Source organism: Hyaena hyaena, unplaced genomic scaffold (genome assembly GCF_003009895.1).
Source record: "Hyaena hyaena isolate Hyena2069 unplaced genomic scaffold, ASM300989v1 scaffold_1131, whole genome shotgun sequence".
In the NCBI taxonomy this organism is placed as follows: Eukaryota; Metazoa; Chordata; class Mammalia; order Carnivora; family Hyaenidae; genus Hyaena; species Hyaena hyaena.
The window spans coordinates 91,259-160,753 of NW_024081764.1; the positions used below are offsets into that span (position 1 = coordinate 91,259).

General features: G+C 42.4%; 1 protein-coding gene across 1 annotated transcript; it reads right to left on the minus strand.

The window, feature by feature from the left end:
• Positions 1 to 7,362: 7,362 nt before the first annotated feature.
• Positions 7,363 to 46,518, minus strand: APOB (apolipoprotein B). The gene is made up of 29 exons (XM_039222451.1): positions 46,458 to 46,518; positions 46,142 to 46,180; positions 44,837 to 44,949; positions 43,539 to 43,684; positions 41,117 to 41,270; positions 39,917 to 40,072; positions 38,285 to 38,409; positions 37,505 to 37,590; positions 36,104 to 36,323; positions 35,088 to 35,315; positions 34,751 to 34,868; positions 34,497 to 34,643; positions 33,737 to 33,948; positions 33,231 to 33,468; positions 32,480 to 32,656; positions 30,878 to 31,069; positions 29,796 to 29,963; positions 28,872 to 29,083; positions 26,156 to 26,338; positions 25,218 to 25,339; positions 23,251 to 23,461; positions 22,522 to 22,697; positions 22,237 to 22,424; positions 21,613 to 21,758; positions 19,003 to 19,382; positions 11,305 to 18,498; positions 10,806 to 10,920; positions 10,517 to 10,700; positions 7,363 to 9,276 (listed from the first exon to the last, which is right to left on the minus strand). Exons 1-29 carry the CDS (start codon positions 46,516 to 46,518, stop codon positions 7,657 to 7,659), a joined length of 13,311 nt encoding a protein of 4,436 aa, XP_039078382.1. The 3' UTR covers positions 7,363 to 7,656.
• Positions 46,519 to 69,495: the final 22,977 nt, after the last annotated feature.

A 69,495-nucleotide genomic window follows, 5' to 3' on the forward strand; every position in this document is an offset into this window, starting at 1 on the left:
GTCCGTATTGGAAGGACCCTAAGGATAGTGCCTCTAGTTCACAGAGGTGGTCAGGTCAGCAGCAGAGATGGAGCAGGAGCCAGGCTTCCTGACAGCCACAGGGGAACTTCTGAGTAGAGGTCTCCCCAGAAACTGCCAACTGCCTTACTAGCTGCCCCACTGGATGGAGAAGTGGGAGGTCAGATTTCCACGGGGGGTTCCCAAGACATAGGGGGGTGTCAGGAGGCAGGGGGCAAGTTCTTGGGGGCGACAGGGGCAGTTCCAGGGCTGGGAGAAGTTGTAAAGGAAACAACAGGACAGTTTCACTTCACCACCACCCTGAGAAGCCACCGGCAACTCAGGCTCCTTGGAGGACATAGATAGTCTCTCTTCAAAGGACCAAAGTCAGCTTCATGGATCCTCAGCTCCTTCCCCCCACTGTCCAAACGCTTTTGTGAGAGAAAAATGTTAGAAATAAGCCCATCAAACCAATCAAAGGAGGGACCCAGAGACCAGCAACACAGTGAAGCGAGGCTTTAATCAACGTTCTTGCAAGAGTGGGTGTCAGACAGGCACACCTGGGGCAGTTACAGCAGGTAGTTTCCTCCTAGTGGGCTAGTCCCTCCCCTGATTCCTCATTGGCTGAGTACTACAGACATTACAGCCTTACTCGGATGTTGCCTATGCCCACGTATGGCAAAAAGTAGTCTACTTGGAACAAATGTACATTCCCTGAGGTGAAGCAGAGACTTTCAGTTCCTCCTTTGTTCTTTGGTACATGCTCATTGCAAAGCTCACAAAAATAAGCCTGCGAAAGGGAGAGGGGAAGAACCAGGAAGTGAAATATTTAAGGGTTTGGGAGTCCATTGTGGGGGATGGGGAGGGTTTGTACATATTTCCAGTAGGTTGTAAACCTACCGTTAATTAGCACAGCTTTTATTTGGTATTTCTGAAAAATGTATCATCTCCCTTACTTCTCGCAGGAAAGCCTTCAAGTGTCACTTCAGTGAGATGGTTAGTCAGTGTACAAACAGTACAGGGCAGTGCTGAGTGAGTTGTTTCACAAGGCTTTATACAAGGGAATGATTGCTTCAGCACATTTGGTGGACACCCTCCCCCCCCCCAAGAAGGGCTGGGCCCTTCATCTCCCCAGCCATAAGGTAAAACTTAACCAAAAACTGACAAGGCCTTAGCAGAAGCCCATTGCAAATGGCCTGGTTGATTTCAGGGTTTGGTCTGGGGCAACAACATGGGCAGCAAGAAATAAGAAACCAGTGTAAGGAAGCACATGGCCTGGGTGTGCTTTGGAGATGATTGGACCAGTCTTTGAAGACTGAGAGTTGTTTGCTGGGCCCTGAAGGATTTTCCTAATAAGGATAAAACAAACAGAAAGACAAGGAGCTGAGAATCCAGCTTCTGGATTCTCAGTCCTTCAGGCTTGGACATCATCACCAGTGTCCCTGTTTTTTCAGCTTACAGATGACAGATCCTGGGACTGCTTGTTTTCCATTTCTTAGCCAAATCCTATAACAAATTTCTCATATCCTATTGTTTCCATTTTCCTGGAGGACTCTGACTAGTATATGTTTCCTTTCCCTTACTGTCTCCATCAGGTATAAACTACCCTGAATTTGAGTTTATCATTTACTTTCTTTTTTAAAATGTTTATTATTTTGAGAGAGAGAAAGAGTGCATGTATGAGAAGGATAGGGTCAGTAAGAGAGGGAGAGAGAAGATCCCAAGCAGGCTTTGTGATGTCAGCAGAGTCCAGTGTGGGGCTCAATCCTGGGTTGAAATCAAGAGTTGGATGCTTCACTGACTGAGCCACCCAGGTGCCCCATATCATTCACTTTCTTTAAAACTATAATCCTAGAAAACAAATTGTTTGGTTTTAGTTGATTTTAACTTTATTAAAAGTGTTGTGTTTAATATCCTGAGACTTACCTTTTTACTCCATATTATATCTATAAAACCCCTTTAAATAGTTGTGTATAATTGTAACTATATACCATTCATTTTTTTACTTTTGCCAATAGGACACTATTAATTTGTCTGCTCTCTGTGTGCCAGGCACTTGATATACATTATCTCATTTAATCTCCATTATAACCCTATGAATGAGATGAAGCCACTTTCTACTACTGCTCCAAGTAGATCAACCTGTTCTTTAATGATTCCCATTTTAAAGATGAAACTAGAAAAATCAAGTAATTTTCCTGAGGTTACAGAACTCATGAATGGTGAAGCCTGAATTTGGCCTCAGTGCTTAGGCATTCGTGTGAAAAGAGGGAAATACAGGCTGCCTCAGGATTCCCTACTTCAGCTGAGTAGAGCTATAGGCAACACTTTACCCTGTTCTTACTGTTCTTTCTATGATCATCTGGTACATCGTGTAATTCCAGAAATGTTCTAATGACTACAGGGCCCAGCCAGCCAGCCCAGTCCCACTATAAATGACTCTTGGAGCTGTTCTGGCTTCTCCACTGCTCTAGAGGGACATACATGTCAGCCTGAGTGTGTCCCTACTTGATGGAAGATCAGAGAAGGGGTGGGGTCTGCTTGGGTAGCCAGGGGGAGTTGGTGGAGCTGGGTGGTTTGCCGATTACCCTTCCCTTAGGCTACTCTCTAGAGTCTAAACTCTGAATACTTCTCAGTGCAGCTTAGTAATCATGCTGCATAGCCATAGCTCTAGCCACTGCTTAAAAACAAGGATGAGGACACGAATCTGCAGCTCATGGACCAGGCTACCTCCAATGCCTGAGTTGTTCCTCTCACCTGAAACTGGGCCTCGGTGGTGCCAGTTGAAGGTATAAAATTGCCACAAAGGTCAGAGATTAGTGCTTAGCGTCCCTGGTATCACTGATCTGAAGCACTGCTCAGACCTGAAGAAAGTATGAGCCAGTTCGTATAGGAGGAGAAGGGCAGGGCCCTCTTCTCACAGAAACATGTGTACTCATACCACCAACTTTTATGAGGAATTGGAATGAGTTTTGTTGATGACCACCCAACAATCCCACCACCAAATGGAATGCTGCGAAGGGAGTTGTAATTGACCTCTTAATATGAAACAGCAAGACAAGGAGATGAGCTAAGAGGTAGGGTCTTTTTCTGCACATTTATCTCTGGTTATTAGACATTTTTAGAGAGAACATCTGTCCACTCTGGCTCCCATATTGTAGTTTCCGTTTGAGGGCCAACTTGGTCCCTTCTCTAACTGAATTGGGAACTAAGTGATAAATTAGAGCCAGAAAGGGGACATAGAATAAGAAGTTAAGGGGGCTTTGCTCAGCTTACCAATAAAGGGGAATTGAGCTCCTCAACTAACCAGCCTTCAAGTGAAAAGCAAAGAAAATGTAGTTAGCTCTAAATGCATCTGGTGGGGCTCACTCCCAGTGAATTCATTAATTATAATATTGTGGGCACAACATGACTACTCTAGGCAGTTACTGGGAGTCAAACTAAAGCACACAACTTGATCATACTTCCAAAGTTGCAGGGACCTGGGCTGGGCTCCATGATTTCATTTCTTTTTTGGTTTGAGAGGTTGGCTATTGGTTTTATGGAAAGAATATCTGTGTTTACGGTAGGACTTTCCACATCATCTCATAGCATTTTTGTTTGTTTTTTGAGAGAAAGAGAGAGTGCATGCATGTGCTCGAAGTGGGGAAGTGCAGAGGGAAAGAGAGAATCTTAAGCAGGCTCCACACCCAGTGTAGAGCCTGACACAAGGATTGGTTTCAAGAGTGTGAGATCATGACCTGAACTGAAATCAAGAGTTGGATGCTGTACTGACTGAGCCACCCAGTCCTCACAGTATGTTTTTAAAAGATTAATAATCTATAGCATACAGAGTTTCTATTTGGGATGATGAAAAAGTTTTGGAAATAGTGATAGCTGTACAACATTGTGAATGTAATTAATGCTCCTGAATGGTACACTTAAAAAATGATTAAAATGGCAACTTTCATGTTACATCTATTTCACCACAATTAAAAAATTGCAATAAAGTATTTCATTCCTGTTTTTCTTCTCGCAATAAATTTAAATTACTTCTTCAGAAAAAAAAGACATATATGTTGGCCCAGTCTCAAGATAATACCTAATTAATTGCATGAGAAAAACAAACTCTTTGTTTTCTTAAGTTTCTAAAGACACTTAAAAGGTCATAAAATTAATACAATATTCAGTTAAAATTCTCCTTTGTCTCTCTTCCTTTGAATATTGTCTCTCTTGCCCACATTTGCAGCTTAATAGCCTGCTAGTTATTTCTGTTTGGGCACACCACGGCAACTTGAAAGTTACCATAGTTCCTTTTCAGCTGTGATAGTCTATGAGTCCATGTTTTTTTTTTTAATGTTTTATTTATTTCTAGGAGAGAGAGAGACAGCGTGAGCAGGGGAGGGTCAGAGAGAGAGGGAGTCACAGACTGAAACAGGCTCCAGGCTCTGAGCTGGCAGTCAGCACAGAGCCCGACGCGGGGCTCGAACCCAGGAACCGCGAGATGATGACCTAAGCGAAAGTCGGACGCTTAACCGACTAAGCCACCCAGCCGCCCCTGTGAGTCCATGTTTTACATCAATAATCTGCCCCCAACACATTCCTCCTGCTTCTGTTGATGCCCAATAGCTCCTACATATCATGCAGGTTCAAAATTTCACAACTCTCAAGGCTGCTTCACCCTTTCTTCTTCCTTACTCTTCTGGGGTCCACTGTACCCTCTTGTACCCTCTTGATTCCAGTGATTTACCAAGGCAGCTCCCTTTCTTACAGCTTTTGAACCCATCGCTTCTGTTCTAAACAATGAGCCCCTTGGTTCTATCATTTAGGCCTTCATGATGCTTCTTATATTCTATCCCTTCTCACCATGTCCGGCAACTATGACTTGGCTAAGGCACTCAGCATCTTTCATTCGGATCCTGGCACAGCTTCATATCCATATTCATCCCATTACAATTTATCCTGCATGAATTGTCCTATCAGTTTTCTTAAATCACAACTCCTATCACCCTTCCTGCTCCCAAACTGTCCTTGGATGCTTTTCCAGCAAAGAAGTTACCACCTTTCACTCTGGCTTTTGAGCTCTCTGCAATATTGCCAGTCCCGCCTTTCCAATCTTGCCTCCCCTTGCTTTTCCTGTGCTCTGGCCACTGGATGATCCAGTGTCTCCCAAACACACCCAGCTATCCTTTCTTTCCTCATGTTTTTCTTGATCTAGACTACCCTTTCTCCCTTATCACTTGTCAATGTATCTTCAGGATTCATTCCAACATTCTCCATGAAAACGTCTAGATTCTCGTTCTTTCCTATTATAAACCCTCATAGTTGCTTTGTTTATATCCATAAGGAGACAATACATTCCACCTATGATTGATAAATGGACAGATTCTAGGAACTGAATCTTAATCTACTCTCTAGATCCTTTGTGCTTAGTGTATAGAAGCATTTATGAATGTTTATTGAACTGGATAGGTCTCTTTGCCTCTATTCTATCTCCTTGCCATAATCTCATTTACATTGTCACCTAATAATCATGGCACTTGTTTTCTGTACAACATTAAAGGTTGCAAAGCTCTTTTGCATTTATTATTTCAACTGACTTTTATGAACAGCCTTTCAAAGACAGGTAGGATAAACATTAGCCTTACTTTGTAGTTAAGAAAATGGGCTCGCAGAAGGGAAATAAGCTGTCCAAAGCTATAAGTAAATAAGGAATGTAGTCAGTAATTGAACCTAGAGGTGTGTCCTGATTTGTAGTAGAAGACCAAGGAAATCAAGCAAAGTTCAAGCCCTCCCAAGTATCCCTTATTCCAACTTTATGGCGGATAATGAAGATATTCTAAGCCATCCAGGAGCACTTCATAAAAGGGATACTAGTCAGAGAACTGAATAGGTCATATTGTGTGATTACATGATCATTTTGAGTTTGTGTTTATTCCTGCTCTCATGCTTTAGGTACAGATATTGTCATGTGAATACCAGAAACCTTGGACTCCTTGTTCCCCTCAAATTTAAGCCATAATTCAAGACCTCCTTTCAATTTGAACCCTTAGTACATTCTTACTACTCAGAGCTCATCAGGGAAACTCTTGTAGGACTATGCCTAGGACCACTCATGTGATGCCCTGGTACCTGGGCATAATTTTCCTCCTGCTATTACATTTGGAACTAAGCCTTCATATACCCACTCATTAATTTACTCAACTGTCTGTCCATTCATCCATCCATCTATCCATCCATCTGTCCATCCATCAGATGGACATCCATTGAATCAATGCCATCCATTGACTGATTATCCAACAGACTTTCCTTGAATACAAGATTCATCACTACCATATATTCTACCTCCTTAGGGACTCTTTCTGGCTCCTCAGTTCCAAAAAATACCGGTAATATAGAAATAAGCTAATGTGCTTTTCTTTTACAGGTAATGCTTGTGTCTTTTAACAGTGAGCTTCACCAATGGAATGTGAAAACTTTATGAAATATGGTAGAGGTTGAAGGTATTTTGGGATCTAAAGGGTCTTTTCCGAACAAACCTCATACAGGACTTGAAGGGAATAGTAATCTCCCATTTTCTATTCCCTAAAGATCACACCTTTCTTTTGTTATTCAATACCATTAAAAGGAAAGGAAGAGCTAAACTTCCCAAAGATATTAGTGATGGTTGTCCTACATAGCTTCTTTGTAGCTTTCCCTTTGTAGCTTCCCTAGAGCTAAGCTTGGATGCTCTGACTGGGGGGTTGCCAGTGTTTAACAACAAGAGTTTGAGATAAGTGGATGTGGCAGGAATTTTGATTTTACTTGGGATTGTTAGATATTAAATATGGAGAAATGAGAAAATTCAAGAACATAAATGTGTGCTTGATCCCAGAAATGTTAGGAATACATATCCCCATGTCCCCTTTTCCACTCTTACTTTCTGTGCCTTGAATGGATCCTGCCTAAGCATCAGGGAGACTTCTGAGGTCCCTGATATCATGAAGCCCTGAGGGCCAGAACTTCCTAGCCATCCTTTTCTCCAATTCTGGCAGGCTGAGTGAGATAAGGAGCCTGTTGGTTGATCTCAGTCCAGCAGACAGCCTTGCCTGGCAAAAACAGACTGGTGGGTGGGGAAGACTGTGCGGCACATGAAGACAAATGAGATGCTTCTTGGGATCAAATTATGTGAAAGCTCTTGCAAACAGTTTTTCCTTTTCAGTTGGTAAATACAATCCAATATCAGTTACCTTTTAATTTTTTTAGGTGGCAAAATATTTCCCTCCTCAAAGTCTTCCTTTCCCCTTTTATTGTATTAATCTAAAGTAAGTGTGTATTCTTCAACAGGTTTTGAAATGCCAGACATTGCTATCTTTTGATATGATTGAGCCAAAGTGAGTGCTATGATACACAATAAAGAACTCATTTATTTGTTTTCCCTCCCCCAAGTTTAGTAAAACAACTCAGATCCTGATTTTCTTTAATTTGCAAAAAATGTTATTTCCCATAGTTCAGAGATTTTTAGCAATCTGATGCCAGCTCCAGTGCAGACCCAGTTCATATGTGCTTCTGTTTATAGTCAACTGCTTGCCACAAGGCTGGCTCACTGTATAGTTATATTAATACATACAATTTGAGTTTTTCCCCTACTATATGAGAGTTTGATAGGAACAGAAGAATAAATGAGAATTGCATTTAAAATTAGAAGGTGATAGTAAATTCTCCTGGAGAAACTTTTATGTAAGGGATCATGTTATTGAATGTGGCCGATTGTAGCTCTTTCAGTAATTCAATGATATATCTCAAAAACATGTGGTAGTTTTGAGTGGACAGGTCAATCAATCTTTTGGACTCAGTAATGAATTTTTCATAGTAATCAGAGAGCTGGTCTGAAAAATCCTGTAGTTTATATCTGAACTGCTGGTGGTAATCAGAAATGATTTCCTTCAATGCAGTGGCCTGGCTTTTAATTGTTTCCTGAGCATTGGTAGAAAGCTCTGCAATCTTCTCTTTCCCTTTTCCATCTGCATCAGTAAGGATGCTAAGGTATTCCTGGATATCTTTCTGCACAAACTGCTCAATTTGATTTGAGAGTTGGGAAACCAAACCAGCAGCACCAATAGTGTATTCGGAATGGAAGTCTATAAGGAGATCCACTGGTTTCTCGATCAAGCTGATGATCATTTTTTCAAGTTCATAATACCTCTCTGTCCAGATGACCATACTTGGATGAACATATTCTTTGTGAAGATCCTTTATGAGCTGATGGAGCTGTTGAGAAATTTTCCGAAGTTGGTTTTCAACAAGTTCATTAAACTTGTTAAAGACAATTTTCAGGAATTCAAAAGCAAATGGAATATATTTTTTGAAGATTATGTTGATCATGTGTTGAATATCATTAATGAGATAAGTAAATTTCTTTTCCTTTAAGCGTCGAATTTCTTCTTCTATCTCTTGGAAAACTCTTTCTAAATATATCTTAAGATTACTTAGCATCTCTGTAGTCTTGATAGACTGAAGGTTATTAAATGCATTCTGGAGCTCTTGTGATAAAGATTTCAACAGTCTCCCAAACTCCAAGATTACATTTCTTAGTTTATAGCTCTCTGAATTAAAAGAAAATTTAATCTCTATGTCCTTGATTAACTCAGATTTCTCCATCAGGTCTTGGAAATAGGAAAACAGTATTTCTAACCCACTATGGATTTTTGAATATACCTGTGATAGCACCTGCCCTACTTCCTTCATGACCATAGTGAGGAGTTCATCTCTCGAGTACGTCCCGGCTTTTCCTGGGAGCTGGAATCTGGTGAACTTTAGAAAGTCAATCAATGAGTCAATCTGATGACTGATTACGTCTTTGTATTCCTCAGTGACTCCCATTAGTCTGTCAAACACCTTATTCTGGAGTCCCTGGAAATCAGTTTGGCCCTCCTGAGCCAACAGCTCATGGTACAGATCCTGGGCCTTGTCCTTCCACTGTTGGTAGGTTTGAGTGGTGCCTCTGGCTACCCGTTGGAGCCTCATCTCCACCTCATCAATCTGCCTCGTGGTGCCTTGATAGGCCCACTCCACACTGTTCTGCAGATTTCTTCTCAGTTTTAAAGAAGCATCTCTCATATCGAGTCCTGTGTGTGCTTGGTGGTACTTGTTGGCATAGTCATAAAGGACACCCGTGGCCTTAGGCACATTGTCTTTAAGAGAGCTTAGTAGTTCAGACACTGCCTCTTCTTCCCAGCTGACTTTGATCTGACTTTTATCATCGGATTCCTGGTACCTCCACTCAGTTTTGAATATGTTGAGTTTTTTATCTAGAGAGTACTAAAACCAAAAAAAAAAAAAAGGATGAAAAGAACATGTTTTCAATTATCCTGATTACATAATATACTACAGTGAAACTTCATTAGCAGTTAAAAGTAAAGATCAGAGGATCTTTCATATTCTGAAGGGGGTTTATCTTTCATATGTCAGTTCATGTGTTTGACTTACGGTTAAACAAGTTCACTGTTGTTAATTCCTCTTTATCATATGCTCCATAAAGAATAAAATTATGCATGGCATTTACACAGTAACACTTAACATTAAGGCCTTCTTAGAACTGAAAATTATGAAAGAAGGAGGAGGAGGGGGAGGAGGAAGGAGGATGCAGAGGGGAAGGAGGAGGATGGCAAGGAGGAGGGGAAGGGAGAAGAGGAGGAAAAAGTGGAGAAAGACAGAGGAAAAGGCTAATTCAGAGAAAGGAGAAGTAGGAAAAAGGAAAAAGTCCAGAGATGATCTAGCAGAGTCCTAGAATACCAGTATCAGGAGCCATTCATTCTCCAAACCTATGACAAACTTTAGCAATAGAACCTGATGGCTGCTTCTTCTCTACTAATAGCATCTTTGATTTGGCCCAGCAGAGCTTGTAGAGTACATGAGAGAAATTTGGCATATCTCAGCTAACACTTCTATTGTGGGGAAGAATTCTGAAACCTCAAATAGTTTGGAAACCATTATTTGAAAACTGTATTCAGTACATAGCAGAATTTGCTCATGATTTAGGTGATGGGACATAATCTTATCTTTCTTTTTGTTTAAACTTTTAAAATGGTTGTTTATTTTTGAGAGAGAGAAAGTGAGCGAGAGAGAGAAAACACAAGCAGGGGAGGGGCAGAGAGAGAGGGAGACACAGAATCTGAAGTAGGCTCCAGGCCTGCTGTCAGCACAGAGCCTGACACGGGGCTCAAACTCACAAACTACAAGATCGTGACCTGAGCCAAAGTCAGATGCTTAACTGACTGAGCCATCCAGGTGCTCCATAACCTCATCTTTATAAATATTCCAAAAAGTAATAAAATGATAGTGGAAATAGGGTATTGTGTGTACATCTAATAATTACAATCAATAAAATCATTGTAATACATTCTGGAGAATAGTTTCTTAGAGAAAAAGTTCAACCTACTCACTGCTTGGTTTCCTCTACTTTGGGAAAGCCCTGAGAGAATACTTCGCATTGAGTGGAATTGAATGGCCAAATTCTCTACTCACTCTTGGGGTGTGTAACACATTAGATGGGACTCACCTGAGGGCGGTAGTACAAGTTCCATTTCAAAGTATTGTTATTGTCTTCCAAGTCCAAGGCCACAGTGCCTATGGCTGGGGAGGCCACCGAGGAGGAGAGGCTATTCTTACTTAGTTGGTAGTGCAGATGAACATCAGTGAATGTTGGGCTGGTGATGTCAAGGCGAATTTCTTCTTTCCAGTCCCTGAAAGAAGAAAAGCAGATGAGCCATTGTGAAAAGGGTATGGAGATGGAAAAAAAAAATCAGAATGATTTGAAAAGGCATGAGATTTCCATAAAAGTTCCATACTGAAGTCCTTGATATTTGTAATCTTCTTTATATTCTGCACTGATGTCATGGTGTGCAAATGTTCCCTTTGTCCTATAGAAGAATACGCCATCTTCAATTTTGTGTATTCCCACAACTGTAGAGGAGAGATGTTATATTTTGTTAGATTAGTAACTGCCGGACATAGTATTTTCATTGTGAAAGCCAAGAGAGTTCTATCTTAACTATATACTTTACATATTTGAAACATGCAACCCACATTTAAGAAGAAATAGAAGGAGATATGATTGGTCCTAAAAAATAATCACAGAAAAAATATATTTTCTTTGAATTGATTCCCTTTGAATGTCAGTAGATTTTCTACAGGGTGGTTTTTGTATGTGGGGTATATATCTTTCTTTTTAAAATTTTGCTATGGAGAGTCATGGTGCTTCCAGTCATATACAGTATGTACTTATTTATTCACAACTCTCATTGCAAATATATAGCATCTAGAAGAGGAGTCAGGACATTTTCTTACCATTTAGATCATATTCCAGGAACTGAATGGTTGAACTGCATGTAGAATTGAGGAATGTTTCAATGTATTCTACTTTGTTTTTCAAACCAGTGCTCCAAGTAGCATTATACAGGGGAGAAGCCACTCCAAAGTGTGCAGTCAGCGCTCCAAAGGAAGGAATGAAAATTCCAGCAGGTACAGAGAACTTAATGGAAGGAATTTCAATAGTCTGCTCAGGGAAGGTAATGGCTGGCAACTCAAAGTCTGCAATCTTGTTGGCCACCTCATTTAGATACCCAACAGCACTGCCAACTGAAATACTTTTTGGAAGGGTGAATTGGGACACAGTTAACTGAGATGCAGGTACAGTTATTTCAAAAAAAGGAACAGAGGCATCTTCTGGTTCAGAATATTTTGTTAACACATCAACTTGGGGGAATTTCACTTTGGGTAGTGTTGGTATATTGAGGGCAAATGGCAAAGTGCTTAGCTTCTTGTAGATTTTTATTTCACTGAAATCAAATGTGTAGGATGGAACCTGAAGATCAGTAAATGGGACTTGGAATGTAGGTATCACAAGACCTGAATTTAGTCCATTTAATTTCAGTCTGGGAATAATGAATTTATCGGCCAATTCTTGCACAGGGACAGAGAAATGATAGCCATTGGGGTTTTTGGTGTACACGAGGGAAGTCGAAGCATGAAGATGCTGTTTTCTATCAATGCTGGTGGTTACATCTAGCTTTAGGAGGTCCCATAAGCTCTTGTCATAAACTGGTAGGGCAATGTCTTTGAGGAACCATAGGGACACTTTTAAGGAACTTGCAATGTCAAGGCGTGCCTCTTCTTGGTCATTGGAAAGGTGTACATTGTTCTGGAAAAACCCAGAATGAACCTGGACCTCACTTTTCCAGCTAACCTTCTGATTCTCAGAGTTAGCACTCAGGGACACATCCTGGCCAAGGTAATTGATATCAAGGAGGGAATTGGGCTGACTTGCACGGACCTGAACAAGGGCTGACATTTTCCATGGGGAGAGTTCTAGGGTGGCTTTGCTTGTTTGCTCTCCAGATGTTAAAAAGCCCTCTAGCTGTAAATGGTTTTTTGTATTGTGTTCCCAGATGGCATAGATACGTCGGATAGTGGCTTCTCCAGCAAAATTTTCTTTTACTTCAAGGTTCCAGATACCATCGACTTTGGAAGCCCCTTGCAGCTTCACTGAAGACCTAGTACTCTTGGAATTCAAATAAGTGCTGGCCTCACTGGCAATAATTCCAGAATATTCCTGTGAAAGGACTGAACCCTTGGTATCTCCTTTGAAAGATGATTCAATGGAAAAGTAAGAGGTAAGGCTTTCTAAGATGAGTTTGTGGTCAACTGCCCCCTTAGCAGTAGAGTACAGGTTGGGGGAATTGAAATCATATGTTAATTCAATGGATGAAGAGACGGTAGGCTTTGACTTGGTATTTCCATTAAGTTCTTGTTTGAAATTCATTCTCAAAGTGGGAATTTGGACTTTTGCAGACGTTGTCACTGATGCTTCCATGGCTTTCTTGGTCAAACTAATAGTACTGTCATGATTGCCTTCCATGAATTTGTTACTCAGAGACAAAGCTGTGGCTAGCTTCAAGCCTCTTTTTCTTGTCAAACTTGAGGTGCCTTCTAATTTGTACTGCAGTGCATCAATGACAGAAGAAGAGGAAGTAAGGAAATGGGCAACAATATCTGACTGGTTATAAAGTCCAGCATTGGTATTCAGTGTGATGACACTTGACTTAAAGGAAAAATCATAGGTAATATTGCCCATGGCTGGAATTAAAATATTGTTTGGGATACTCAATGCCTGGAAATCTTTCACATAAAAAGGAATTGGGATGGAATACTGGTCTTTGTTTTTCTTATACTGAGCCTTTACATTTAAATCAAATGATTGCTTTCTTGTCTTTAAGAATTCCTTCAAGCCGGTTTTTTCCCATAAGGAGAAATCTTTCACCTGAGGAATTGTGAATACTGTGTAAGGTAGAGTCATTTCAGGAATTGTTAAAGGAATGTTCAGGAAATCCAGATTGGCTTCTCCATTTATTCCTACATGGGCCTCAATGGTGTTCTCATTGTTTCCAGCAGAGAAATTTTGATGGTACTTATACTGATTGAACCTGGCACTTGCTTGCCAGCTTGCTTGCTGGGCACTAGGACTCAAAAACAGTGCATAATTATTCAGAAAGTCCACCTTACCTATCAATTTTAATGGAAAACTAACTTTCAAATTCCCCTCATTTTTCGTGGATGCAGTAATCTCAAATGGCTGTGCTGTAAAGAAGAGAGAATTTTTCAAAGTTCCAATAACTTTTCCATTTAAATGAGCGTCATGATTGCCAGTTATCTCTGCCTTCCATTCTCCAAGCAATGCTGTGCCTTTAGCAGCTAGAACACTGAGGCCCACATACTGGGATTCAACCTGTGACTGGATTTCAAATTTAGAAAAGTCGAGGAAGCCAGATTCATAAGCCACGTTTTGGCTTAATCTTAGGTGTTTGCTATTGATCTTATTAGACAATCCAAAGGAAGTGATGGGTCCTTCCACAGTAAAGCTAACTTGTGATTCATGTTCCCCTTCATCTGAGAATGTCTGGCATGCCCATTTCCATGACCCTATTCCAGAAGAAGTCCATGCTATGTGTCTAGCTTCCAACAGGGTTTTTATTTTATTATGCAGCTCAGCCTGGCTGGAGAAGTCCAATTTGGGGATGTTCAATTTGTGGAAGTACTTTGTGTTGCTGTCCAGAGTAAGCTGATTGTTTATCCTGAGAAGCATACCATTACTAAATTCCAGTGTATTTTTTTCTGTGTGTAAACCTGCCACTGTATTTGATTTTCCCTCAATGGCATTTCCATAAAACAGCACTTCACTCTCATGCTCTGTTTTCAGGTACATGCTGGAGAACTTCATGGATTGCTTCATAACTGGTGGATTAATATTAGGGTCTGAAAGCTGTGCATTGGCTTGAAAATCAAAATTGAGAACTTCTAATTTGGACTCTCCTTTGGCAGTGATGGAAGCTGCGATCTCTGCCTTGTTCCCCGAAGTAGTTACATTCTGAATGTTGGCATTTGCATCTAATATGAGAAAGGGAGATTGGATTTTCAAAATGCCATGCAGCTTGCCAAAAGAAGGGACTTCAACTGTGTGTGCCAGGTGGGGAAGCTGGAATTCTGGTATGTGAAGGTCAGGAGTTTGATAATTTTTTAAATCGAGATTTGGAATTACGAATTCTGGAATTGTGATTTCCGGAAAATGGAAGTCTGGCACAGTGATTCCAGCAAGAATGGTGTCTAGCCCCTTCAGGTGCCCCAGGTAAATTTCTGGAACTGGCCACTGCAGCTCACTGGACAGCATTTGGTCAATGGTTCTGATGATCTTTGCTTTTATTTCTATCAAGTCAATTGTAAAGGAAGGAACATGGAAGGTATTAAGGATGGTAAACTCTGGTGTGGCAATCCTGGATGGGATTTTTATATCATTCAAACTTTTGAAGTTGATCTGAACTGATGGAATCTTTAAATCTGTCAGGGGGACTATGAAGTCAGGAGTCTGATATGTAGCCTCCTGAAGAGCACGGAGACTGACTTCAAAGGCATGGATGGTCCCAAAGATGGTCTGGATTTCAGGAATAGTGAACCCTTTTTCTACCAGTGCTTTCAGGTTTTCAGCCCAGGCTTGGAGAGAATACTGTTCTGCAAAGTCACTAAGGTTCTTAGCAGCAAGAGTCCACCAATCAGAAATATAAGTGACAAGTGTGCTGTAAACCTGGCCTACCAGGGACAGGTATCGCTGAATTTCCTGCTGAATGTCCATTTGATACACTCTGTCTCGTATATCTTCCAGAGTCTCTTGGAATTTGGCTTTCATGGAAGTTAAAGATACTGAACTTAAAGCCTCCTGTAACCAATCAAAGAATAAGGTTATATGGATGTCCTTCATGTTTTCCAGATGGACTAAGACCATGGCCTTGATGTCCTCCACAATCAGTGGTAGTGCTTTAGCTTTCTTTGGAAGTTCCAGGGCCTGAATTTCATCATTGATTCTCTGAGTCACTTCACGGATTTTGTTATTGGTTTCATCTACAAACTGGTGATAATCAAATGACCTTAATTTCTTTATCAACATATCAAGGAATCTGTTTACTTCTTCAATGATTTTTTTAAAAGACAGTTCTTTAAATTGCTTGATAGCATCATCAATAAGCCTAACAAATTTCTCAAAGTGATCTTTTATCTTAACTTGTTGTAGGATATTACTTAGCTGCTGAACAGTCTTCTCCAAATTATATTCATTGGCCAATTGTACTGATGCATCCATTAAACCCTGGATGTGTTGGTCTATTTTATACATCTTAATTAACTTATGGACCTCGGCTCCAAAAGCATTGATTTTCTCAGCTACTACAAAATCTTCCATGAGATGGATAACATAGTATTTGATGTGCTCAATAATTTCTTTTATTCTTTGAAATGGAATTGTAGCTCTCAGCTTATATAAAAGAACTCTGACATCCGTAGCCTCAACCTGTTGTTTTAACCGTTCAGCAAGGTCCTGCATGTCTATATTCTGAATCTGTGTCTTGAGCTGTTGCAATTTTTCTTGCATCTGGATTCTGATTTGATACTTAGTATCCACATTTCGAATCCATGATGCAGTACTACTTCCAATTCTGTTAAAATCAATCTTTTCAATAAACAAATATAAGTCATGGATTGTTTTTACTAAATTTCCATGGATATGGTAATGGTCATCAAGAGTTTTCAATATTTCAATGATTCGATCAATAATCTCAGCAATTGCTGTTTTAAAATCATGTAAATCATAATTGTCTTCAATATACTGATCAAATTGTATCACATATGTTTGTAGTTGAGATAGTTTTTCATTAAAGTCGATTATGGTATTGTTCAATGCAATTTTTAGATCATTTTCTGTCATCCTATAATTTTTTGTGAAAGCAGTTAGTTTTTCCTTGGCACTCGCAACTTGACTCTCCCAATTTAATGCATTCAGATAATCATTAACTTGCTGTGGGAATTTGTCCAAGGCGTCTCTGTATTTCATCACAAATTGATCAATATTGATGACTTTCAATTCTCTCTGTATGGTTTCCAGTGCTGTTATAATGACCATTCGTTTCTCCTCAAAATATTCTGGCAGGATTTTAAAGAATGGGAGGTTGATGGTGTGAACATCTTGATTCTTATCATATTTTACAAAAGCAACAATAGTGAATTCTTGGGGCTGATCAATAACATCCCTCATCCCTAAAGCATCAATTATGTTGGTGGGTTCACTGAGGAAAAATGGCACTTGAATCGAGAAGTCCAGCATGGCAAAATCAGCCAGGGCTTGTCCGCTAAGCTCCACACCAACTTTGTCTTTGGTATTGTAAGAACTGAAGTCCTGGTTGTATTCATTTTTGTTCAGCTGGATCTTGAGTTTGCAATTGGTGGTCTGCTCAGCCAGAGTGATCAGGGCATTGACTTTGTGATCAAGAGCAGTACTGATGCTGCTCTTCAATGGGAGATGGTGACTTGTGGATCCTTTGTAATCATGAGAGAGAGTAAGGGCCAGAGGCTCTGCTTTCAACAGGAATTTGCTATACAGCTGCCCAGTATGCTCTCCCCAGAAACTCAGTTTCCCATTGCCATTTGTATGTGCATCAATGGTCATTGTAAATGGCGCCATCACAGAGTGAAAAATGTTGCTGAAATGGAGTGTGTCAGAATTGTAGTTTGTACTGATGTCAATGGCTGAAGCCAGCCCAGCGATGTTTGTGTTGAGCCGATGGCTGAACTCTGTACCCTGCACTTTAGCTACAGTGTCTGTCTTATAACTTGCGGATAAGTCAACATAAGAAATGGTGTAGATGTGTTTTATTTCATTATTTTGGTAGACTCCTTTTATGTTCCCACCTACATTCAGCTTCAGGGGCTCTAGCCGTAATTTCCCACTGTTGGTCAGATCCAGAGCGCTGAATTTCAGGTCATTGTTTAAAGTAGTTACAAGTGAATAGGGCTGTAGCTGTAAGTTAAAATTTTGCTTATAAAACTTGTCAGAGCTATAAATGTTGTCAAGTTTGGAAGAGAAGTCCAGTGATAACCCTGCAATATTCAGGTTGTTTGTGTAGTCAAGCTTCATTTCAGCATAGGAGCCCATCATGTCATTTGAAAGCTTAAGTCCCTCCTGGCTGATTTTGAAGTTGAAGATATTTTTGCTGTCAACACCCAAAATCATGGCCTGATAAGCACTTCCCAAGGATATCTCTGTGAGGGCAGCTTTTCCATCTAGACTGAATTTTGCATTGTGTTCCCTGAAGCGGCCATTCATTGTTAGTCTCACAGATGCCCCAGAGGGGCCAAGGGCTGCATTCACCTCATTCTCCAGCACCAGTGGACTATACCTCAAGTTGCTCATTGCACTGGTAGACATTCCATCTCGGGCAATCCTTAGTGTTGCTTTGTGAACACCACTATTAGTTTTGTCCGTGCCCAAAATATCAGCATTTAATTCAAGGCCATGGGAATTGAGCGTTCCAGAAAGTAGGGTGAAGAATCTCAATGACTTGTAATCAGCCTGATATTCAGAACGTAGCAATGCATTTTGCTTAGAGAAGGTGAGATCCACTTTGTTAGACGTGGCAAAGTCCTCGTACTTCCCATCCGTGTCAGATTTCACAGTCAGCTCATAGTTCTCATATTTTAGGGAAGCAGTATTTTTAACAATGCCACCTTGCAGATCCGAGGTGGAGGTTAAGGAGACAATTCCATCCTCATATCTTCCTATTATTTGGTTGGTTCCCTGGAGGTAGGAGGAGTTAAACCTCAGGTTGGACTCTCCACTTAACTGGCCAGTGGTAGAATCCCTCTGATAAGAAAGACCATATGTGCCTTTGGCATGTAACGAAGAGACTCTGAACTGCCCATCAATCTTGACTTCCTTGACATACAAGTGATGTTTCTTTTTTGAGTCCACATGTACTGACGCAGACATCTGAGGTCCCCAGGCACTAGAAGCATCAAATGTTAGCAAGCTTTTGGAGACTGGATTATTTCTAATTTTTTCTGTGTGACTGAATACCATCTTTGAATCCAGAAATTTGTGGTGTAGAGACCCATCATATGATAATGTGAATGTGTTCCTGCGGTCATAGGTTGTTTCTCCAGATCCTGACATAAAAATTAAAACACATTAGTTAAATTAAGTAGTAAAATTTCCAGACCAATTTCTATGTTCAGAGTCTTCAAATAATCAAGTCCCCCCAACCCTGCCGCCCAACCAAAGTAAATAAACTTCCACTGATCTGGGTTAGTTGTGCAAGTCTCCTCCATCGGTATCACAAACATAAAATAGGACAGCAAAAGACTTCCCTGACCACTGCAACCTTGTTGGGTTCCCTTATCAAGTGCTTCTCTGTGCCTTATACTTCTCTACTATACCCTATCATAGCACCTCCTACATTGAATTTTCATTGCCAGTTTAGCCGTCTGCTTTCTATGTTACTGCCCTAGTAGGATACTTGGTACATAGTATATGCTTAAATAAATACTTCTATTAGTTGAATAAATGAATCGGCTCCTAAGTTTATTATCTGTAATAAAGCCAAGTCTTTTCCTTCCCAGAGGAAGCTATCCCTCCAGAGCCTGTGATGAATTAGTCTGACCATGGCTCACCTTGCACACTGTAGGAAAGCAAATCAACCACAGAGTCAGCCTTCATGTAGTACTGAGCCTGAAGCTTCAAATGGTTGGTGTTGGTGCTGGTGTTGCCGCCAGTGTAGGAGGCGGACCAGTTGTACAAATTGCTGTAGATGCTCGTAGAGAGGTCTAGAACACCCAAGAGAGGCATTCGCAGTTGATACGACTTGGGAATGGTAAAAGTGGGGATTTGGAATTCCCGAGATGGCAGGTAGAATTCCACGGACTTGAAGTTGATGGCTGGTGTCCGAATAGTCTCTAACATCTTTAGATCTTTGGAAGATTTGCCACCGAAAGGCAAAGGAATCTCAATTTCCATACTGTTCTTGTTCAATGTGTATTTGACCCGGCCATCACTGAAATGAACAACAAGGACAATGTCTGCCACAGTCAGACATCAAGAATTCAAAGTCTGCTGCCATCTGACCTTCCAAGTAATGGGGCATGTGCCGCATTCATTCCCAATCCCATACCGCACTTTTCCTCCTGCTACTCTCTGTGCTCGGAATCATGCCTTTTACCTCTGTTCATCAAACATTCAAATCCATTCAAAACCCTTCAAAGAGTCAGTCTTTTACATCTATCTCAAAGAACATGCCACAATTCTGCTTACATAGCTAGCATGTGTTTGTTCATTTGTCAGTGTCCACATGGTGTCTTCTGGGAGGAAGGATGATACCTTAACTGGTTTTTATTTTCTCACTGCACCTCATCTAGTATCTTACACACATGTGACACTTGATACTTCATATTTGCTAAACTGAAATGAGGCAGCTGGATCTGTGGAAAGTGCAGGTGTGAGAGGCAGTGATAAGGGATTACAGTTTTAGCTTCCACCGAATAATGATGACACGTCTGTGTGTCTGCCTCTCTGAGATATTATCTGTGTCGTGAGAATAATGGTACCCTTTCTGCTGACCTCACAGAACTGGCACGAGATACCTAAAAGCACTTTGTAATCTTCTCAGTACTATGCTTCTACATATGTATATGTACTATGTACTATGCATATGCATATGTACTATGTTCCTGGAATATGATGATAAATTATCCTAATGGACAAGAGCAGAATTTAAATGGTGTAAGCAATGAACTGTTGTTTGCATGACTCCAACAGGATCTAGCTACTGCCTATCCAGGACCCCACTCCTCGGCAGGAGGATGCTTCATAAGCCTTATCCATTTCTAAGGTCACACAGGCCTATCTCCTCTATAGCACAAAGAAGCCTGTTGGTTAGATATACTAGTAGTGAAGGAAGAGGGTCCTGGGTCGATTGAAACTGACATGTTTTCCTCTTATCTTCAGTAGACTTTGGTGGACTTGAGCCATTTTACACTTACTTGGTCTATTAAATTTTGCTGCTCAGCCATAGACTATGGAAAGGCCCATGTGCCCCACAGATCACTTGTTTTCTTTTTTTTCATTTTTAAAGTTTATTTATTTTGAGAGAGAGACAGAGAGAGAGACAGGAGAGACAGAGAGAGACAGAGAACAAGCAGGGGAGGGCTAGAGACAGAGGGAGGGAGAGAGAGAGAGAATCCCAAGCAGATTCTGTACTGACAGCACGGAGCCCAATGCAGGGCTTGAACTTACAAACCATAAGATTATGACCTGAGCTAAAACCAAGAGGTGGACACTTAAACCAACTGAGCCACCCAGGTTCTCCCAGATCACTTGTTTTCTTTTCTTTTCTTTTTTTTTTAAATGTTTTATTTATTTCTAGGAGAGAGAGAGAGAGAGACAGCGTGAGCAGGGGAGGGTCAGAGAGAGAGGGAGTCACAGACTGAAACAGGCTCCAGGCTCTGAGCTGGCAGTCAGCACAGAGCCCGACGTGGGGCTCGAACCCACGAACCGCGAGATCATGACCTAAGTGAAAGTCGGACGCTTAACCAACTAAGCCACCCAGGCGCCCCCAGATCACTTGTTTTCTTAACCCTGAAGATCATACAGAGAATAGTCAATCTAGAAAAGACTATAGTTTTTTCAGCTCATGCTCTGATTTTTTTTTTACTGTTGTGAAATAAAGCAAAGCATTCCATGTGCGTTTGGAAATGGAGAAGTGGGCTGAGCAGTTTGAAATCTGACTTCCCCACAAGGATGGGGCTATAGTGCAAAAGTGAATATCCCCTTGAGGTGCTGCCTTCATGCAATGCTCCAGGGCTGTTCTGACCTTCAAGAGCTCCATGGCCAGCCTAAAGTCAGCAATTTCTCTAGCCACTCTCAAATCCTCACAACCTATTATGAGCATATCTTGATCCTGAACAAAGGGAGTTCACTTTTAATGGAGGAAAATTAGACAGCTTTCAAATTCAGGTTGCAGTGAATAAAACCTCTTTGGGTGAATGTACCAGAATCCCCTAATTACTTCCTTAGGTTCTTTCTGGTTGGATTGATGTTCACGTTCAGATCCATGTTCAATAATGCAAAAATGCCACAGTGCTTATGCTACAGTTATTAATCTCCTTAAGATGCATAAGTTATTTCCCTTAAAAATGTAAATTTAAAAACAGTCTACATTATAAGTAAAATATCCTGTTTACTTTCTATGGTTCAAGAAATTTTTCTGGTTTGTTTTTTTTTTTTACCTTTTCAAGAAGAGGTTTTCTGGAATGTGGAAGTTTGGCAATCCCATTTTCTGGAAGTACAATTGTTTGAATCCACTGAGGTGATCTTGCAAGTTCTGGGCATAAGGAAGACTCTCAGAAGCCTTCTGAAGCCATGTATTTGTTGCCTATAAAATAATAGAAGGTTTTAGAGCAGTAAGTATGGATGGATGGGCCTCCAAGTACAATTAACATTAGGTGATAATCCATATTTGACAGATCAATCATTAAACTGGATGATGCACTGAAGGTTAAAAACAAATCACATAAAATTATGAACTTTGGTTGCTAGTCATAGATCTCTTCCTGTATTTTATAAGAATATATAACATAGTCAAACTGCTAGCCAGGCTTCTAAAGCTTCCTTTGATATTATAGACATAGTAAATTCTTCTGCCTAGTACTATTCATTAGGTATGTATCACATACAGCCTGGTGTAATTGGGTAACTAACCATGCATGAGTGTTTCTTTGCTCCTCAGGAATTCCCTGGGGTAGGAAGCATACCTTATCCATCTTTGGATACCCTCTTTCACCTAACTCAGGGTTGAGTATGTAATTAGTCCTTATAACCATGTACTTATCAACTGACTGATTTGTACTTACAACTATTAATTTGGAACCCATGTGCCGGAAAGTCATGTGTGTTTGAGGAACTCTGTGATCCAAGAGACTGTTGGCATACATATGCAAGCTTTTAAGATAATCAGAGAGATCCACAGGGAAATTAGAAGCTGCTTTGTTAGTATCCATGTTGGTGCCTGTGTTCCACTCAAATTCAATCTTCTCTTCATCTGAAAATGCACATATGAAACAGTTGTCATTGGTACCAGCCCCTAACCCAAGTCCAGGTGCTCTCTGAAAATACCCACGTGGAGAGGAGGGACATACCATAGCGCCACGCCAGCTTCTCTGAAATTGTTGAGCCATAAGCGGTAGCAGACGAGTCCACTTGGAGGAGTAGTTTTGAGGGAGACCACTGGGTGAGGACTTCACTTCTGGCTTCTGCTTGCAGACGGGGTATGGAAATAACACCTTTGATTTTGCCTTCTTCACTTCTGTCATAGCTATTGAAAAAAAATCATTTGACATCAATGACTACCCATTCTAAGGAGACGCATGGGATCAAACGGAAGTACCATTTGTGGAGATAGAAAGGAGATACATGAATGCCCCCCAAAATGAGCTCATTAATGTCTGAGGCCAACTTCACAAATTCAGGACTTTCCAGGGAGGTATGGGTGAAAGAAAAGATTTTCAAAACCTGTTTGAATCCCGTTCTATCATTTACTAGCTCTATTGCTTTGGCCATATTATTTAACCCCTCTCAGCACCATTTTCTTATCTGTCAAACAGGGAAACTCAGACCTATGTTGCAGTTTCTTATGAGAACTGAGATAATTCCTTTAGCACAGTGTCTGATGAATAGTAAGCGCCCAATGAATGGTAGGAAGATCCACTGGACGTTGTACAGAGGGTCAGAATGCTGAGGCCTCTATCCGCCCCTTGGGCCACAGACGGGGGATGGCCCAGGTTTGGTCAGTTTTCAAGATGAAAAGGAAGAAAGTAAGGAACCACAGGGGCCTGTACCTCAGGTCAGGTCCCCCTGAGCCTTCATACCTTATGTGGCCGGTAAGGGTGACCTCAGTGATTTTCTTGTTCTGAAAGTCCAAAGTGAGCTTGTAAGACTTTTTTTCCATAGCAGATTCATCACTAACTCTGAGGACTGTCCCAAGGTCAACGTCAAAGTCTGGAATTTGGATTTCACTAGACAAAGTCATACTCTGCCGGTTATACTTGAACATCATTGTAGCCTCGGACTGCTTCACACCTGAAAGTGTGTACAAGAGAATCAAGATGTGCATTCAGAAGCTATGTTTGGGAAGGAAGGAGAGGAAAAGGCAGAGAAACCCTAAGTATTCACTGTACTTCAGTGAGGACACAGCTCAGGATTTTATGGGTGTTTGTGCATTTGTTTAGTCTGCAAATATTTATTGATTGCCTGGCATGTGGTTGGCACTGGGGAGACCTTGCGCTCATGGAGCTTACATTCTGGTGGGGGGTGTCCAGACAGTCAATAAGCACGTTATATTTATGTGAGATGGTAATACATTTGATGGAGAAAAGTAAAACTCAATAAAACAATAAAGAGAGGGATCGAGAGGTGCTAGTTCATGTGTGGTGGTCAGAGTTCTCTCTGATGAGGTGGTATGTAGGCAGAGACTCGAATGAAGAGAGGGGCTGAGTTATGCCATGTTACAGGAGGTAGAGCCTTCCAGGCCCTGACACGGGAGACACTTGGTATGGTCAGAGAGTAACGAAGGCTCGAGGTCCTTCTGAGTCAGCAGACGTGACATCTCTGTGTGACTCTCCACCTCTTTCTTCCTGGCTCCTTGCCACCCTGCCCTGCCTTCCCCCATCCCAGACGTTTTCCTTTGTCATGAGATTCCTAGGTTTTCTTTAACTCACAAGTGTGCCCTTTTTGCACCTCTCTGTAACATTGTTATGTGACATTTTTTTCCAGCATGTACCCCCTTTCCTGTGGATTTTGTTTTTCTCATTTGATTTTGTGACATAATAGTTCTACATTACAAAATCTTCCACAGTGAACATTTAAGTTGGCCCCCATCCCCTAAAACCTGCCCTTCTGTCAGCCTTTTCTATCTCAGTAAACAGCAACTCCATTCTTCAGTTGCTTAGGCCAAAAAACTTAAGATTCATCCCGATTCCATTTTTTCTCTTACGCTTAACACCCACCACATCAGCAAATTCTGAGAAGCCTGATTTTCGAAATATGCCCAGAATCCAACTACTTAGATCTCCTCTGCCACTGCTCTAATCCAAAACACCAACATCTCTGGCCTGGATTATTATAAGAATTTAAATACTAGTTTTTTTTCTGTCCCTGTCCCCCTAAAGTCTTTCCTCAATTAAAACATAAATCAATTCATGAAAAGTCTCTAGTGGCTTTGTATTTCACTCATAGTAAAAGCCAATGTCCTTACCATGGCCTACAAGACCATCTTTGCCCTTCCTATGCTTTTCTCTATGACCCCATCTTCTACCATTTTCCTTCCTGATCTTTCTGCCTCAATCATACCAGCTTCCTTCCTTTTCCTCAAACATGGCAGCCACACACCTGCCTCAGGACCTTTGCACTGGCTAGCCCCCAGCCTGTAACACTGTTTCCATGTGGCTTATCCCTGTACTTCTTTCAAGTCTCTTTTTTATTCTCTTTCACCAGTGCTACTTTCCCTTGTCATTTCAAATGGCACTGTCTTCCCCCATCCTTCCTCCTCTCAGCCAGTCCTGAATATTACCTAGACCTCTTTAGGCTCTATTTTTCCCCCCACACCAGTATGGCATTCTGAACATTTACTTATTTTTGGCTTCTTGCTGTAAACTGCATGAGGACAGAGACTTTATCACCACTGTTTATTGTTCTAGCCTCAGCTCGCAGAACAGGCCTGACACTTTTCAGGCACCAAGAAATATTTGTTAACTACATTAAAATTAAATAATTTCTCCTTGTGAGTCCTGGACCTGAGGCTGAGGCAGAGATGCAGGAGCCCTTTCTAGATACTTGCCTTCGGTCTGAGTTACAAACTTCAGGGTGTCCACCAAGGCTCCGCCATCTCTCTGCAGTTCGTAGGTTGCGCTGGCGGAATACTGTTTTACTTCTCCAGTGGGCTTCAGTTCCAGATCAAATCTAAAGATGTCACAGTGTATATGGTGCATAAGGTTAGAGCTTTCAGCGATGAGGTTAAAGACCCCCCCCCCCAAACAACTCAGCATCTATCGCAACCACAACAAAAAAGTCTTTATTTTAACATTGGCTTTTGTCTCTAACTAATGATGACCCCTCTGATCCCTTTCGGTCCCTCCAAGAGTCCAGAGTGAGAGGAGACCCCCAGGTATTTGGACAAACAGAGCAGGAGCCGGCTGGTTGTATTAGCAAAGCTGAGAACAAGTAGTCAAAGTGGCAAGAGTTGAAGGCAAGGAGCCCGTAAGCATGGCCAGGGCTTTGAACACATCAGCGACTCCAGGAAAAGTTGTGCTAACATGTCTGGAGGCTCAGAAACATGGACACTGAATTAGGAGCAAATTGGAATCTCTGCTGTGATCCCATCATCTAATGCATAAGGGAAAAAGGGGACACAATCTACAAAGAGAGGCTTTTAAAGGACTATTTCTCATTGGCAATGCTACGGCTCCTTTGAAGGAGTGTGATAGAATCACTTTGGTTTATTTTTTGAGCTAAGAGCTCTTAGGGGTCATGACTGCTTACCGGCCTGCCCCACCCCTCCTTGATTATGGAGAAACTCTGCCCTACACTCAAAGTTTAGGTAGGAATAGAAGTATCCTTCAGGTGTATTGGGATAGAGGACCACTACTGTAACGAATCAAAAGGTGGTGCAAACCCCTAACGCCTCTTAGAACACACAGCAGGTTTTCCTCTCCCTGCCAGATGGCCACAATGTAGGAGATGAGCAGAAGCTGGGTGGGGACATCAAGCATCTCTGACCTGGTATCCCCGGTCAGCAGATAGGAGGAGGAGGATTCTGGGGAGCTGGCGTCGGAGTAAGCGCCCGAGGTGCAGTAGTCCAGGCCAGTAAAAAGAGGCTTGCAAGACGACCAGGACTGCCTGTTCTCAGTGAGGGGTGGAACCACTTGTGCTTTGGTGGTAGAGACCAAATGCAACGTGTTACTGGTGAAGAAAGCAAAAACCCGAGTTACTTTCAAGTTATGAGTTGAAGTGAACATCACTGATTCTCCCAGTGCTAATATTTGCCCCCTTAACCTGCTTTCTCTCTCCCCTCTGTCCACACCCACCCCAAATTATTTGATTTACTCAAAAACAACTAAGTATGAACATCAGCAAAGCTAACAAACACAGTGATTCTTATGTTTCAGACATTGTACTAAGTTGTTTACTTTTGTTACCTGTGATCCCCACAGCAGCAGACATCAGGAGGTGCCTTCTCTTACAGAGGAAACAGACTCAGAGGTGTTACATAATCATCACTGGGACCTAAACTCAGGTCTTCCCCTTTCCTTCCACAAAAAGAAGGCTAGGAGGAACTCTTACTATACTGACTTCTTTCCATTTCTTTCCCACATTCAATACACCCAAGTCACCTCTGCCACTGCATGAATGCACGCCTGTGCACACACACTCACTCACACCCCTTTCTTTCCCTGTCAGCCCCTCCTTGTCTCCCTCCCAATCAAGAAACCTGTCCACCTTTGTGGTCTCTCTTCTTTCAAAATGCTTCTCACTGAACTGTTATCCTGTGTCTGGGATTGCTTCTATCAGCATCTCCAATTGCTGTCTTGCTTCTAATTCCAATGGACATCTTTAGGCATTGTCTTCCTTGATCTCCCAAAAGCATTTAGTAGAGCTTCTCACTTATGGTCAGATTAATTAGAGTCCTTTCTCCCAAGTGTGTACTTAAACAAGTCAGTAAGTGCAACAAACTTCAACAATGTCCCGATTTCATCCAAGGATGCTTTCTTTGAAATATCATGTGCTTTCCTCAGTATTGTGTCCTTATTTTGGGGGTGCACTAAAACCTAGCTTTTCTGGGGGGCCAGAGCCCTGAGTGCCAGCTTTGGCTGCCAATAGGGCGATCCACCCTGGTGGCCACTCCTGGGCTTCTGTGACTCTTTACGGGCTTGGCTCTTCTTGTGTCTCTCCGGCCACTCCTTCTCACTCTTTGCTGCTCCTCTCTCATTTCACACGTTAACATTTCCCACATTTCTGTGCTAGTCCTTCACGTCTTACCCTACACCAATCGCTGTTTGAGCTCAACAACCTCTACCTGCAGATACTAAACCGGTATTTGTAGCTCCAGCCTGTTGACCGAGCTCAGACCCATTCATTGGTCCCAGTGCCACTGGAGATGCAAACTGGTTGTCTCCCAGGACTTCAAATGCAGCATATCCCAAACCAAATTTGTCAGCTTCCTCCAAACCAGCCACTTTCCCTATTTCAGCAAGAGACACCCTCACTGCTCTTTCCTCTTTCTTTTTCCTCAAACCCACATCTGGTCAATCACCAAGTGCTCTTGTTTCCACCTCCTAAGACTTTCTGGAGTAGGCTCACTCCTCCCCGCACCCTCCCGGCCCTCTGGTGCAGACCCACGACCCATACGTGTGACGGACTCCAGCCAGTCTCCTGTCTCCAGTCACACTTCCTTTCCATCCCTGCCCCACTCTGGAGCCACAGGATGTCTCCTGAAACACCAAACTTGCTTTATTTATGCTCCCACTTTAAACTCCTTTGCCTTCGGAAGAGTCCAGCACCCTTCCGATGGCTGAGAAGGCTGATCCTTGCCAGCCTCTGTCACCTCCCTCCCTGCCCCCTGTGCACTTTGCCACATCACATTTTTAGTTTCTTGTAGCTCCTGAACCACATTCTTTTCCCTTCAGGCTGTTCTCTTCTCTTGGAAATAAGAACACTTATTTCTTTCTGTTTTCCAACACAGTCTTCGGGTCTCAGCTCAGGCATCGATTTCTTCAGAAAGCTTTCCCTGGGGGCTCCAGGCTACCTCATATAGAACTTTATGTCCTCCTGGGCTTCCTCTTAGGCCTCTGTTCATACTTAGGGTTTGCTTCACTTCATGTCCTACAGGGAACTAACTGTAAGTGCTAGAAAGTCAGGGACCTTGTATATCTCATTTAGCATGCTTCGTATATATTTGGCACGTAAATACCATTTTTACTATTTTTGAATCAACAAATTAATGTGTCCAAGATATAGAAACTAAGGTAAATCAATGTTTGAGGATATCATTGGAAATGGAGCTCTCCATATATGCTACATCCCATAATCGTGAGATTAAGACTTTCCTGCTCTGTCTGCTGAGCTGGCTACCACAGATTGGTATGTCTTCTGGTGTCTTTCCTGCATAAAAATGTTCATTTCCTAAGAATGATTTCTCTAGATTTCGTGTTTCTTCATTCTCAAAACAAACAAATAAACAATAACAAAAATAACCTAACAAGAAGTGATTGATTAGTAAATTCTAAATCTCAACTTGGTAAAATGTGGACAGTCGAGGGAACTGTAATTGTGTAGTGAGTCTAGGCTAGGTGAAAAGTAGGTAATTCACATTGCTCTCGCCCCCCCACACCCCAAGGGCCACAGGGCCCCAAATTGTCTTGGGCAGCCAAATGCTACCGGACCCGTCTCAGCTCTCTCTCTCCCACTGGTTGGTCAGAGCTGAAGAGGGAACTACCTGACACTGAACAGCCTGACTGGCCTCGTAGGAGCTGGAATGATGAACTTCAGCTGCCCAGCTCTCAGGGAAACTTGCATGTCCAGGCCTGTCTCGTGGAAGAAGTTGGTGTTCATTTGGATCCCTGTCCTTGAAAAGTCCGGGATGATGATGCCCATTTTTGTCACAAACTCCATAGACACAGAGGGCTTTGCCACCAGCTCTGCCTGCTTCTGTAAGTCAGAAAACGACCTGTTCAGGTTCATTAAATACCTCAGGCCCCTGGGAAGTCAGATCAACTGCCCCCCACCCATGGGCAGATATCTCTGGATAGCTGACACCTCAGGAAACATTATTGTGATTTCCTTTTTTTTAAGTTTGTTTATCTATCTATCTATCTATCTATCTATCTATCTATCTATCTGTCTGTCTAAGAGCCTGTGGGGGCATGTCAGAGGGGCAGAGGGAGAGGGAAAGAGAGAATACCAAACAGGCCCCATTCTGTCAGTACGAAGCCTGATGTGGGGCTTCAGCCCACAAACCATGAGATCAGGACCTGAGCCAAAATCAAGAGTCAGGTGCTTAACTGACCACCCAGGTGCCCCTATTCTGATTTCTTTGGAGGAAGAAAAGCCACATTCTTAGATCCCCAGAGCCAGACACTGATACCCAGCGCTGAAGGGCCCCAGTTAACTTTGAGCATAACAAGATGAAAAGATGACAGGAATCTTCATTTTTTGAGAGAATAACAGTCTCCTTACTGCCAGGAGCTAGCAAGGTGGTGCCTCCTAGTGGAATCCTAAAATTTTTCATAAAAATGAATAAGGCAATTACAGTGATGATGTACTTCATCTTGAACTAGTCACGTATTTTAAAATTGTACAAGAAACCCACCTTGGAGGAAAAGAATGACCTAAGGAATCAAAACAATGAATAGGATCTTACATTGGCTACTTCCAACTTCATTCCGGCTCTGATTCCAGGAGTGATGACTCCAGAGGAAGAGATTTGCAATTGTAACCCGAGTCCGGTGGGGAGTTCAAAGGCATTGTCCATGAAGATGTAGTGAAGAAACAAGTCACTCCTTGAACCTTTCTTGATGGCCTCTCCAATCTGCGGATCCAACAGGGGATAGAAACTACAAGTAAGCCTCATCAAAGTGGGGTTTGTGAAATGTGACTTCCCACATATCACACAATAATTGTTTTTTATCCAGAAAGGAACAGACTAGCATATTTTGATTATCTGAGTATTTGATAAAATTAATGATTATTGGTTTTGACAGGTTGGGATATAAGAAATTTCCCTGGGAAGATACCATGTTATTTTGAACGAGTGGTTTGGAGACCCTTGAGAATATTGCCGTGCCTCAAAGCTTTACGCACTTTAAGTAGCCTTGAATGGCATGGCTTAATTCCAGTTATTTGGAGTCTCAACATAAATGAGGTTTTACTTAAGTATAATATATTATGTTAAAACCATTTCTTTTTGAAACCAGTGAGCTATTGAGATGACAGACATATGCATCATTGTTGTTTTTTAAATAACATTTCTAGAAAATAACTTGAGGTCTGTTTTCTTAAGGCCAAAATTATTATTTACTAAATACCAGGGAATATATTTGGATATTTTCTCCCTTATTAATAAATTAGTAATAGCAAAAATTATAGCTCGTATTTAAATAGCAGACTATAGTTTATCAAATACATTCCTTCATAATCATCATTTCAATGCTAAAAGGAACTTGTAACATAGATATAGGGAGATAATGCTTAATATTGTTTTCCAGATGAACAAATGAATGCTCTAGAAGATAGACCTATCATTACAAATGGCCTAATTTCTAAATGTTACCAATTTTTTGCAATCTAAGAATCTTCCTCTCTGAAATTCAAGGCAAACCTGTTTCCTTGAAGGAAGGACCAGGACTCCCTCTGGTTTGTGGGACGGGATCTCAAGGAGTCTGAGAGATCTCAAAGGAGTGTGGGCTAATCTCATTGCCCTATCACAGGGACTGGCCGACTTACCATCTGGGGGATCCCCTGCAGAGTGTGAACACCGTTCAGCAGCAGCTTTCCCAGGAGCTGGAGGTCACGGAGCCTGACAAAGCCAAGCTCCTCTCCCAGGATGCGGAGGTAGGCTCTGGCTTCTGGGAATTCTTTGGATTTCAAATCTTTGATCAGCTTCTCAATATTGAGCATAATTCCATTGACCATGTCCTGGGATTTTAATGACAAAATGTCTAATGGGATGTCAGCATTGTCAAACATTTAGAGTCCTGATCTGGGGCCCATCTGCTGCACCCATCATGGGCTAAACACAAGTATTCAAGGTGGGGATATAGGGAAGCCATTGAAATCAGACTCCCACCTTTTACTGAAAGATAGACAACTCCTCCAAATTGAGATGAAAAACAACGACAATCTTGACGTCTTATCATGGATAGCAATGTTTCCACACTGTTCTTAATTTGAATAAATGTAGCCATAAGAAGATTGCAGGATTCCTACAGCTAACCAGGAGTAGAACATTGTCTATCCGTCACCCCTTCCCAGTGTACCCCTTTCTTCTTTGATGAGAGATGAATACTAGGGGTTTCTTGAGAAAATGTAGCTACTGTATAAATTTGTAGCTACGGTATAAATTGGCCAAATGCTTGAAAAACACTCCATCCTAGACAAGTTCTTCGAGATAAGGAAAATTCCATAGATTTAGTCTATGCTTAGTGATTGAGAAAGAATAGAGTGATTGATAGACCCAGAAGTGCCTCAGCCTCAGGTGGCGGTAAGTAAATTAGAAGGTGGAGGAGGGGCCACCTGTGAATATCTAGGAGTAAATTATTGCCCTGCTTCTCAAACTGAAATGTGTGAACATGTCACCTAGGGAATGTCCTTCAGATGCAGGTTCAGATTCAGTAGATCCTGGTGAGGCCTCAGAACCTGCATTTCTAACAAGCCTGATATGATGCCAATGCCTGAACCACATTTTGGGTAAAGCAAAAAATTAAAGAATAAGGAACTCCAGATTATGCAATCTGTTTTCTATTCCTTAAGTGGGAGCTTACACGGGCTTCAAAGTGGCTTGCTCCCACTAGCTAGTACACTGATATGAGTAGGAGCCAAAGAAAGCAGTTAATCATGAAATATAAATTCAAAAATTATAATAGTATTTGCTTATTGATCAATCAGTACCAGTTAGGCACTCTGTTTAGCAGTTTATTTCATTTAGTCTTTATTTTATTTTAAGTTTATTTTATTTAGTCTTTAAATAACCCAGTGAGGCATGGATTATTAGCACTCTGGGGACGTAGAAACAGACAAACATAATATCAAGCAGGTTTTCTAGGTAGTTTGAAGACAGTGTGGTCAGAATTCAAACCCATGTCCCAGAGTTTACATTCCTAATCTTATGTGAGAGTGCCTCTAATAAGTCTGGCTCCTGTGCACATTGAATCTCCAGTAGGCTTATAATTGCAGAGGACACTAGTCCTTATCTCCTCAGGACTGGCTAATAACAGTCATAACTGTCACTTCAGCTAGATAGCTCCTTGATGATTTCTAGGCTTGGATAAAACGTTTTTGCATTGAGACCCAAAGCTTTCCTTGAGGGAGTACCTAACAAAAACATACCTGCTCACGTTTATCATCTTTGGTATAGCCAAAATGGTCCACCAAGACCTTGGAGACATGATCAGGAACTTGGCCATCAACCCAGTACAAAGCCTTGTTGACACTGTCTGGGAAAAATCCTTGCTTTCCAAAAAGAGCTTCTAATGTGGGCTCAAAGCCTTTTCCTTCCAAACCAATCTGAGAAAGAAAATCAGGCAAGAAAATGCCATCAGTTTTCCTTGTTGTATGTCAGCCTCTAATTCCTCTCTTTATGTCCATTTAATTAAACAAGTATTTAATGACTACTACAGGGTAGGAGCTGAACTTAGCACTCCACAGGAGTCGTGTTATTTAAATCTTACTACAATCTTGAAAGGCAGGACTTATTATCTGCCCTTTTCCAGAAGAGACAGCTAAAGTTCAGAGAGGATAAATAACCAAGCAAAAGATTCGGATTGGGAATGAATGTAGGGTTTGAGCCAGATCAGTCTGATGGCACAGCCCATGCATTTTCTTGGACTTTGGTTCTAAGGGCTTCTATGAGACATCTGCATTTCCATTAATACTACAGAGTCATGCTTCAAGTGACCTCTAGCTGGAAGGCAGGAAGGCAAGGGAGGAGGGAAAGAAGAAGCCCTCAAACAGTTGGTATAAAGGAACTGCCTGACTACAGTACCTCCCCAGGCTGGCTCATGGTTCCCTTGACTTTCTATTTGTGGCTTTGTACACGACAGGAGAGAGGACGTAAGCCTCTTCTTAGTATCATACATACCTCAAAGAGGTCCACTGGAGAAAATCCAAAGACAGTGAGGGTTGTTTTCAGCATGTTTTCTTTAGGAAGGTAATTATTTGGATCAAATATAAGATTTCCTTCAATTTTGGCTGAGACTGGGTCAAGCGATGGAAGGGAAATAGATTTGGAAAGGTGGTAGTTCCGGGAAAATTTTGTGAAGTCCATGATGGTTGGGAGTTGAGATCCTTTCAAAGCGTCTTTCACTAAGCTTTTCAAGCTAGATGGAAAGAGGGAGTGTTATTTTTAGCTTACACATCATGTTACTAATCCATCGTTTCTCCCACTCCATAGAAATAGGGATTGCCAATTGCTACTAAAAGATTTGGGTTTCATTTGCTCAAGAGCTTGGCTCAGGTCTGGTACACTTTTGCATGAATGTTGCCCAGAAGAAAGAACACTCCATAAAGGGCAGGCAGTAGCCTTTAGGAATGAGGTTTAGAATTCTAGCACTTTGTTTCAGATGGGGGAACATTACTCTTACTTACTCTTTGATATAAAGTTCCTCTGAGTTTAAGATGTTGGTGATGTGGGAAGCCACAAAGTTCTTCACTTGTTCATTCTGTTCCCATGGGAGAAGCTGGGCAATTTGGTTAATATCTGACTGGGAAGGGTGCCTCATCAGCATGAGATAGGCAGCCAGTCGCTTATCCCCTGGAGAGGCATCATTGAGGAAAACCTGAAGGAGGACTTCCCGGACCTGTAGCCAAAAAAGGAGACTATTACTGTCTTATGGTAAGAACATAGACCACGCCTGGCAAACACTGGTGGGGTCTGCTAGTGGTTTACTACATGCAAGTCGAATTTCTTTCTGATAACTTTTCAAATGCTGGTACTAAATCTTCTCACCAGTATCCCTCAGAACAACCAGCTCAAGGAAGGGTCTCAGAAGATTCCTGTCAAATGCATGTTGCATTCAACTGTACTAATGTACTCAAGTTGTGACTTGAAGAAGAGCTGCTACTAGGTGAAAATAAAGCTGATTTAACACAAATTATTTCAATGTGGGAATAAAGGTGAGAAGGGACAGTGAGAGTGTGGGGTGAATATTGTATTCTGAGTGCTAGAGTAGCAGCATGGTCCAATATTTCTCTCCTGTCCACAATCAGGTCAATAGGCTTGCTGAAATTGGCAATTAGAAAGCAGCACAATAAAGTAAGCAGAATGATGAGAGATTTAGAATCTCATTCCAAGTCCTTGTTAATCTGAGTAAACTTTTTACGTTCAGACTTCCTCTGTGGACTTTACCTCATCGTTAAGTTCCATTTTCCGCAGGGCCTGGATGGCAGCCTTCTGAATCAGCAGTGATGGCTCTGAACTTTTGATACATTTCAGGATTGAAGATGTGAGTCTTGGGGTTACCTTCTCCATGGTTCTGCCAGTATTTCCAATGACCTGCAGTGAAAAGAAACGAGGGAGAATCAGGGTGCAGAAAGAGAAGTAGGGGGTGTCCAGGAAAATGGTTCTGAAATGATGCATATTATACAAAAGACCAAAAATACCCTCAGAATCAAGTAGGTGTGATCTTTGTCTCCAGTGCAATCATCGCGAATCTGTTCCAACAGGTAATCAGCAACGTCCAGCAAGTCCTGGGTCACCACAGGGTTTGTCTGGTGATAGCTACCGAATGAGAGTTAGGATTCAGCAAGGATAGCTAGGTTTATCTTAAAATACGAACTTGTGTGTGCAGATATCTTATTTTGGGGCTTTACTCTCAAAATGGCCAGTGGAAAAACAGTGTATGCATGAGAGTCTGAAAGTGAAGGGTGGGATATAACCTTAGTACAGGGATGTGGGGTCTTCCTCAACTCCTGTGAGGAGGACCAATATGAAACTTACTTGTTGACCACGTGACCCAGAGCGTATAAAGTGGCCCGGCTCTGCTGCTCCTTTGCTGTGCTGAAGATCTCCTGCAGCCTATTGGCCGAGGGCTCTGGCATCAGGGCCACCAGGTAGGTCACAACATCTATCAGAAGGGGGTTGGCCTTCTCACTTCTCAGCCACTGGAGGATACGAGTGTAACATTGGGACTGTCCACACTGAATCAAGGCTTGTAAGGTGATGGGACTGAGAAAGAAAGAGCAGAGAAGTTTACACAGATTGCCTTCAGGCAGCTCCAATATCCTTGACTCATGATGCTCCTCTGTCGGGAGTGCCCTGATTTCCTGTATTCACTATCCAAATCTGACTGTCTTCCAAAATCCAACTTGTATCCCAGGAACCAGGAAGCCTTCCCTACAAGCACTATCCCCTGGTGAAGCACCACAGAGGAAGTCTGAAGGAGGACCCCCAGATTTATCACCAAAAGAGGATTGTTATCACCATCCTTCATTCAGAACATAGAACATGCGAGGCAAACACTGCCATGGCCCCATTTCAGTCCTCAGTGCCTCCTCTGACATTGCCAGCACTTAGAGCCAGTGCCTTGACGTATAGAGAAATCTCGGTATTACTTTGCTTGCCCGAGTTCTCTCTCCACTATCCTAGGCTTCCAGAAGGCACAGAAGTCTTTTTCTCTCAGACTTTCCAAGGTGCTCACAATAGAATGAGGGATTAGAAGATACCCATTAAAATGTGTAAAGTATTTGTCTCCCATATTAACACACAAATGTGTATCTGCCTTAAATGCAGTGTGTGTGTGTGCATGTGCACGCATACACACGTGTGTGCCCTATGAAACTCTAAGCATGCTAGCTGATATTTTTCTATCCAGCAAACATTAACTGATTGACTAGTTGATTAACTGGATTGATATTTCAATGGCACCTGAGCTTTTCTGCTTGGCCAAGGTTTGCAGGTTCAGCCAGATACCATAGGTCATACAAAAGATATAGTTGCAACCATTAAAGAAATACCTGGACACCTGGATCAGCTTTGGCAAGATGGATGTGATTGCCTCATTGTTGAGGCCTCTCAGCTCAGTAACCAGTTTATTGAAGAGGTTAGCTCTCTGGGCACTCTGGTCAGAGACATGTAATGTTTGCAGTTCCTGGAGAGTCTTCACAATGGCCTCGGCCTGCTTTGGAGATGATGTGGATTTGGTGCTCTCAAAGGCAAGACCCACCTCCTCGGCACCTGGAAGGAAGAAAGTGTCAAAGGGATTCCTGCTTATCTGTACATTTCAACCACCTCTTGGTCTAATAGAAACTGGAAAGGGAGGTATCAGCAAAGAAGAAAAGAAAACTATCCTGTACTCGATGCCTATTATGTATCTGGCTCTGTGCTAGGTGTCTGACTTCAAAGTCTTTTAATGTGTTTACTCATCATACTGTCTATGTGGGTTGTTATTATTCTTCAATTTAAAGATAAAGAAACTAAGACCCGAAGATGAGCAACTCACCTTGCCTAAGACCTCTCTGAGTGTAAGAGGCAGAGCTGTAATCGAATCCAAGCTTGTTTGAATTTGATATCAGATTACCTCTTTACTGGAAGGAAGTAGAGGAAGTGATATGGCTGAGGCCAGACCCATTGGTGCTCACCTACCATCTTTTCCAGTGGGATCAGCTCATGGGCGGCGGGGGGGGGGGGGGGGGGGGGGGGGGGGGGATGAGCTTCTGTGTCTCCTCCATCACCCTGCTCTGACCTATGCCAGACTGGGCATTAATGTGGGAAATGTGGGGGAATAACAAGGGAAATGTGGTACAATGAAAAGAGTCCTGGTTTAGGCTAGACCTGAGGGCTCATGTTGCATCACTTCTAATATTCAGACCTTGAGCACATCACAGACCTCTCCATGTGTCATTTCCCCCTCTGTAGAGTGGGTATGAAAGCCCACACAGCTACCACCATAGGTTGCTGAGAACAATGAGGGAATGCGTAAGACAGATTTAAATACAAGGCAAATGCAGGACTAGGGTTGGACTAGAGATTGCGAAGCTTCCTTGCTGCTCTAAAGACAGATTCCTAGCCCCAAAGGTCTTCTCCCACTTCCCCACCGCATCCAGGTTCCAGGTCATATTACAGGGTGTATGAAGTTGTCGGATCTACCAAAGGTAGACTTAGGAGGCCAATTTCCTATTTATGAAAATCTGGGTAGCTTTAGGACACATCTCCTTTTCTTTGGTCCCATTGTCACTAGACATTCTGAAAGGAATGTGTTTGCTCACCAGAGCAGCCCACAGCCAGAACACCAAAGCTCACTGGACTCATTAATCAGCAGATATTTCCTAGGACCCAGCAAGAAGCTAAGCCATGATACATGGTGTGTCTTGGGCAGACTTCCCAGCCCTGGCAACTGTGTGCACATAAAATCTTACCTTCATCAAAGAAGCGGCTGTTGATCTTAGGTGTGTCTTCAAGTTTCAAAGTCTGTGTAACCTGTGCCACCATCCCATAGTTATTCCTGGTAACAAAGGAAGTACATCATGTCACGGATGGTCAGCTCCTCAGAGCGCACTATTCTTTTCACGTTGAGTGTTTCTCTCATCTCCACTTCTACTCAAATCCTGCCTATTTTTCAAACCATTAAATCCAGCCTCTTTGATCCCCTCCCCTGACAATGAACACCACCCACCTCCACCTGGACATACTAGCTATCTTTCTATCAGAAGGACATCTGTACCTTATACCTCTCACCAGTCTGGAGTGCCCAGAGTGTAGGGACTAATTCTATCCCTTGAAATTCCCATGTATTTCCCTCAGCACAATGACAAGAATAAAGCAATTGGTCAGTAAATACTAGTTTATGGATCAGGTTTCATAATGGATTGGGATATACAAGTCTCTGGTGCCCATCCCAAATTCTCCATAAAACCGTTCTAACCAAGGTATCTGGCAATGATCCCTGGCTTTTCCTGATCCATAACCCTTAAAGTATGGATCTCAGATACCTTTTGTTGATATCAAATTGTTCTACATGCCTAAGATTTTCCTGCTGAATTGTCTGTTTGCTTGAAAATGGCGACGGGGGTGGGCTGTGCTCTGTAGCTCCTCACAGCCTCCTCCAGGCACAGCCTCTCCTACAACAGGGCACCTGACAAACACTCATCTCACAACAGCTCCATAAAAGATGAATCAGGGTACAGAAGGTGACCTACTTGTAGGAAAAAGGCAGGAACACGTGATGCTCCTTACAGATGGCTTCTGACACATGCTTCTTCTTGGGGTCCAGAGTGTACTGGCAGGACTGGTTGCTGCTCACCAGAGCTGACAAGGGGCTGATCTGTGAAGGAAATAGGGAAAAGCATTTTGATCAGTTCCTGGGGCTTGAACCTGATTCTTCTGCAAGGGATCTTTACCTTCAAGGAAGATGGGAGATGGGAGTTCTGCACCACTAGATACACTCAGTTAAAGAAGGGAACTTGGTACTTGACATTTAGACAATAGGATGCAGCAACTCGGCATACGCCAAGCTGAGTCAAGCTGTAGACTCTCCTTATTTCACTCCCATGGACCTCTTGTCCTGTACAAAGTGTGTATAACCTGGTATTGTATGCATACCTACTCACCACACATTAACACTTGACAAACTACTGCTTCTTCAGTTTTCTTTGCCTAGAAGCCCATCCTTAAGGCTCTCGTACACTTTTACATCCTTTGTATCTTTCAGGTTCATGCTCCACATCCTCCACAAATCTCTGAGTCCAGACTGTTTGATGCTCATCCACCATTCCCTCTAAGTGGATCTACCAGCAGCTTTGCCCAATGCGCTGTTTGAGTAGTGCTTTCTCCTTCCTGGTTGGGGTTAGGATTGCTTATCTTTACTGCTCAGTGTATAACTTTATCAAGTATGCCATTTATTGTCCTTTATTGACATGTGTAGGAACGTTGTTTCTGTATTAGACTGTAAGTACCCTGAGTGGAAGGTCCATGGTTCATCTGCTGCTGTCTCTAACCCTCGGTGCTGCCTAGAGTAGGTCTGAGCACACAGCAGGTGCTCAGAATAAGCCAGTGCGTTGGTCCCTGTTGACTGTGGCCCTTGTGGTCATCAGATGCCCTATTTTTGGCCCCAAGGACAATGCATTGCCAAGCATGGCAGTGATTGCTCAACACCTTCTGATTTACTGAGACAAGCTGTGATTCACATCCCAGAAGATATTACAAGGCATTCGGGAAGCTTTGGTAATATGGTGCCAAATGAGCCCTGTTGAGGTGACAGCAGAGAAGGTACTACTAAGGGGGTGGCCTAGACAGGAGGCATAGGGGCCAGGTATTGATCAGGGTTGTATACGGGATGAAAGGGAAGGACACTGGAATGGTCTTGGTAATACCACTCCATGGGAGTGAGGGAGAGGAGAGCAGAACACAGGTCTTGGAACTTCCTCAGAGGTCAAATGCCTAGAGGTGGGGACATCCAGTCCTCTTACAGGAAGGAGTGGCAGGTGGCTTTGCTGCCCCATATTAAGCCCCAGAACCTTCTAAAAAATGGGCAATCATCACTCTCCATTGATGGCAGAAGGATTGGTGCTAGTGACAGAATAATGGCCAGAAAGGCAGAGCTATGGACTGAGAGTCAGGAATCTGATTCTCGTCTTAACTCAGTTAATAAAAGACCACGTGGCCTCTGGCAGTCCTTTCCTGGTTTGGCCCTCAGTTTCCTGCTAAAGTCTCTCTGAAGATGAGGCTGGGTTGGATCTTCTCTGAGTTCCATACTTGCTGTAACATTCCGGAATCTTAATAACCAAGAGGACTGTGTTCAGTGTAAGGAGCAATGTGGATGTGAAACTCACCATGCCTCTGATGAGAGCAAGTGGACTGACTCCTGTGCTAATGGGCTTGAAGCGATCACACTTCTGCAGGTTCCTTTGGATGGAGATTCCTGTAGCCACATTTGCCTTCTTTGTTTTAACAGTTAAGTCACTGGAACAGTTTCCATACACAGTATCCTATGGGAGCAGAAGATACAACAGATTTATCAGACGGACATGGGAAAACAGCCTTCGGTGTTTCAGAGGGGGTGGGAAAGGAGCCTTGGAGAAAAGGCAGGAGCCACATGGATGGAGAGGGGACTTTCTTCCTCTTAGGCAGAGGGTGGGCATTGCTGTTATCTGGCCACCAGAGGTGGAATAAGAAAGCCAGTTAAGGGTGGTTCTGATTCTGAGGCACTCCAGCCTCACCTCCCAGGACCCAGCTAACTCTGACTTTGTATTCTGTGCTCTCAGAGCATTTTCTCTATTGCTCATTCACGGCATGTATTCCAGTCTGCCTTGTATTTAATGTGTCTTGGTTCTCTCCCCAGCCCGCGAGAACTCCCAGGAAAGGCCTCTGCAGGATGCGTCTCTGTATTCCCCAAGTGTAGTATGGTATAGAACTTAGAACACAGTAAGTTCTTAGAAATGTTCCCAGGATTCAAGTAAATTGAATCCTAGCTCAGATTGAAACTTGAAATTCTTAAGAGAGGCTGGCAACAGATTCAATTATTTTCTGTGTTTTAAACACACACAGGCTTTTCTGTGTAACACTTGGTGGGGATAGAAAAAAAAAATCAAACAGAAAAAGAGTCAGGTGGTCAGGACTCCTCAAACACTGCTTTAAAATGAAGCCAACTTGGGACACCTGGGTGGCTCAGTCAGTTGAGTGGCCGACTTCGGCTCAGGTCATGATCTCACAGTTCGTGGGTTTGACCCCCATGTCGGGCTCTGTGCTGACAGCTCAGAGCCTGGAGCCTGCTTCAGATTCTGTGTCTCCCTCTCTCTGCCCCTCCCCCACTCATGCTGTGTTTCTCTCTGTCTCAATAATAAATAAACATTAAAAATAAATAAATAAAATGAAGCCAACTTGCTCAGACGGCCCAGGAGAGAGGGGGAGCCTTGGGTACTGTGTCACTAGCCACGGAGCTACATGAATAATCCACTCTACATAGATAGTGGGCCCGAGCTCACATACGTGAAGATGAGTTCAAGGGGCCACTGTGAACTCCGAACTCTCACCAGAAACAACACTTGTTCATCCTCTTCTGTCCCTGGAGGAACAAGGAGGGCAGAAATGATGCCCCTCTTGATGTTCAGGATATGTTTAGGCTCTTCCTTCTCTGGGTAAAGTGAAACTTGCTTCCCTTCAGGAATGGCCAGCCTGAGTTCATACCTGTTCCAGAGAGAGTGTGGTCACAGAAGGGTCCTTTTTCCATTGTGAACCTGTTAGATGTAAGCTGGGTCGCTTTGCAGGCTCCTTTTTTTTTTTTTTTAACTTATTTTTTTTTTATTTTGCATCTTTTCTTTACAAATATACCTACACATCGACGTACATTTTTTTAAAGCATACAAATATGTGTATATTTTTGGCATTCTTTTACTTCTTTACCTGTTTTGCTTGATTCACGCATCCCGTCTCTGTTTGCAACCCACATCAGTCTCTGCTGATATGCTCCTCACCGAACGACCCACTGGGTGTTCCATTTCTGTCCTCACACACAGGCAACCCCACACAGACGTGTGGGGGTGGAAACATTCACACATAAACGTTTTTTCATTGCTTCTTTTATACAGACGACATTGTGTTTTCCACCTTTTTCTCTTTCTTGTTTTTCTCACTTCATTCTATGCCATAGAAACCCTTTGACTCATTTGGTAAAGCTCTAACAGATCTTTTTTTAAAAGCTATAGAGCATTCCCAGTTTATGGTTATATATAATTTATTCAGACACTCTCCTATTTAATGGCATTTCTGGGTCTTCTTTTCCCACCCGAACAACACTGAAATAAACATCCTTATGCATATAGTACTGCTTTTCACACATTACTGCTTTTCTTTTCATGGGCTAGAATCCCAGACTTTTGAAATTGCTGTGTCAAAGGCAATAAGTATTTTTAATTATAACAGATAATGACTATTGGCTCTCATTTCTACCAGCAGTGCATGAGTACACTTTCCCCGGGAGGCCTGCCAGCAACAGGTGCTGTGGCTGTTTTAAGTTTCTGCAGTCTTACGGGCGTAAGGTGATAAATACCATGTTGTTACCTTAATTACACTTCCTGACTACTAGTGGATTTGAGCTTCTTTTCATATGTTTGTTGGATAATCACTCTTATGTGGTCTCAGATTACGTCTGAAGCCCATGTCACTATGATCTTAGAGGCTTCCCTTTGGGGACTCCCTTTTGGCGATTCAGGGCTGCATCTTTTCTAGTTAAGTCAGCAGGGAGAGAAGGGGGCCAGGCATGACTCCTACAGCTCGACATCCTTGTTGAAAGTTTCAGACACAGCCGTGTAGGCTTGGAAAGCCTCGTGATGATCAAGAGCAGGAGTCCCTTTTGTTCGGAGAAAGGTAAGGACCAAAAAGTAACTACTAGTCCCTCCTGTCACTGCATCCCTATCTCATACACGTTTAGGTCTTGGAAAAAATATTGGTGAAAGACAGAAGCATCAAGTCTTACTCTGAAGAGGAAGCACTGGCTTTCATGTCTAATGTGTAACAAATCGAAGAGGGGCAGGGAGTGTCTGATGCTACCAGATCAACAAGCTTCTATCACTGCCTGTGTCTGATGCTACCAGATCAACGAGCTTCTATCACCCCCTAAAAACCCAACTGTTTGTATCTATTAGGGCCTCTTCGGAGCTTCACATAGAGCTAGTGTTTATGGAGATCCCTAGTTGTTATCTAGCACTGTTCAAGAATTTTCCACAATGATGACAACGTTCTATATGTGTGTTGTCTGATATAAGAGCCGCTAGCCATGGGCACTTGGAATGTGTCTAGGGTGGCTAAGAAACTGAATTTTGCACACACTTAGGACAACATCAACTGTGACTTGGACTGGAGGCAGGGGTGATGTTCAAATATTTAACAGCCGGTTCCACACAGACGTCGATCAGTCAGAAGACACACCAGCTGTAAACACCAGGAGTGGCCTGGTTGGCGTGCACCAGCAGAACGCTCTAGACTGGAGGCTGGGCTTGGTCCCTGCACTGAACAGACCCAGCACCACTGTGCGTAGCCAAACCAACAAGTCTTGCTGGGACCCACCCCTCCCCACCGAAGAGCACCGGGTTCCTGTCTTGTTTAATTCTTCTAACAAGAATTCACTTACTTAAATCAACCACCGCAGCCTTATTGTCTCAAGGAGTTTTAAAGCATGAGATTTTTTAAGAAACACATTTAAATGATAATTAGGGGAACTTCACTAGGGGAGGGTAAATAATGCTTCCCTCTTTTTGAGTTTTGTGACAATTTAGCAATCTCTGATCCATGGTAAATATGGAATAAAATACTTATTCTCACCCACGCGCCTCCCATAAACACATACATTCATCCTTCACTGGACACACACACATACACACACACACACACACACACACACGCATGATACGTGCAGCAACTCCCAGAGTCAGAAGTGTGCACAGGCCCGTGCCTTACTTGGCCATGGCAGCAGCAAACTCCTCAGAGTTCTTGGTCTTGTGCAGCAGCAGCTTCCCCCGAGAGCTAAAGCCGTACCCCTCCTTCAGTGTGCACTGGCTTGTCTTGAGGATGAAGCTGCAGAGCTGCGGCACTTCCAGCTCAACCTGAGGAGACACAGCAGCCCCTGAAGATTCTCCATCAAGAATGTAAGGCCCTCCGCAGCCCAGGCCTTACTCTTTAATCAGGACACCACGGGAAGTACCACTGGGGACTGTAATATCTGCTCCCCACACTATGTGTGTCCTTAACGTGCCTTCTGGGTCCTCCACGAATCAATAGACTTAGTCCTGTTTTTGGCCTTTTCTACATTCTGAGGCACCAAGTTTCTTACATCTGCCCCTGTGCATGTAAAGGAGGACATATTTTTGTAGAGGGAATGATGCCTAAGAGCAAGAGGAAGAACAACAGGAAGCAGGAAGCAGGCTATCATTGGTTTCAGCACCAGTGTTTCCTTAATGTCACCAAAACCCCCTAAAAACCCAACTGTTTGTATCTATTAGGGCCTCTTCAGAGCTTCACACAGAGCTAGTGTTTATGGAGATCCTTAGTTGTTATCTAGCACTGTTCAAGAATTATCCACAATGATGACAATGGTCTATATGTGTGCTGTCTGATATAAGAGCCGCTAGCCACGGGCACTTGGAATGTGTCTAGGGTGGCTAAGAAACTGAATTTTAGGTTTCACTCAATTTAAATAGCCACATGTAGCTAATAGCTACCTTAGATGACAGCACAGACTATGGGGCCCTTGGTCAGCATCTCAGCCTGACTTTTTTTCCCCAACACAAACCCCACTAGTGGCCCTTAGATCCATTCCATATCAACATGGGCATGAATACAGTCATCTGAACCACAGGTAAAATTTTACTTGACAACAAGCTGCATGTTTACATTTTTCTTTTTTCTTTTTCTTTGTAGCAAAGACTCTGTTTGGCTTAGCATATAAAAAGTGCACTTCAGAATTCTTTCCTGAGATGCCCACCTCCCTCAGCTCACCCACTGGGCTTCTCTTATCACATTAAATCTACCGTCCTGCAATGCTGATGTTCTAGATCATGTATTCCAACGACATCTTGAAAACTCATGGAAAAATCAATCTGGTTGGCAAAATTTTCTGTGGCAGACAACTCAGCAAGGTGGCTGATTTAAAACTGAGGGCCAGTCCCTGCACTTCCAGGTCACAGCCGTCCTAGCACGAGCGGGGTTTGCTCAGCCGTGGGCTCCGTGCCTCCCGCTGCTCCTCCTTCCCTGCACACCTTACAGTTGATCCTGGTGGTACTTCTTGAATCAGTGGTCCCAGGAATACCACTGGAACTCTCAGCCTCATAGTTGTACACGTATTTCCGGAGGTGCTTGAACCGAGTTGCTTCTAAAATGAGGAGAAATAGGTCAACTACATAGCAGATAACTCCCCCAAGGATTGTCAACTCTGGGAATAGAGGGGCGGTGGCCCAGATCATGAAAAATGGAAATTAAACTAAAATAATTTTATTTATTTATTTATTTATTTATTTATTATTTAGAGATCACAGGAGCCACTGGGGGAAGGGGAGAGAAAGACGGAGAGAGAAAATCCCAAGCAGGAACTCAGGAGCTGTGAGATCATGACCTGAGCTGAATCAAGAGTCAGACAGTCAACCGACTGAGCCACCCAGGTGCCTCTGGACTCAAATTATTTTTAATTGACTGCATTATAGTTAATTTCCCTTTACCGATGTAACTTCCCCACTGTGTTTCATTTAGGGTAATGTTTAAATTTGCTGGTATTTTTTGAACGTTTCATCTGAGGTGCAAGGAGGGGAGTGTTAAACAATGAAGCTCAGAAAGTCTACAGGAGAGAGCAGCAAATACCTCTAATGCCTTTTCGGCTTGAAAATACCACAATTCTGCTCTTTTTTAGTTATAACAAATCCATGAGGCAGAGTTCATTCAGTTTTTTGGGTATCTGTCTTAAAAAAAAGCCTCAAAGAGGGAATTTCTGGAGGTTTCCATTGTGCTGGAGAGGAGTTTGTTCAATTTGAGAAAAGGGGTATTTGGGGCATGAGCACGGATGCAGTGACGCCAGATGGCCACAAGATGGCAGTGCTGCCCCATCGGAGGCCAGCCTCCAGCTTTCGGGAGATCACTCACTGGGTACCACCGCAAGGCCAGCTCCTTTGACCCCGAGAGGTCAGGTAAATAGAAGGAACAAGGGTCTGGATTTCTGCACAAAGGTTAAAGTAAGCATTTCCTCACCCTCCTGTGCTTCGAATTAATGATTAGCCACTGATAAGCAGATGGTGTTGTCTCTTTAAAGTGTCCACGGGCCCACGGTGTGACAGTCCCTTCCCCCCCCCCCGCCCCCCGCTGCCCCCAGGCCATGCTCTTAGGACAGACTAGAACCGCAAGTAGAACAAAGTTGAGCTCCCTTGGAGGTAGGCAGAGGCTCAAAGAACCGGCTTCCTGGGGCTCAGAGCGGTGCACACCCATCCCAGCATCCCAGCATTTTAGTGAGCAGACGTGTAGCAGGGTGGCCTGGGGGCTGGGGGCGCCCTGCCCTGCCCAGTGGGGAAGCGCCTTACTTGCGCAGCCGGGGCTGACATCTTCCGGCACCTCGTCTTCTGTAAGAAAAGGAGAAAGACATTGCTGGGCGTCTCCTGTCTTCCGACGATGGGCCCCAGCGTCTCTCGGGGAGGGGCACCGCCTGGGGCTTCGAGCTTTTCGAGGAGAAGCGGGTTCTGGAGAACCCGCTCCCCAGCCCGTGCTCCCCCTGCTCCCCCACCGTGCTACGCGGGGACGAGCCCGCAGCCCCCGGCCCTGTCCGGGGTCCCCGGCGCCCCCGGCCCCCTCCCCGGGGCCGCAGCCCCGCGCGCGCGCACGCCGGCCCGCCCCACTCACGCGCCCAGGCGCCGGCGGCCGCCAGCAGCAGCAGCAGCAGCGCGGGCCTCGGCGGGCCCATGCCGACGGGGCGGGCGGCTCCCTTGCTGCGCCCGGCGCGGGCTGGCTGGCTGGCTGGCTGGCTGGCTGGCTGGCTGGCTGGCTCCTCGGGGACCGGCACCCGCAGGCAGCCGCCCGGCACCGCAGCTAGGAATGCGCGGCCGGCGCCCGCCCCCCATTTATACCGGGCCTTCCGCCCGGGCCGCAGCGCCCGGGCTTACAGAACGCGCCCGGCGAATTGCAAAAGGTCCAAAGGGCAGCCGGGCCTGTTTGCTTTTGCACACCGGGCTCACCTGGCCTCTGAGCTGCAGGAGGGGCTGGCCAGGGGCCTGAGCCCAGATCCAGCCAGGGCCGCGGCAGGTCTCTCCTCCGGCCTGCTTAGAGTGGGGCCCCGAGGCCGAGGGCGCGTTGCACCGGAGAGCCCTGGCACGGCCCATCGGTGCCTTCAGGAGATGACTGGGCACGTGGACAGAACCTACCTCTGCTCCCTGCTCTGATTTTGTAGCCATTTCTGGTCCAGTCCTTAACAGCCTCTTGGTTGGGACATTTTCCTTTCTTTTGCATTTTGGTGAACTTTGGGGTGGCAGGGTGCCCCTCATGTTCATCAGTGCTGTGGCTGTGGATCATCTGCCTGAGATTCAGCCCACTGAGAGGGATCAGAGCGGCAGGTGAAGGAGGCCTGATGGGGTGTCCTGAGGGACTAGTCTCAATCACAGCAAGAGTCTACGTGCCCAAATGGTCAAGAAACTAGTGAGGTGCCCACCCGACTACCACTCTCCCCCTCCCCCGCCACCCTTATCTTCTTGGAAAATTGAGGAGAGGACGGTTTCCCTACATGCAGCAGCTCCTGAGTTTCCTCCAGGGATGGGGAGGCCAGCGAGGAGATGCTGGGTGGTGGGTGGACAGGGCCTGTTGCCCCTAAACACCCCAGAACCTTCTCCACACATCCTTCCCTTCTTCCCATAGGAGACATTCGCCAAGGGGCGCTTCCTTTCCCAGCTGTGGGGAATCCAGCACCGCATGGATATTCAGCAGCCCTGGGTTACTGACCCAGATGCCATCCTAAAGCGTGGTGGATGGGCGGACACAGTGAGGGGATGGACCCACGGCTGAGACTGGCCTGTCCACAGGGTACCTCCAGTCTCCTTGGGGACACAAGATGCACGGACAGGGGATTGGTGCAGAACACTGCAGGTAGGCTGCCAGGAGTGTGAAAGTGCCTGGGGTGTAACTGCTGGTGGGGTGCAAAGCAGGGGTGGGGGTGAGGAGCTCCAGCAATGAAGCCGGACAGGGGACTGCTGGATACATCAGCAGGTGCTGCTCAGGCCAGCACTTATGGTCACGAGCTGGTGCTTGTATGTTCAGGAGGAACAAACGACTTGTGACGTGTTTAGGTCTTCTGGTGGTGAGAAGGATGGTTCCAGAAGGGTTCCTCCTGGAACAACAACGTTTGGCTTGTTCCTGGCACTTGGGTCCACATTTCTCCTCATTTATGTGTTGTTGTCTTTAGCCACGAACTCCTTGGGCAGCTAAACTCCCTGCAGTGGCCAGTTGCTTTGTATCCACGCTCTATTAATATGGTTAAAAGAGGTCTTGGCAGGCCATACCTGCACCTCTGAATTGTGGAAAGGCTGGAGAAAGGGTTCGCCCCAACCCCATTTCTCTGAGCATTTGATTAGAACTATTTTATGACCTTCTGCAGGAGGAGCTGGTGTTAGTATTTCTGGAAATGGGTTTTCACTTTAAAGAGGATGGCTGAAAAAATTAGGTGTTAAAACCAAATGAAGATGAGAGCTGAAGTCAGTGTGCTATTCTCTGTGTCCGCAGACCACATCACTTTTGTGATTTGGGAATCAAAAACGAATCTGATAGGCAGAGAAAGACAGATACCAAATGTTTTAACTCATTGTGGAACAGGAGAAACTTAACGGAGGACCATAGGGAAAGGGAAGGGGAAAAATAGTTAAGGAGAGGGAGAGAGACAAACCACAAGGGACTCTTAAATACTGAGGACAAACGGAGGGTTGATGGGGGGTGGGGAGAGGGGAAAATGGGTGATGGAGGACGGCACTTGTTGGGATGAGCACTGGGTGTTATATGGAAACCAACTTGACAATAAACTATATTAATAAAAAAAAGAATCTGATAACTCGGATGCAGGGGGAAATCGTGGGGTGTTTAAATGCTTCTGAGCTGTCAACATCTCTAAAGAAGAAAGCCCAAGACTTGGAAATGGGAGGTACAACTTCCTCCTTTCCCTCATTTCCTCTGGAAAGTCACCCTAGGTTGGGCTTCATCCTCTGACAGGGTCCAGTACACAAGCACCACCAAGCAAATGTTGAATCCTTGAGTTGAGTTGAGTACTCTGACAGTAAAGCTAAGAGGGTTCATGTGTAGATTTTTCTTTTTTTTTTTTTTAAATTTTTTTTTAATGTTTTATTTATTTCTAGGAGAGAGAGAGAGACAGCGTGAGCAGGGGAGGGTCAGAGAGAGAGGGAGTCACAGACTGAAACAGGCTCCAGGCTCTGAGCTGGCAGTCAGCACAGAGCCCGACGCGGGGCTCGAACCCACGAACCACGAGATCATGACCCAGGCGAAAGTCGGATGCTTAACCAACTAAGCCACCCAGGCGCCCCTGTAGATTTTTCTTAAATTACAAATTTCCGTAGATCTTTTGTCAAAAGCTATTTATAAAGGCAGCATTCTTTGTGACCATAGATATCACCTTCATCCCTTTCTCAGTTCGCTCTCCTAAACAAGTTCTAAGTTTCAAAGGATACCCACTCGTTTTATACTGACCTCAGATGGAATTAGGATTCAGGAAGTCTTACGCTATAAACTGTACTCTTTATAACAGAAGAGCTCCTGGTCCAGAAAGGTCAGCTGATATGAAGGAAAGCAGTGCATTAAACTCAATAAGGCCAGAGATTGAGTCCTGGCTTTCTTACGAAGTTTGTAACCTTGGGCAAGTGAGTCCGTTAAGTCATCCCTAAAATAGGATTAAAAATATCTATGTTCCTCCTAGGATTTTTTGGGAGAAATAAATGGGACAATTATGTAAATAACTGTGCTGATAGCATGATGCCTGGCCAAAAAAAAAAAAAGTGTTACTTATTTATTAATGTGTGTATTAGAGTGGAAGTATATTTGTAGCATACCTAGTGAACTAGTTAACCACGATGTATACAGAAGCAGGGATTAATAGAACAAAAATAGGGAATCAGGGCTGAGGCAAAGCAGAGGCAGAACAGGGCACCCAGAAGGGCCATGCATAGCTGTGACCGAGCATCCCTTTGTCTCTTGATGATTCCTTATATCTCTGAGTGTTTGAAATCACTGTCCTTTCTGAGGTAAGCGGGGACCTTCCGACAGCAGGCAGCCTAGTGACTCCAATAGACATACCTTCTGGTGTCATGAAGATTAATCCTAGCCAGTGGCTGTGATTTATCAGCTCATGAATGCAAAGTCCCTGTGGGTGAACCATCAGTCTGAGTAAACACAGAGCTCTGGGTTGCCATTAGAAAGCCACCTGACCAGTGGAATTTCAAGGAATTAGATAACGTTGAATATTGCAGTTGTAGTCTCTAGAAGTGAAACTATGCATTCTGTTTAAGTGCAGGTGATCAAAAGGATCCTGGCCAAGTTTAGGGAACTATGGACGTTATTACAGGGTCCCCAGAAGCCTAATATTTTGAGTTCAGTGCAGTTCACATACTGATATAGATGTTTAGTACATAATTTGCTGAATACTAATGAATGAATCTGTGTCATTCAGTTATACCCCAATGCTTCTAGGATATCTATGTACAGTGACCATGATGCCAAATAAATCTTCTCAGTGACACAAAACAAGGAAATACAATCTGATACAAATTATCCTCAGCTATGCTGTTCAAAAAACTCATCTGGAAAGTAGGGACCGGTATTGACAATGACTAATTAGCCTTTCTCTTTTCTGCGTCTGACTGCATTGTAATTGCAAGTGATGCCCAGAAGCTGGAAAGTAAACCTTAAAATTGTAGATGGAACCATGCATGTCCAGTGTGGTCTGTACATGTAGGCACACACACATCATGCATGCGCACACACACACACACACACACACACACACACACGAGAAATGTCAAGAAAAACATGGTTGCATTTAGGTAGATGGGATAGGTGGAAGGTAGTGGGGTCGGCCAATGTGAACCAAATGAAGACATTACTAATGGCTGGTTAACCTCCTGTTAAGAAGCAAAAAAGAAATTTTCTCACCCGCCTATTCTGCTATCCAAGAGATAAGGTCAAAATGTTGAGTAGCCGTTATCACCGGGGGAGGGAACTCAGACATCAGCGCCGTTCTACCTGCCATGAGACTGCGTATGAAGTACCACTTCCTTGAAGATGCACCTCTCACCCATTCACCTTCCAGGGTAGGCTTCAGCCCCACCTACTGGGAGGAACCTGCCTCTGGGTCCAGCCCAGGTGGACTTCAAGGCTTTTAACCCTGATCTCTTCTCACTTCCTTTTGTGAACAACCCTTCATGTAGAGCCTTCGTACAAACCTTCTGCTTTTGCCCTGAACTTATATTTTTCTCTGCTAATATGATTTTAATTTTATATGTGTTTACATATTACCTTGCCAACCAAAGAGATAAGCTAGGAGGGCAGGAACTGTGTGTAGTTTTCACCTTTGTATCCCTCGTCTTTTCTGCTCACCAATACCTTGTAGGAGGCTGGGCAGGTGGTGGCTAGGGAATACATTCTATGATTATAATGTGAGATGGTACTTGTGAGGCAGGTGTTTTTTTATACATGCACTTCATTTTTGCTCCTGAGTGCTGCCTGCATGTGTCTATATCTCAGTTCAGAATGTGTAGTGCGTTTGAATCAGTAGGAGAGAGAAGTGAAGCAGTATCATGGAACCATCTCAAAAATTCTAAGTGTCTGTCCTTCACCTGTGTGATGAGTGGAAAGGACTAGGTGACCTCTTATGCCCACTGCAGCTCTGACTGTGAAGACTTGGCAACTTAAAAGAAAAAACTTATAAATTACACTGGGCTCACACCTCATGATTAGGAGCTGGGGCTGAGGATTTAGAATCATTGAAAAGGATGGGTTTTCTGAGAGGCCACCTACCTCTATAAAGACTTACATTCTTGTATCTAAGAAATAGAATGCTCATTTAAATCCTCTGCTCATTTAAAACAGATTTCCAAATAAGAGAGGGCATGCTTCCTAGAGGGACTGGAGAATTCTCAGGGAGTTCTTCCTTGTGCCTGACTTTAGTCTTTGTCTTTGCCTTGACCTCAGATAAGCTTCCTTAGATATACCTTAACTTGTTCTTTGAGAGGCTTTTTGCTGACTTGTTGTTATTAATGTGTTTTTTTTTCCTTAAGTTTTCCTTATGTTCTCACAGGACTATGGACTGGAATTCACTGCCCTCAGAAGGCTGAGACCAGTCCTGAGGGTAAGTAGATCGCTGGCTGGCTAAATGAGCCTCACCATTGCCACACAGCCATTGATTTTCAAGTATTTAGGGAGGCTGTAAGCAGTCTGTCCTCTGAGCACTTACAGATGAAGAGAAGGGCATGAATAACATCACAGCTAATAGCTAGTGTACATAAAGTTCCCAGTGTGCGGAACAAGGTCAAGAGGTCCTGACTTGAGCTGTATCTTGGATGGTGGGCAGGATTTGGTAATTGGACTGTGTGGCGTCATTGAAAGAACAGTGGCAGGAAGCTGAAACTATGATGTCCTAAGGGTCAGTAACCCAGATACACAGCTGAGTCTATGGGGAAGTTTGGCAGGGGGCGAGGGCCAGGGACTGGGATTTCTGGCTAATTCAGTCTTTAACTGTGGGTTACTATACAAAGTGCACAGTATATATTTGGCATTAAATACAGTGCATACGCCATTCAAACCCTAGTTTGTATAGAAGGCAGTGAGTATTGGGCTGAGTTCTCCTTGTCCAGAGCTCTAAAGGAGCAGGGATTCATAGAACATTAGACACAGAGATCTTAAGAGACTGACTCTAGATTCATAGAGAAACTGAGGCCCAGACAGCCTGGAGTGGTGTGTAGTTTCCAAGACGAGGGAAGAGGTAGGACAAGAGATTGGGTCTTCTGGATTATAAGCTAGAAAATTCCATTCTACTCCAACTGCATTAAATCTATGTTGACTACATAAAATTGCTTGGAGATTGTTTTATGAAGATGAATCTTTGATACTAGTGTGTGTTTCCTTATAATCTACTGCTCATTAAAAGTGAAAAATGTAATTGATTTTTTGTGGATTTGTATTTAGAATAAATATTGCTATGTAACTAATTATATAAAATATATATATATATAATAGAATGATAAAGATTTGGGGGCTCAAAGGGCCATTAAGGTCATTGAATCTTACTCATCTCCCAATATAGGTGTCCCCACAGTCTGAGAATTCCTGGGCACTCATTAGGAGACTGCCTAAATGGTGCAGTTTTGTGAAATTAGAGAACGCTCCAGTCTGCAGAGCAATTTAAAGTCCCTAAAAGGAAAGTTTCTCAGGCTGCTTATCCACGGATGGTCAGATGGTTCTGTACGTGGGAAGCAATGCTTTGTGGCCCTATCCCATGTCTCTTCTGTTTCTGTCCCCTGTCCAGGTCACAGACCCTTCACTACAGGGAAAGCTGAGCAGGGTGCCAATCTGGGGTTGGAAGATTCTCTGACTGTGTCTTACTGATTTCTGAAGTCAAAACCAAGTAACTAGCAGATTGTCTGATGTCTTCACCTAACCTTCCTCTCTATTAGTGCAAGGGGTAGGAGAGTCAGGCCAGCCCGAAAATTCAGTCTACTTTAGTTTCTTGGTCTCCAAAACAGAAAGTGAGTAAAAATATGTGCCATTTAGTATCTGGGGTTCCTTGTCTTTATTTTCTTTTCTTTGTTTTTAAAGTGGGGGCACTTAGCCTTAATAAATTTACTTTAAATAATGACAGACCTTTAGTGTTCTGAGATCTATCTTGGAAAGGAACTTCCTTAACAGCTTTACTAAGACAAAATTCATACCATAAAATAATACTCATTTTAGGAGTACAGCTCAGTCATCTTTAGTATATTCACAGAATTGTACAACCTTTACCATAGTACATTTTTAGACGTTTCTATCACCTCAAAAACAAATCCCATACCAGTTAGCTAACACCCCCTTCAATTCTGATTTCCCTCAGCCCTGGGCAGCCACAAGTCTGTTTCTTGTCTCTAGATTTGCCTGTTATGGACATTTTATACATAGAATCATACAATAGGTGGTCTTTTTTGATTGGCATCTTTTCACCTAAGATAAGGTTTTCAAGGGTCATCCATGTTGCAGCATTTCATTCCTTTTCTTTTTCAAATAATATTCTGTTATTTGACATATACCACAGCTTATTTATCTATTCATCAATTGGTGGACATTTGTGTTTCCACTTAGTGGCTGTTATGAATAATGCTGCTATGAACATTTGTGTATATGTTTTGCTTGACAATATTTTTTCATTTCCCTTGGGGAAGAGTGGAATTGCCGAGTCATATGGTTAACTCTATTTGAAGAACAGCCAGACTTCAGATTTTTCCAAAGTGGCTGCACCATTTTTCATCCCCACCACCAGTGTATGAAGGTTCTGATTTCTCTGTGTCTTGGCCAACACTTACTTTTATCTGTCTTCTTGATTCTAGCCATCCTAGTGGGTATGAAGCAGTATCTCCTTGTGGTTTCAATTGTTATTTCCATGACAGTTAATGATGTTAGGCATTTTTTAAATGTTCTTATTGGCAATTTGACAAATGTCCTTTAAAGAAATGTCTATTCAAATCCTTTGTGCTTTGAATTTTTTAATTGAGTTATTTTGACTTTCTGTTATTAAGTTGCAAGAATTCTTCATATACTCTGGATGTAAGTCTCTTATCAGATATGGGATTTACAAACATATTGTCTCATTCCGTGGGTGGCTTTCACATTTTTGATGGTGTTTTTTTGAAGTACAGAAGTTTTAAATTCTGATGGAGTGTAGTTTATTTTTCTTTTGTTGCTTGTCTTTTGGTGTCATACCTAAAAAAATGTTATTTAAAACAAGGCCAAGAAAATTAACTTGAGAAGAAACTATATTTCCTCCTAAAATGTTTATAGTTTTAGATTTTGTATTTATGTCTGTGATCCATGTAGAGTTGTTTTTGTGTATAAAAGATTACTTTTGAGCCTTATTTTTAGAAATGCATAGATGCCTGTACATGCCCCTGACTAACCTCTCCTGCTACCTGCAAATGGGGCATGGCCTGTTCCCCGTGAGGATGACATCAGTCCTATTGCTCAATGAGCAGGATCAGTCTCTTATCAGAGTGTTGCTCCTCCCTGGTGCTTTCCAAGCAGTGACCAGTCACCTGGGATTGAGAGCCAGAGTCCTTGGGGGATAAGCCCTGAGCCCTTGTCCCTACAGTAGGGAAAAAGGTGTTTTTGGTCTCTAAGGCTGAAATCCAAAGCTCCTTGTGGGGTCCCAAATGCCACAATACTGTGATAGTCTTTCTTCCTTTTTCTGCAGAAAGGATCTAACATTTTTCTGCTTAGAGAAATGAAGTTTTTGTTTGCGCCCAAAACAGTTCGACATGTTCTATGAGGAAACATACAAAACTAGTAATAAATAAAAGAAGTGACATCAAAAACCTTAGAATGGTTACTCTGGGGGTGAGGAGGAGAACAGGAGTTTAGAGTGGGGACAGGGAGTTAGTAAGGGGACTATTCAAACAAACCAGCATACGAATGATAACAGTAAGCCAGACACTGAGGGGGAGAATCGTTCTCTCTCCGCTCCTGAGTGGCAACAGAACGATAGTCATATCAGTATAAATATTTTTTAAAATCCTAATATTTATCAAGCACTAAAAATGTACCAGTCCTTGTGATGGTGAACTTTCATAAATTATCTCATTTAATCTTCAAAAGAAAAAAATCTGGAAAGTAGATATTTTAACCACCAATTTTACAAATAAATAAGGAAGCCAGAGCTAAATTCCGTAGAACTCACCAGGTTCTAATGTCTTCATTATGCAAGCAAGAAAGGGCCAGTTATGAATGTGTAAGAGGATCCAGTGAACCATATAAGGTTGCATCTCAGTAACTCTGGTCATACACACACAAGTTGCTTTCTAACTGGGGAAGTAAGCTAGTGTTTTACTAAGAAGAGTTGCAATTCCACATTGCTCTGAGGGTTTGTTAAGGGCTTTGGTATTCATTATTTCTTTGAACTCTTCTAATTGCCCTGTGCGTTTTATGCTGTATATCACAGGTGAGTTGTCTGAGGCTCCCTGGAGTTAAATGACATTCCAGGATCACCTGGCCGATAACTAGCTGAACTAGAACTCAGGTTTTCTGACTTCCAACCCCAAGTAGTTTGTACGCCATCATATTGAATCTCAGTGAGAAGATTAAGAAATCCAGAACTGTTTATGGCATTTGTTAGAGAATTAAAGCATGGGGTATTGAGACTTAGCTGGCTCCCAGAGAGGATGCTCAGAGAAGCAACATGAAAATATCACAGCACTCATGGCCAGAGATGGAGATGGGACTGAGTGGCATTTCCTGAGGTAGGCTTTTTTTTTTTTAATGTTTTATTTATTTCTGAGAGAGAGAGAGAGACAGACAGACAGACAGACAGATAGACAGACAGACAGCGTGAGCAAGGGAGGGTCAGAGAGAGAGGGAGACATAGAATCTGAAACAGGCTCCAGGCTCTGAGCTGGCTGTCAGCACAGAGCCCGATGCGGGGCTCACACCCACGAACTGTGAGATCATGACCTGAGCCGACGTCGGATGCTTATCTGACTGAGCCAGCCAGGTGCCCCTCCTAAGGTAGGCTTTTGATAACATTCAGATTTCTGGAGAAATGTGCTTGTGGGGAAGCATGGACATGCAGAAGCACTTGTGGTCATTGCTTTTTGGATGAAATTTTTATGTAAATACTGTTTATTGCAATTTCCTTCCTCTACATGCCTTTTCCCCAAGTAGATACATGAGAAGCTGGCTCAGATACCTCACTTCTTTTCCATTTTGGTTCTGTACATACATAATGGTCTTTGCATGGCTAATCCTACTGAATTCGCACTCCAGAATGTAAGACACTGCATCACACCCAGAAAATACCTCTGAAAATGACTCAGTATGAAATGATGTGTCTGTCCTCTCCTTCCAGACCAGATCTTGGGACTTGAGTCCCTCGGTGATGGCTGATAGCATTTTCTATCACTGGCTGACCCATGAGCACAGCTAAAGTTCATCCTTATAAGTTACTTTGGACAAGTCCAATATAAAATGGTAAACTGAGGCAATTAGTTCAAATTAATCTATTCCTCTTGACTCATACACCTTTTTTTTTTTAACCTGAACATTTTAGTTGAAAATGGTGATGGATGTCTGAATTATCCAGATAATTACTTCATTCTCACTTTGTGAATGCCGGAGCTGTGTCTCCTTGTTAGAGGGCAGACGAACTACTACCTTCTGCTCAGAGAAGCTAGAACCTTTCTGAAAAGAGGGAGGTAGACAGGTGGGGGAGTCACATAACTAGAGCAGCTTCTGAGTTTATCCCACTGATGACCCCCATCTGTTGATCTCCTCAGGTGGCTCCTGTGCTTCCTCCACCCAGTGCGCCCCTGCCTTATCATTCTTCCGTGGGTGGAGAAGACTGTCTCCTATGTGTGTCTCCTCCCACAATGCCCTGCCCTCACTTGAGCCCTTCTCAGTGCACTCACTACCTTGCCCTGGTCACCTAGCCTTAGCTCTCATTTCCACTTTTTCTTCGGGTTGTCTGTCCTATTCCTCCTCCTTTATTGTATTTTCTTTATCACATCCACCATTTTGGTACTCCATTATCTTGAATTAACTATTGTTTTGAGTTATTTTATGGACTATGATCCTGATACATGTGGAATATACCAAAACAACTCATCAAATAGCCTGAGCATTAATTTTAATAGGGCTTCAATAACAAACTATCACAGACTGAGTGGCTTAAGCCATAGAAATTTATTTTCTCACAACCCTGGAGGTCAGAAGTCCAAGATCAAGATGTTGGCAGAAGTGATATCTTTTGAGGGCTTTCTCCTTGCCTTATATGTGGCTGTGTTCTCTTCCCTGTGTCCTCACATGGTCTTCCCTCTGTGTCTATTTCCTAGTCTCCTCTTTTTATGTAGATTGGATTAGGGCTCACTCTAATGACTTCATTTCATTTAATTTCCTCTTCAAAGGCTCTTTCTCTAGGACAATCACACACTTTGAGGTATTGGAATTTGGGACTTTAAAATATGTCTTAGTCTGATTGGACTTCCATAACAAAATACTGGGTACTTAAACAATGGAAATTTATTTTCTTACAGTCTGGAAGCTGGAATTCTGAGATCAGTGTGCTAGCATGGTTGGGTTCTGGTGAGAGCTCTCTTCATGGCTTACAGGAAGCCCATGTCCTCACATGGCAGGGGAGTAGGGGTGGGGTGGGGAGAGGAGAGGGAGAGATGTTCTGCAGATATTATTACATTAGAAATTACATTAGAAATTACATTCAACATATAAATTTTGGGGCAACATAGTTCAGTCCACAACAACATATGAGTTTTAGTGTGTCTGTTGGGGGGGTATACTTGAGCCCATAATAGTCTGAATGGGGATTATAAACAGAAGTACATGATTTCCTTATAGTGGGCTGTGATACAGACTCATACTTTCTTTGTTTCCTAAGAAGGGTTTTGAAGAGCTTCAAGAAGATCCTGTTAGCTGACGACCTTACTGTGGACTATGGTCCAAATAGTTTTCACAGAGCTAAATCTTTCTCACCGAGCTAAATATGGCTTCCTCAGTGTCTGAGTGCTTCCTGAGTTGGATTTTGGCCATGGTGCTTGCTGGGGTGGAGGAATATTGTTGGAGAATGCTCCTAGGACATATTGCTGGACAGCATTGCTAATGCATTCTGGGGACCACACAGCTATGAAATCCTGGGACACTTATTCCAAAGGTAAGACTAATCCAGAAAACAACTATCCTAGGACATTAAGACAGTCTGTCAACAATAGCAAAATAACTCAGGATGAAACATGATAAAGCTTGTTGACTTTTGCTCTCCAGGAGCTATTTTTCTTCTTGCAGAGTAAACTCATCTCTGGGGGATTAAAGGCAGCCTCCCAGAGAGCTATAGACTCCCTTCCACCTCTAGGCCAGCAATTCACTTAGCTCAAGAGACAATGGTGCCAGTTACCTGGGTCTAATCTGGAAGGGCAGATTAATGCTTGACACTATGGATGCTTTGGGTAGGGAACAGAGAAATAAAGGTGTTTCTGGCATGAAAAGATTAAGTGCAAAGATTGTAAATTAGAAAAGAATCATGTGAGATATCAAGTTTCTTCAAGGAAGTGCTAGAAGAAATATTTTTGGTTATTTAGGAGATTTTTAAAAATGACACTTTTGTTATCAGTCAGCCTATGAAAAAACAGTATGGTAATAGTATATTTGGTAAAAATGATATCAAAATAAGGCAAAAATAGCATTATATTGCTTGGCTGAATAGTCTGATTGAACCCAGCCAAAGGTTGATTCCATTATGGTCAGGGAATTTATGCTGTGTATTTTCAATTATTTTAAATATGTTGGGGTTTATTTATGACCAAGTCTATGGTCTATATTGTTGAATATTTCATGATTACTTGAAAAAAAACTATATTCTACTGAGTTGGGTATAGTATTCTATAAATGTCAGTTAGATTCTATTGGTTGATGGTGTTCTTGAGTTCTTTTATATCTTTGCTTATTTTGTCTACTGGTTCTATGAATTGCTGAGAGTGGGGTGTTGAAGTACCTGACTAGAAATGAAGCTGAGGCTCAAAAAACAAAAAGAATAAGGCTTCCTCCTATCAATCAATCAACCAATCAATCAACAAAAGCATTTTGAGATACGGGCCCAGTTAAGAGAATTAGATGGTTTCATTATGTATATCAATGTGTATAGGCTTATACTGATATATTGAAGCATTTGTAACTTCTCTTTCTAAAAATTTTCTATGTTTGACTAATTAATATGGTGAGCCAGACTTGGTTCAAGGACACCTATGGACTAAGGAGGATGGCAGAGCTTCCACATGTTGGATGGTCTATTGAGGAACTTACTCTTGTTGTAGAACAAGCTGATGGAAGGCAGCCCCAGAAACCCACCATTTTTTCCGAGCTGGGTACTGGTTGTTCCTTTGCTCGTGTATCTATTTTTTATTTTTTATTTTTTATTTTTATTTTATTTCTAGGAGAGAGAGAGAGACAGCGTGAGCAGGGGAGGGTCAGAGAGAGAGGGAGTCACAGACTGAAACAGGCTCCAGGCTCTGAGCTAGCAGTCAGCACAGAGCCCGATGCGGGGCTTGAACCCACAAACCACGAGATCATAACCCAAGCGAAAGTCGGACGCTTAACCGACTAAGCCACCCAGGCACCCCCATGTATCTATTCTTTTTAGGAAGTGCACCAGCAGAGTGATTAAGAGCACACACTACTGAAGGCTTACACTGGCTGTGTGATAGGGGGCATGTTATTTAGTGTCTTCTTCCTTTTACCCTACCTATAAAAAGGAAATCATAGTAGGTGTCCCTGCCTAATAAGGCTTTGTGATTATTAAATGAGTTAATGCAGAGAAAGTACTCGTCCCGGCTCTGGAACATGGCAAAGGGTTGGTAAGTGTTAGCTATCATCACTGGTCTGTCAGTACATCCTTTCTTTTTTTTAATGCTTATTTATTTTTGAGAGAGAGAAAGAGAGAGAGAGAGAGAGCGCGCGCGCGAGCGTACATGTATGTATGGGAGGGGGCAGAGAGAGAAGTACAAAGATATTCCTACAACACTGTTTGTAATAGCAAAGTTTACAAACATGTGGAATGTCCATTCATAGGAGACCAATTTAATAAATTGTAGCAAAGTTTAGAAACATGTGGAATGTCCATTCATAGGAGACCAATTCAATAAATTGCTGAACAAATACATAATGGAAACTATGCAGTTCTATCTGTGTACCAGTATAGGACAGTCTCTGAGATACACTGTTAGGTGAAAAGCAGATGAAAATACTAGGTATAGTGTGTTATCTGTGTAAAACCACATATACATGTACAACATAGCTACAACATACAAATGTATGCTTGTATATGCCTATGTCCTTTTTATTAGAGTTCTTTAGAGAAATTGAACCAATAGGAACCTATATGTGTGTAAGTATATATATGTAGGTATATATATGTATATATAGTATTACATATATAAATGTATTTTACATCAGTCATAAGTATTATCCATTAAAAAACAAAATATAGTTTTTAGAGAGTGGTGGTGGGTAAGATGGTGATGGTGTGGACTGGAAGATGGGGAGGAGAGTACACACCTTGCTCAGAATTTACTCTTACATTTAGGGAGATAAGGAGTAAAAACCAGTTTCTCCAAGTGAGCCTCATCATAATCAAGTACCCAGAAGCATTTATGTTACAGTGTGTATCTTTTATGTGTTTTTGATGCAAGAAGGCATGAATGGTAGAAAAAGATTGCAGACCTACAAGTTGTACAAAGTGCCTGGAACATAGCAAATATTCAACAAGTTTTTATTGATTGAATAAACAGAGAGGTGGACCCCTCTGCCCAGTTATAGATGATGAAGTTCCTTTGAGCTTCAAGGAGACTGCAAGGTGAAATTAATAAACTTTCCTGGAGACTGTCAGAGCTCTGAGAAATCCCCTTGGTATTTGTGTGTTTTGCAAATATCTCAAACATGATGTGTTTGTTCAATGAATAAATGAATGAATTTGTTGAACAAAACTTTTCCATCTTCTGTATCTTGAGTGGGAAGGAGCTATCTTTATATTTGGTGGCAAATAGTTAATCACATGTCTTGATGGAGATTCATAACTTAATATTTCTCATCTATCATTAACAATTTGTCTCCTTTCCATTTTGGTTGCCTATGAGATGTGACAACAAGACTGTTTTCCTCTAAGGTAGTTTCCATTGTTCCATGGAAGGATCATCTTTTGAATTAAGGCACAGTGTTAATAGGAATGCTTCTGGTTGGATTTGAAAAGGACATTGGCATTTTAAGAGAGTACACATGTACTTTAAAAGATCAACCAAGAGAATTTCTATTGCAGAATTATTTGCAGTTCACTTTTTAGAAGTTCTGTTTGCACACACACACGCACACATACTTTATTCACAACTCTCAAACATTATTGAATTAAGAAGGGAAAAAATCCATATTCTCTTGATGTAGTTGATGGTTTTTGGTAATTTCTACTATCTGTCTGTCTGGTCAGACTTAACGTGGAGAATGTTCTTTAGTGCTATGTGGAATTCCTCTGCCTCTACCCTTTATAAAATATTGTGCTACTCTGACCACAAGCACAGAGTCTGCTTCTTAATTCATTTTTATGGTTAAACAATGAGATGTAATTTTTATTTGAGTAAAATTCTTTGGGATTTGAAAAAGAAGAGTAGTATAGAATTGGAAATATAAACACCCTAGTACATGAACCACTGGCTCACTTTTTCAGCAAAAGAACCTATTAATTCATACCAATGATCTATAAAGCTCTGAAGGGGAGAATATATTTCTTATTTCTCAGCTATCTGAAAAATGTCACTGGGCCAACTTTAATCAGCTTTCCCATTATCATCTAAATGTATATTGAAAAGCAGCATCATAAACTAAATGGATATTTTTATATTATCATGTTAGATTTTCACTGACTATAAAGCTGCATGATATTATTTTCTATTATTTTAGAAGCCAACCAGATCTTATTTTATACAACTCTTATACAACTCTCCAAATCAGCTTTATATAACAGAAGTCACACAGTGTAGTTAACTGTTAATATTTCCTACTCTTTATTATTCTATTGGTAATGACCCACTTACATAGAGATAGTTGTTGATTTTAGAATATTGGAAAAAATAGAGGACAACTTATGTTTTCTACAGCCTAAATTTTTTCACTTGTCAGACCAATGTTTTAAAAAGTGAATGAATTAACTTTCCTAGTATTAATGATCTGTAAAAAACTTATTACTCTAAATAATTAGGTATTTTCATACAGAGAAAGAAGCATCCCAATTTACGTATGGAATTAACCTTCTTTGAACTCAGGAAAACTATAGCTGTGAAATTGGGCCACAGTTAATCTTCTGATTAAAACACCTGGATTTAGCTTATGCAATTGTGTAAAAGTTATTTAGTGATTTAGAGGACACTTCCTACAAGTAAACTTTCCCCTCAGATCCTCATTAATGAAGAAAAAAAATAAAGAAAAAATGCTTCTCCCATAACAAAAGCAAAAAGAAATAGCTACTTTCAAAGAGTAAGTTTTAGATTTTCTTAGATGCAAATTTTTAAAAAACAGATTGTATATACACAATGCAATCAAATAACAATTAGCCAAATGGGACTCTGGATTGCAATAAACCAGATCAAAAAGAAACCTGATAGCCTCACTGGATATGAGATAGCCCACCTAGTCCTTTGTCTCCATATTTTCAAAAGCAGCAGTAACAGTGACAGACTCCACCATGGGTCAGTCTGTACTCTTCAAACTGATGACAGAACGTGTGGGATTGGCTGCGTTGCATAACAAAATGATAACCTTCAATTTACTTGTTTTGAACCTGCTGCCACAGTAGGAGAGACACTGGAATGCTTGCACAAATGTCACAGGGATTAGTGACATATGGCACTATATTTTCAGAAAATGAGGGTCAGCCCTTGGGTTTGGTCAGAGCACCTCTAATGGATCTTCCACAAGGTTCATATTTCCATGGAGGCAGGGATACCCTATCACAAGGGTTTGATAACTGACTACTTAACAAATAGATATTGGGGCAGTAAACTAGAGAGAAGCCAGCTTCTGTTACTCAAAAGCACCTCCCCCCTCTCATTTTTTTACCCAGGGTTACAGGACTACTCTTCTTAATATAGAAATATATAAAAACTACAGGGGAGAAAACTAATTATGTGATAAACTTGGCAACACACAGAGTCTTTTGCTGATCTGATAAGAGCTAGTATCTTCTTTCTATAAAAACCTAGAAATGTCCAGCAAGTTTTACACAAAACTTCAAGAGAGTGAAGCCCCTGAAACCCACCCATGGCCCCCAACAACTCCTTAGTTAAGATGCTTACTGTATCAGCTAAAAGATCAGGTTCATACTTAATTCTTCTCTGTATCTCTAAACTTCTTAGTGCAGTGACTGGCCTGGAGTAGACTTTCAGGTGGCTTGGGAATAAATAATTTACTGGGGGTTGGAGTTGGTGCTCTCATCCACAGGGAGCTCCAGAGCACCAGAAGAAAACCTCCTAGAAACTCAATGCTCTTGTGTTGGCCGTCACCAGAGGTCTAGTGCTCTCCTGCCACTGCCTCTTGTTCTTGTATTCGGGAGAGAAGGATTCCAAGAAGATAATGAGTGGTGGATGTGGGTGACAATCAAATGCAAGCAACAGCAGCCCAAACCTGACTACACTGGATAAGTCATGAGTGAGGTCACTGCTGTCAGGCTGACCCTGTTTTTGGCTCTTTGCCTATGATGTTAGGTATTAGAATATCATTGTCCTTTAATAAATAGTATAGTTTATTGCTCTTGTGCCACCAAGAAATCTTTGGAGTGAGTCAGAGAACCTGTGCACTGAGGCATAGGTCCAGAACCAATGGACTTGGCCTGGAATTCATGTTATAGAAAGAATACAGGAAGTAGCTTCAAATTTATTCCATTCTCTGGCTTTATTACTTTTTTTATTTTTTTATTTTTATTTTTCTAATAGTTTATGGTCATGTTGGTTTCCATACAACACCCAGTGCTCATCCCCACAAGTGCCCTCCTCCATGCCTATCACCCCCCTTCCCCTCTCTCCCACACCCATCAGTCCTCAGTTTGTTCTCAGCATTCAAGAGTCTCTCATGGTTTGCCTCCCTCCCTCTCCTACCCTGTTTCCCCCCTTCTTCTCCCCCACAGTCTTCCATTAAGTTCCTCCTAATTCTCCTATATATGCAAACATATGGTAGCTGTCCTTCTCTTCCTGACTTATTTCGTTCAGCATAACACCCTCAAGATCCATCCATGTTGCTACACATGGCCAGATTTCATTCTTTCTCATTGCCGTGTAGTATTCCATTGTATAGATAAACCACATCTTTTTGATCCATTCATCAGTTGATTGTGGCTTTATTACTTTTTAAAAAATGTTTTAAACATTTATTTATTTTGGAGAGACAGAGCATGATCAGAGGAGGGTCAGAGAGAGAGGGAGACACAGAATCCGAAGCAGACTCCAGGCTCTGAGCTTGTCAGCACAGAGCCTGATGTGGGGCTCAAACCCACAAACTGTGAGATCATGACCTGAGCTGAAGTCGGATGCTTAACTGACTGAGCCATCCAGACACCCCTCCATGCTCTGGTTTTAGAATTGTGTCTTTTTCACAGTGAGGAGAGAATTATGATGTGTGTAAGTGACAGGGGAATGGAGAAGGAGGTCCCAAAGCTATGGACTCAAACCATGCTTTGAGAGATATTCTGAGGCTATACTTTCTAAAGCATATGTGGCCTGTGACATGACTTTAACTCCTGGTTCAGAGCCTTCAGCATTGTCTCAGAGACCCCCCCCCCCCCATGCCTTGGTAGTCCTTAAGAGTGGAGCCACACCAAGCCATGAAGCAGAATGTGTCACTGAGAGCTCACCAGTCCAGATATCAGGTTACTATGAGAATGCCCTAGAGGCAAAGGTTCACTTCAATTACAGTACATCAGGAACACAAATGTGGCAAGTCTTCAATTACAGATTGTTTTACCGCCTATTTCTTACTCTGTCCTGGCCTATAGAGACTATGTATAGTGACTGACCAGGGTCAGGACTGGGAAGATGATCCAAGGAAGAGAAGATCTAGGCTCTGCTTGTTGAGAGCTGGTAGTTGGGGTCAACCAGGAAAACGAGGACCCAAGAAGGGGAGAATGGCTCCACACAGTGGCCCAGGCAGATTGTTCAGGCCCTGGCCTCTACTCTAGTTGCTTCCCTTTTGTCCTTCTGTGAGCCAAATGTCACTCTTTCTCTAGAGTTTGCTTTCAGTGGACTTTCTGGAAATCTCCCCTAATATCTCAGCTCCACCTTCCTTTCAGTGACCTCCTGTTACTGAAGAGGAATTATTACCCATGTGGCATTTAAATATTCCCAATAGTCTCCAGTTGTTCCTGGTCATTCTCCTTCCCTTTAGATCCTTGAGCACAAGATACCTATAGGCACTGCCCCACGGGGCTGAGCAAGTATAGAAATCAAGAATTTCTAGATTGAGTGAGTTAGAAATCAAGCTATTGAATCATTAGAGAGGTACCAGGGCTGAATCCAAATAATTCTATGAACATTTATGAGACATGCAGTCTCCTCAGCATTTTTCAAAGTTTTTGAAAGTGACCCATACTAAAAAATTATTTTCCCATCACAATACACAATATGTAATAGAGACAAAAGTTACCTGAAAGAAAACTTAACTTTACTACATGTGACACAATTTGGTATTTTCTGTTCTATTTCATTTAAAAAAAATGCTGGTCAGCACCCATTGAATTGATTTCATGATCCACCAATGGGTGGCTAATTTTTGTTTGCAAAACACTGGCTTGCCTCATGGGATTGTAGTGAACCTGATAAGGAATGCTACTCTGTTTTCAATATTCTCTAAACACCATAAAAATATTTTCTATTCATACATAGTTTATATAACATCCAGAGCCAATACTTATAACAGTTCTGAAGTAGGTTTAACTGTATTTCACAGCTACCAAGTGGTGGAGTGGAGACGTAAGACCCCAAATCTTGGGCTCTTTTCACTTTATCATGCTGCATCCATTATCTGATTTGTGTCTGTATGGCTTTCCCACCTTAGTTGTACGTGTCTAAAGGACCAAGGATGCACCTAGCATCAGGCTGGATGTGCAGGAGGTTCCTGGTAACTACCTGAGAAATGGAAGGGTATAATATGGTTGGTCAAAAGCCATGCCTAATGCCTATTATGAGGTATGATTATACTTCATATATAATCTCCTATCTATGATAGTATATAAGCCATTGGTCGATGGGTTGGCATTGGAAACATTTACCAAGTTTGTAGGGCTTCTTCAGTGAACAGATATGAGGGACTGACAGAAGGACACTGTTTGATTCTTCCCTGTACTTGAGCTTTACCCAGAGCTCCAAAAGAAAGTTCCAGAAAGGCATTAAAAGCACCAGACAGGAAGATCTTTGTTTCCGCTAGTTTTCCCAAACAGTTGGTTTTCCAAGTTTGTGATTTGTAGACCTGGCTTCTACCAAACCCTAAATCCATGATCAGTGGTAAACTATCGAGAACATGTCCAAATTTCTGCTGGGCCTCTCCAGCTAAATCCAATGTCCTTCGGAAACACATACATCTGTCCTAAGGTATATACATACGTGTGTGAGGAGGTAGGGTAAGAGAGTTAAGACTCAATAGGCACTGAATAATAATCTGTTGAATGCATGAATGAATGATTATAAGGATGAAAAAACTCAAAGTGTAAGCATATGCTATACATATATAGATATTCAGGATTTTTTATATGTGCTCATATGAGGCTCTTTTTCTCAGTGACCTAGGAGGTGGAAATATGACAGTTCTGTGGGTGCTTGGAAAGGAAGGGACAGGTTGAGAGAGGAGTTGGGGAGAAAAAAGGGAAGATAAGACTGGAAAGAAGAATGAGAGGGAAATATGTGGCTGTGCTAACAGGAAGAGAGCTCAGTGACACTGAATGTTGATCACAACCTTTGTTAGTTCTGGAATTAACTTTATCTTACCTGTTTCTCTGTATACTTTGTTGGATTCAAAGTACATGTTTCACAGGATGGCAAGTTCCTGGTTATTTATTCTTCCTTACCTAGTTTTAAAAGGCTATTTAACCATTTCGGTAGGTTTCTTAAAGCTGATATACCTCTGAGCTTGTGAGGAATGTGTGGAAGGGGTGTCATGGTGGCTTCCTAAATCCAATTCATGTGGAAGGACTGATATGGGAAGGCTTCTGTAGCATTGAAACCAACAGAACCCTCCTAGCAGGAGCAAAATAGGTGATGTTGCAACAAAAGGATTCACCTTTCAACCTCATGTTTGATATGGTTTTGGGAAAAGAACAGCATTCTGTCCAAAAGGTCAAAAGCTTCTCCACACATTGATTTCCCAATCCAGGACTGCTAATATCAAGTAAAACCAAGGTCCTTACACCAATTGAAGGCATTAGCAAATATGTCTTTGCTTTCCCGGGAATTGTGTTCTCTCACAACATCTTTCTGAATTATCCCTTTGCATCGAGATAGGAGTTTAATCTTTCCATTGAACTATATGGTGATGGAAGGGGCCAGTGGTTCCAAGGGCAGAAGAGAAGGCTGGTACTACCCTTGGGCATGGGAGAAATATTAGGATCAAGAACACAGCTACTGGAACCAGACTGCCTGATCTGAATTTAATTCTGCTGCCAGCTATGTAAGTTACATAACCTTTCTGTGCTTCATATGTAAAAGAGGGATAAAATAATTTTATCTCATAGGAATAAATAAGTTAATACAGGTGATGCACTTTAAACAGTGTCTTAGGGATTTAATAGGTCCTAGGTATTAGAGGCTATAAGAAAAGAAATATTCAATTTCTAAATTCAGAGTTTATTTTTTTCCATTTTAATAAGGACTAGTGACTTCAAGAATATTGGAACAATAGAACTGAAAGGGATGTTTATTTTAGAGATCTGCAAAAAAGCCCTGAGTTGAGCTCTCTAAGACCACATAGCTACCTTATGGCACATGCAAGTCTTAAAACCAGATTTCCTGATTCTAGAACATTCCCCACTGTACCATACTCCTTCCCTAGAGGAGGGTGTCCAGGACCAAGAAAGTTCTATCAGAACAATACTTATAATCAGAACTGCAGCACCTCCCCTAAGGACTCCCTCATAACTCCAAAGGCAATCTTTTTTTTTTTTATATTTTTATTTATTTCTGAGAGAGAGAGAGAGAATGAGCAGAGGAGGGTCAGAGAGAGAGGGAGACACGGAATCCGAAGACAGGCTGATAGGCTTCAGGCTCTGAGCTAGCTGTCAGCACAGAGCCCAACACAGGGCTCGAACTCATGAACCATGAGATCATGACCTGAGCCGAAGTCGGACGCTTAACCAACTGAGCCACCCAGGCGCCCCTCCAAAGACAATCTTAAGCCAACTCATTCATTCATTTATTCATTCATTTACTCACTTTGCACTGAGTTAGGCTACCCATAGAAAGTACAGAAAAGTAAAATATAGATGTTGTCCTTAAAGGACTTCAACTGAAACTGGGGCAATAAGATAGGCAGAAATTAAAGTGATACAATAATACAATTATTTATATAAGGTGAAAAGTATTAGAAAGGTTAGACATCTTTTGCTATGTAACCCATCACATGTTCAATAAAGGAGTTTATGATAGGGTGAGTAAATTTATGAATGACTAAAATAAATGAAGCAAGTAGATCTACTATGAGTTGGGCTGTATTTAATGTTTGCTGTGGCTATAGGTGTCAGAGGCTTCACATTTTTGTTGTGTCTTTGATTTTTGTCTCCCCTATTGTCCTGGGATTCTCTCTTCCTTAGACAGAGTCAGTGTTTGTGGTGGTGAGGTGTTGGGAAAGGGAAGCGCTCTGTAATTGTATGGCAAATCTCAGTGTTTTAATGTGCCTGGGCCCCTGGGATGTGACCTTCACAAGTTCTTCTTAGAACCCTCCCCACCCCCACCCCCAATCCCTTAAGTAAGACAGGAAGGGTCCAGGGAGCTGGAGTCAAGGCAGTGTACTTCTTCCCAGTACATAAATCTGGTAAATAATTCCCCTGGAGAATAGGACTTTGTTATGGAAGAGATTCTGGCTTTATTTAAAAAAGAAAAGAAAAGAAAAGAAAATGTCTTTTTTTTTTTTTTTC

What these genes read in the sequence shown, in the direction of transcription:
- APOB (XM_039222451.1), bottom strand. Translation starts at nt 46,518, where the DNA reads ATGGGCCCGCCGAGGCCCGCGCTGCTGCTGCTGCTGCTGGCGGCCGCC. An exon ending in CAGCCGCTTCTTTGATGAAG is followed by an intron (nt 36,324 to 37,504) that starts GTAAGATTTTAT and finishes TCTTCCTTCCAG; the next exon opens with GTGCCGAGGAGGTGGGTCTT. An exon ending in GTTTGTAACTCAGACCGAAG is followed by an intron (nt 23,462 to 25,217) that starts GCAAGTATCTAG and finishes ACACACTTTCAG; the next exon opens with GTGTGAAGCAGTCCGAGGCT.